This window comes from Talaromyces atroroseus, assembly GCF_001907595.1.
Source record: "Talaromyces atroroseus strain IBT 11181 chromosome Unknown scaffold_8, whole genome shotgun sequence".
Lineage (NCBI taxonomy): Eukaryota > Fungi > Ascomycota > Eurotiomycetes > Eurotiales > Trichocomaceae > Talaromyces > Talaromyces atroroseus.
The window spans coordinates 639,422-707,311 of NW_017971440.1; the positions used below are offsets into that span (position 1 = coordinate 639,422).

Sequence of the window (67,890 nt, forward strand, 5' to 3'; positions counted from 1 at the left end):
TGCCAGGCAAATTTTTCATGGATGTTATGCTGCCATGCCCACACCGGAGTCTTAACAATAATCTCTTGGATTTCGATGTTTGGCAGGCAAGACAAGCCCATAATCCTAGATATTGGAAATTTTACAGCGATGGGAGCTGCAAATGGAAGTTCTCAAAACGTTTGATGGCTTGCCCACGCTGTCAGACAACAATATCTGATGTACAACATATGTTCTCAACGACTAAAACCACGGCTTCTGAGCGCACCTGTATCTTCATTTCCAAAAGACGTTTTGGCAAGGCTATGGAGAAAGCTGACGATATATGGTACCAACACACGGAGACGGCTTTCGAGGCTATCTCTCATACACAGCGGCATTCTGAGAGCATTACGATGGTCTCGTGGATACGGACTAAGTAGTCAGGCCATTGTTAGCAATTCCGCAGTGAAGGGAAGGGGGTCGGGTAGAGTAAGAGGTACTCATCTTTCACATTACATGAATAATCGCTTGGCTCTTCAGTTGGTGTACTTGAAAATGAACTCGTCTTAGCTTCACCTAAAAGGCTACTAGTCACCAGCACTGCGTAGAAGTGCGAGTTCGTCGCTGGTGGCCAGTTCCCTGGGTCCCATGGGTTTCCGCACCCATGGGGGGAAAAGGGGACAATGATCCTAGTGCTGAAGCTACCTCGTGCAATGTCTTCGATAGCTTCGACATGTCTATCCCAGCCTTGCTGCCACCATTGACAAAAGCAGCGGGTCATTGGCAAAGACCAAGAACCTCATGGGAGATAGACGACTCTTACTCCGTGCTCTACGGTTCAGCTGCCATAGTCGCATCTCTCCCAAGCGATTCTCGATCCTCACCAACGCCTGCACGGCTCTGTCAATGGCAGGAGCAAGGCCAGGGCCAACATGTCCACCCAGCTGGGGATTGGGTGCTGGTTGCGGAGGCCAGACCCAATTCTTCAGCTGGACCAGTCTGGGATAGAAGACTCCATCCACAGTCTGGATGAGCACCAGAATCATCGTCCAAAGTGCTATGTAATTTGTCATTTTCCGTTATTCAAAAACGGGGGTTGCGATGGGTACTTACTTGCTTGTAATCAATCAATCGTCTTTGGGAGAGAGAAGAGAAGAAGAGAGAAGAGGAGAAGAGAGAAGAGGAGAGCAGAGCAGAGCAGAGAAGAGGACGGGAGCAGAGGACGAAAGGAAAGAGCAAAGAGACACTGGAGGAAGGAACGGCCAGCTCCTTCCTCGAGTGCTCCTTCCACAGCAGTCCCATGGATACGGACTAAGTAGCAATGGTATACATGAAAAAGAAGACTTGAGAAGCTCTTTGTAGACCCGTTTGATACACTCTATTACATTAGCGTACCAGGGGGACTACATATGTAGATACCCCAGACCATTGTAAGAACAATCTATGTGTTTTGGCTAACAAGTTGAACTACATCATGCTACTTGATGTTGTAGATGAGTTCCTTGATTCAACCTACCATTATTGACATATCGAGCACTCTTTGGCCATTCAGCACTATTTCATTCAGCCTTAGTCTGAACTTTCAAAAGGATTGCTAATTAAACATAGACTTTCTCTCACTGAAACAGAGACACGTTACGCACGCATAAGAATGAGGTTTCCTGTAGGTAGGAGTGCTTTCTTTTCTTAAACTTCAGTCTCTGTATGTCACTTCTAAAGAATATAGTAGCAATAGATCATATAGTTATATTTATGAAATCTTCCTTATATCTTATATATCAATTTCTCCATACTTACCGCTCGCAAATGAGCCTCCACGTTCTGATCCGATCCGATCTTGGATACCAGTGGCGAACGGCGGAGCACAGCGAAGCCATCAAAACTGATCTTGCTTAGGCCACCAGGCATGAGACGGATAGGAACCGGCTGGAGTATGTTGAAGCCAGAGGGGGGCTCTTGGCCTATAAATCTAAAAAACGCGGCGGCGAAGCTCCTAGCAGTGGGGTTGGCGGGGATAGTAGCACCTGTAGGTAGACAGATTAGATTAGATTAGATTAGATTCAACCAACTAGTTACAGAAGGCAACTAGAGAATTCCGTGTTACCGTGATAATTGATCTCAGCTCCGAGGCCCTCCCAAACCGCACCGATGACAGGCTTGATCTTTAACGCAGACATGTCATATCCCCCGATGGCTGGAGTTCGATAAGCGGCAAATTTACCCTCAGAGTTCAATGTGCTTTCGACCTTGGCTACTGTTGAGCCGACAGATACTGCGTCAATTGCGTACGACACGCCCATCCCACCAGTCGCATCACGGACCCGTTGTGGCCAATTGTCATCTTTGTAATCGACCACAAGGTCGTATTGAAATGGCTCCCGGTTTAGTTCGGCATGCTTCGAGGCGCTGGCTGCTCCAATGAGTTTGACCTTTTTACCCGCCGTTTCCTCCGCGATTCGAACCAGCTGCGCAGCATACATACCGACGTTGGTCGTTGCGCCGTAGATAAAAACATACACAGGCTCTTCTACGTCCCCGAACGTCGACGTCCCATAGAACGGACATGGAAAGCCTATGCGGTAGAAGAGACCCTGTGCGGCAGTGAGAGCACACATGCTGACAGCAGCGGCATTTTCCAGCGCTAAGTCATCATCGACTTTCCAGGTCAAGTCATAATCAGCCACAACGTATTCGGCAAAGGCACCGGGACGTTCATTAGCAGAGTTTGCTGGGTAAAGTCAGACGCACAGTTTGGAATGGGGAGGAAGAAGACAACACCAACCGCCTTGAACAAATCCAGCAACGCGTGCGCCAATTTTCACACGCGGGTCGTGCAGGGTTTTGACATCTTCGCCAACTCTCTCCACTTCTCCTGCGAAGTCAGAGCCCACAACGCGCATCTCTTGGAGTGCGAGAGGGTGATCTACGTTCATGACGTCTACCATGTTGAGTCCGACTGCCTTCACCTTGATAAGGATTTGATTTGGTCCAGGGACTGGCACGGTGGCACCTTCCACAGCCAGCGATCCAGTCAGGGGCCTGAGAACCAGGGCCTTCATCGTATTGCTTGTGGCCATGGCGACTTTTGGCTACTGGGGGTTGGGAAGGTTTGCGTTTGTTCTTGGTAGGAAACGACGAGATGAGGAACATTTGTACTAACAGCTTCAGGACCGCATATTCTTTAAATCTGCTTTGGAGTACTACTTGCACACATTGTTCACCGGGTTTAAGACAATTAGTTCCTAGCTCCGACAACAAGTAGTAAAAGCCATTTTGATTGGTCAGGTAAGCATCTTGCATTAGCGTGCCAAAGTATCTGCCTTACCAACCAATAGGAAGGCCTAAAACTTAAAAATAAAAGCAAACTAATGCATACTGCCGAGACGTGTGGGGTTTGCTCTACGTCAATCACTGGGCCTAGGTAAAACTCTAATGTGACTGGATCAACAAACCGATTGAAAATCCAAGTCCCATGAGGTACATAATTTATAGAGGTCAAAATGCTATTTACGTCGCTGACCGAGGTCTAAATCCCGGTTTTGGCCTCTTAGGGGTTATTAGAATAACAAATGTAAACATGGCTATGTAGTATGTAATATCTAGTTTTCTACTGTTTGAAAAACTAGATTTATATTTATTCACGATAATTGCAACTCCTTACATACTGTGCTTGTATAGTATTCTTAACCGCAAATTGGCATCGTTTATCCTGATAGAACTAATGCCCGTCTCTATTCAAGAGTTGAGGATAGCACATACCGCCAAGCCAACGGCTTTTCCCCTCTTCGCACTCGCCAGCGATTAGTTGACTTCAGAATTTCGGGACACCCTTTAAGCGTCCAAGCCCATTTCTTCGCAAATGCCTCTGTGACCTCCCAATTTGAAGGATCCCATGGAGGGCCCCAAACCAACACGGTTGCGTTAGGCCGACAAGTGTCCCAAAAGCCCATAAGATCATGGCATAGATCATCGTCATCGAGGTCGTTCCCCTTACGTATCAGGTTATCTCGAATGCTTGGAAATGGAAATATGTCCAACCAAGGATGATGTGGAGTCGCTTTTTGCAAGGCAGTTGGCTGCAGATTTGTGGGAATAGTGGTATCTCTCAAAACACATATGGAGGGGGTGCTAAAAATTGATATAGAAGCGTCGGCCCATAGATATTCAGTGGTCATGCCAAGAGCAACAATATTTGTATTAGCTGCATGCCAGATGTTTAGCCTGCTGAGACTGATAAGATGGTCGACCTGAGGCGAGCCTCCAAGGTAGCTTTCAGTGGCCCGGCGCTCGTACTGTGCCATCAATTCCTGAAGATTGGAGGGGGCCCATGTCCACTGGGGCAGTCGGTCCGCTACCGGTCGAGGCGTCACTGATATGTCCTGAGCTGAGGTAGTCAGGTCAGGGATGTGTCGAGACCGTCCATTTTCCTTCTTGACACTCTTCCTCTTGCTAAGAGTATCAGTATCCTGCCGAGATCCTACCATATACCTTACATGTCAGGGATATTCCATCATCTTCATCTTCATCTTCGGATTACAAGCGGTGGCACCGTGCCACTCATGCAATACTCACTGAATGCCCGCTGATTCAAGCGATTTTGGACTCTTCTCCGGATTTTAGGATCGCTAACTCCGGTCCAATCGTCTATATCGGGGATTTTGTTAGACAGCTGGATGAAACGCCGCATCTCGCTCAAGGTTGAGGAGGGTGGGGATAGGGATATCTCGGGTTTCGACATCATCCTCGTGATGACTGCGAGAACACGCTAGCGGACTAGGAGGAATAAGCAGTTTTGGAAGAGTAGAGAGCGAATCGTGAGTATATTAAATGAACGAACGCACTTGCTTATAGTTTGTCTCCAATTGGGCCAAATGTGGGATTGCGGCTGACTAATTTCCTTTGCTTGGTCAGATTGAGCATGGTCCCACAACGCGAAAATTGACCGGTGGCTCTTTAACTTCTGCAGCTGTATCCAAATCCAAATATAAGTCCTGAGCTCCTCCGCAGCTTCAAACCTTTCCCTATTCTAATATTTTGTCCCTTCTTTGAGCCAAAGCTGTAACCTAGGTAGGTACCTAGTTCATAGTAGGAAACCCGCGCCGAGAGAAAGTACGCCTAGAAATATATATAGGTACAGAAGTATACCTCGTGGCCTACCCCCCCATAGGTACATTTTTAACCAACCAAACCCAACGGCTCTATGACAATATGATAATGACTTGGTCAAAGAGATGTTTAATTACGATATGGAGAGCGCCACCATCTAACGTCCATCTTGACCAAGGCCCAGGGGACTCACACCACACTGCAGCAGCATTCCTTGCCCTTTTTAGGGCTTTGCAGACGCTGCACACCTAGACGTATTCCTTGTCTTTTTCATTCAGACATAAAACCCCCTATTTTCTCAATTCTCCGATATCTTTGCGAAGCCGGCCGTCTACATTTCCCTCCGTTATCCACCGATTGTTCTGAAGGAGCATTATTCCTGAACTGATGTTTCTCGACAAGAACTAACACGGCCAGCGCATCCAAACATGTCGTTTCTAAAGGTCATAATAACCGCCAAGAGTGGCTGCAAAGCTGGATCACACTCGGCTCGAAGAAAACCCGGCGTGGTTTAGGGCTAAAAAAAAAAGAAATCCACAAAGCACACAACTCAAAGTTGACGACATGTACCCAACTCCGACAATCAAATCAACATCAGAACGATTCCACATTCCGCCGAGAGGTAAAAAAAGTCGTCAGCGCGAGGATTTGAACCTCGGCGTCCTAGGACATTAGATTTGATAGGTTGTTCTAGTCTAACGCATTAACCACTCTGCCACACTGACTTGCTTGCTGTGATTGGCTGTGGTTGCTCCGATTATGCTTATTAATTGGTCTAGTCACGTGGGTCTGCTAGCAGCCAATCAACGTTGAATGAAATCCTTAGGTAAGACATTAACTCGGTATTACTTTCTTCCATTTACTGCCTCTTCCTTCTATCCGGATGCATACGTTTTCCGGGACACAGAGGGTTTCTGTTCTTGGCTGTCCGAGGGTATTCTTTGAATATCATAACATCATCTATACTATAACAAGAGAATGGTCATCTATGTACACAAGCTTCAAAACGTGCTTAACCACAGAACTAAATATCACAGTATTGACTTGGTTATCACATCATCCGAAAAACTTGGTCATAGCCTTGTGCGCTAACTCAACTCCGAGGCTGGATAAAATTATGTTAGATTGCTTATCCGAAAAAAAAAAGGCGTGGTTTCATAGTAGAGGACACTGAAAAACTCACAATGTAGCAGCATTAGCAGGCACAGCACGCGCCAACGCCGGGCCAAACCCAGGGAAAAATGCCTTGAAACCACCACTAGCATGAATAGCCCTAATCGTGCCCCCAATAGTCGGATTCCCTGACGCAGACTGCAATCTCGACTTGACCGTATCAACTGGGAACACAGGAATCCACATCGCAATGCCCGCCGTACCTCCGGCCGCCAACACGGCTGTCAGCGACAGTTCACCGGTGACATTGCCATGCTCATCCTTGGGGGTGAGCGAGCGCTTGATATACTCATAAGCAGCAAAATAGGCTGCCGAACCTGGTGCATCGCGTGCTAGCGTCATTGCCGAGCCACGGAACACGCTACGAAGTCCGCCTTCCTTGTACAGTTGACGCACGACGTCGACGCCGCCTGAATATTTCGGTTTTTGCCCGGCCGGAGGCGGGTTTTGCCCTTGAATTTGAAGCAAGACTTTAACTCGCTCAAAGGGCGCTGTGATCAGTGTCATGGGCACGGCAGAGAAGGCGCCGGCCGCGGATATTTGCGCTATGCTATACTGGGGTGTGTTGTTGTGTACTGGGACGGTAGAGACAGATGAAACGAGCGTTTTGCCGAGATCGTAGCCCCAGAAGCTGACGGCGACTGGGTTATAAAACACATAATCCAATCAATCATTCCAGTCCTTGAAATTCTAGCTATGGTAGGAAAGGAGGAGGGGGGAGACGGAGGGGGGGGGGAAGCTTTCACTCACACATAGGCGTAACACCCACAAGCGGCGCCGAAACACCAGCATACAACCCCCTCGCCAGACCCTCGCGCGCAACCGTCTTCTTCACAACATCGATGGCACCCGTATATACGCCCTTTTCGGCTGTTTGCATGCGCACCTTGACCAGGTCAAAGGGGTGGCCGATCACCACGGCGCAGACACCGCCTACACCGCCGGCAACGAAGGATCGGAGCTGTGCGAGGGTTTGGGAAGAGGCCGACTGCTTGGCTGGCGCGAGGGTTTCCTCGGTATCCTTTATTTCGTTTGTAGAGACTGACATTTTGGCTTGTCGTACTCCTCTAGACAGTGATAAGCGTGGGAGGAGCTTCGAGACGGAGAGGAGAAGGCAGAGGACAGAGGACAGAGCCTCTGGATACGTATAAGTGATCGTTTGCTTGTCTGTTATTTTAGCCTTGAGGTAGAAATATGATAATCAGTAATCAGGTGGCACAGTAACTAAGTAATAGTAAAAGGTAAACAAAGAACAGTCGCGAGAAGCAGTGATGATGGCTGAAGCTCTGAATGAACCTCGGCCCGGCTTCAGGAACATCTATTTCCGCCGAGCTTATCTCTGCATCAGCCGAGCTGCACTCGTAACACTACCAGCAACGAATGAGCCGAGCTTCTATGTACTATCAGACTATGCTATTATCTATTTATGGCATAATTTGACAGTTAGTGGCCCTTTTCCCATTAGTCCGGCGACTCGGCTAGGAAGAGACCCTGCATCATCATCATCATTATCGATTAGCACATGTCAGGCGCTAAACAATACCTACTGTAGCTGTGCTGCTGTATAGAAAGACTAGCTATACTCCTTAAATACGAGCAAATATCATTTTCCCACAAATTGTCTTTTTGAACATTTTACGTGCGTCGGCGGACTAGAAACAACAAATGCTTATATTATATCGTACAGAGAATGTGCAGAAAAGAGACACAACCAAGAAGTAATATTAAATAGAAGAAGAATAGTCCTTTGAAACTGTTCACACAATAGTAGGAAATGAAAAAGAGATATATTGTCAAAGGCCAGAGAACGCTTCACATTTTGTCACGAGAAATAAAAGATAAGTGCTGTGAGATTTGCTTTTAGGAAAAGAGAGAGAGAGAGGGAGAAAGAAAAAAAAAGGAAATTCGTAACATAATCCGCGTATACTAGATTATTCTCTCTCTCTCTTTTTTTTTTTTTTTTTTCAAGGTTGTCGCAAAGGAGATTCGTGGCCAGACTCGGTATCCGTACTTTGCTGCTCAACTAGTTCCGCCGCACTGCCAGTCACAGGATGCTCAGCGCCTGAATGATGAATACTCGCCCCCGCGCGGTGGTGTGCCACATATCCCATGCCTGAAGGTCGGCCTGTTTCTGCGCTTGCTACTCGCAGAATTGTGGATGAGCTTGCGGAGGTTAGAGATTCATGTCGGTCTTGGCTACTGGTTTTATTGCTGCCGGATTCGCTGGGCGCAAATGGTAAGCGAGCGGTCTCGACTGACTCTGTTGATGGATGGAGTAGGTGGTTGTTGTTGATATCATTATTATTAGAGGGGGAAATGTCGCGAGAAGTATGTGCTGCGCTAGGTGGTGAACCTGGAATTATGGGGAGTAACGGTGGTGGTGTGGTGCTTCCATCCAGAGAGTCCTGGGGGCCATGTCTTTTTGAACTTTTCCGGGGCACTGGCGGGCGGATTGAGGATTGTGTGCTGTTCTGTGAGCCGATGCGACTCGGAAGCTCGATTGAGCCGCCGGCGTCAATTTGTGGGAGCCGGAATGACTCCTTTGGCTCTTTCCCCTCTTCTTCGTTTTCTTCTTCCCCTTCTTTCTCTGCCCCATCAGAGTCATGGTATGAAGATGCTGTGGTGATGCCGGACTCAGTCCGGGTGTGACTACGACCAGCGCCATCTCCAGTTTCCTCAGGGCTTCGTGACCCTGGTTCATCTCGGTATGGTTCGTGATATTCCTCCTCTTCAGCGAGTGGGAATCGTTTTTGGGCAGGAGCACGGGCACTTCGAATGACCTCAAACCCTTTACCCTGTTCTTTAGTTTTGCCACCCAACAACCGCCGGAACCAACCTGACGCCGACGAGACAGGCCCAGTCGGGTCTGCAGGTCCCGTCTTCAATTTACGGGTGCCCGTGTGAGACAGTGCCGGCCCGCGAACGCGGTAGTAAAAGTCGACTTCACGGACCGCGTAGTCCTTACGGTTGGTGCGAGAATCGTCAAGGTCGGAATCATCCCGTGCGATATGTGCAGGTACCGGTTGACCTGTTGCAGCCTCAATAATATTGTCCTCTGCGTCGCTACCGGATGCATTTTGTAGCTGAGCACCCTCGGATGATTGCTGAGTTTCCGGCAACTTCGTCTTGGGCCGTGGAGGTCGATAATATGGATCCATTGCCTCGGGCTTGAAGCCAATCATAGAACCGCTCTTAGGTGTTCCCATAGGCAGATATCCGGCGGGGTGAGAAAACGCACTGCTGGCTCCAGGCGTTGTTGGAGTGTACATTCCGCTGTTAGTCCGACTATGCGCGCCGCCATGCGCACTGCCTGCATCATAGGCGATGCTTACCCGGCCGTCGCTTATCGCTGTACGATTCAAAAGCATGGCAGAGCTACCAGACATACTCCTGACTCGAGAACCGCCGAAATGCGTTGATGATCGTTCATCCATGTTGGCGAGCATTGCAGCATCTGAAGCCATGCTCTCACGTGTGCTGCTTCTAGGATTGCGTCGAGAGAGCTGTCTTGCACCGAAGACCTTTAATTTTTATAATTATTTTCATCAGTAAACCTCAACTACGCTTTACTATTGGGGGGCTTGAGCGAGAAGAACATAACGCACCTTTGTGAGGCCACCACGAGTTGCGCCTCCTTCCACGCCTCCGGCTCCTGCAAGACGAGCAATCACTTCGATCAAGGTCTGCAAGGCATTCAGGAAAAATCCAAACACCAACATCCCTCCATGCAAACCCAAGATAACGTATCCAATCCACCCCTTTGTCTGCTCGGCAATCCCGAGAGATGGCACAAAGGTGATGTTCAGTAACACAATTAAAAAGCGTACAATAGCAAAGACGATCTGGTAGAGATTCATCGATGTAGGCGAAGGGTACGGCCGAAACGCTACCAGAAGCAAGATGTAAGCCACTTCAACTATGGCAAGCAGAACGACCTGGGCGGTGCCCGATGGCTGAAGTGCGCCTATTGCGATGGCTCGGAGAAAGGTGAAGAAAATAGGCACCACTGCAAATGTAGCCACGCCGTCCCTATACGTATTATACAAAGGACCGTAGAGCAGAACAGTGGAGATATCGTCAAACAGGTAAGCACGGGGTCGAGCAGCCGCGATTAGACGGATCACCCAGAGCGCGAAGCCTAAGAGAGCTATAATTAAGACGACTGCAAGAGCCACCGAATATGCAGGGGAACTAGCGGCAATGACCAGTTGGAAGAGCGCCAGTGACATGGTGGGAAGTAGAAAAAAGTTGAATATGATGCGAATAATATTTCCAACAGTAAATGGCATGTTTTTGGAACGAAGATCCTCTTCTGGAACATTGGCCATTTTGTGGTAAATCCAGCGAGAGCCGAAGACGACCTGGGTCAGAGCAGTAACCGCAAACAAGATCACCAACAGCCAAACGATTGATCCCGGCCAGATGTCGTCCTTGTTCTTCAGACCGACATATTGGCTAAGGAGATCCAAGCCATAAGTTCCGTTGGTAGCGTACACTCCGTCGACAACTGGATTCATTCCTCCGCCATGGCTCGCAAGACTTTGGTTGAACATGAGAACTGCCCACCCACCTTGGGCTACAATGGGTTGAAAAAATCCTGGGTAGCTCAAGGATAAAGCCCCCGTCAGGACGATAAACTGGATATATTGGAGACAATCGGCGAATCCGGGAGTCACTAATCGCAAAAGATCTTCATCACGACCGTAGTTGCTAGACCAGCGAAAAATATCGGTCGAACCCCAAGGGCTGTATGTGGCGGCCAGAATATTTGCGACAGTAACGAAGATCAGAACGAGAAGAGGCATAAAGGATATGAGACCGCGAAGTGTCGAACCCAGGTCCGGTACAATAATTGCAGACACGCAAGCCAGATCGGTCCCCTGTGCGTCTCCAGACTTGACTCGCAACGTAGTAGGTAAACTTGCGAATTGATACGATGATCCCATATCGTGTCCTACCGTGAAGGCTCGAAGCTGGCTCGGGTTACTCCTAGAGTCAGTCGGGGGATTACTAGTTAGCCAATGGAACAATGGAAAATCTTGATGGAGGGAGAAATCTGAATTCATACGCGTTTACGTCGAAAACAGGCCCAACAGGACAGCTGCCTTGGACGACAGCTTCGCAGAACTGGCCCGACTGATCATATGGAGTGAAGGTGAGTAAGTTTATTGTGGTGAATAGAGTGGTGTAGGTATCGTCCACCACATTGACGATCTTGCCTGCTGTGTCCGAGCTGTTGTCCCACTGCGATGACCCCGGAGACGGAGCAGTTTCCCCTTGCGCGGCTCCAGTGACATTTCCATAAATCGTAATATTTAAAGGGTTCGGGCCCGGAGAAGGATCGTACACGGCTTCGAAGAACAGGGGGACGAATTGGAGCTGGCTCGGGTCGCTCAAGGTGCTGGCTTCTAAACAGTTATCAAAGTTGAGAAAGGCAGCATTGACGGAGCTTGCCAGAAAGGCAAGAAGGCATGTTAGTATCGTAAGCCAGGAGCTGGCGTGATTCACAATATGGTTGTTTTTGTGGCGCAAATCTGGCATCCCAAGTTTCCGTCGTTGTCGATTGCCCATCACATTGCTTCTGTTCCTTTCCAACGGCGAGGATAATCCTGAATCATAGCATGGCTGTTTATGTCGCCCATTCCCATCCACGGCCATCACGACTGTCGGGGGGCTATTTGAGGCGACCTCCAAGAGGTCTGCCCCTCTCCAACACCGGGCCGTCAACGCTGGTTCCCTTCAGGCAGCTGCTTCCTTTGCTTCTGTGTTTGTATCCGGCCAATGAAATTTCGAGTGTGCGATGGACGAATAATATGCCAGTGATACTAATCCAAGAACGAAGGCCGCGAACGACGGTGAGATTATCTTTTATTCCTTTCGACAGGCTTCGTTCGTTATCTTTCGGTCCAACAGGGCACGGGCTAGACGGTTGAAAACATTTCGGAAACAGAACGAGCGAAGTCTCTGAGAACAGCAATTGGCGGAATGAGAGTTGCAACAGCAATGCCGGGCCAGGAGAAGCAGAGGGAATAGCAGAAAAAAAAAAAGAAGTAGCGACAAGAGAAACGAAGGGAATAGCGACAGTCTGAGCCGGGGCTGATCCGGGCTGCTCCTTTGGGAATGACACTAGTTGATCGGCCACATCAGCTTGCTGTTTGTTTAGGTTTGCTGCCACAAATCAGAGCCGTGTGTCTGTCTGTCTGTCTGTCTGTACTGTGTGTGCAAGCCTCCCAGGCAGCTGTCCATAAGGCCCGGAAGAAGAGTGAGGAACCTCGCTCAACTCACACGCTGCGGCTGTTGTGGCGCATGTCTCACATCCAGCGCCTTCTCATTGGCTGTGCTGCCAAGCACCGTTTCAAGCTTCAGCTTCAGTTCCTATACTTAACAACAGCATGCTTCTGTTGTCGTGGAAGCCGGCAGATAATTCGCAGTGAGCTGTAACCATCAAAGCATGTATTTCTTAGGCTGCATGTTCCAGCCAGCAGACATCTTGTATATGAGCGGAATGGCCTCCAAGGCCGCGCTGGCAACCCTAACCCTAACCGTGGTGATTTCCAAACTGGTCAGTACTCGTAGAGAACACGCTCTTCTAGGAACATGCCACATGGAGAACTGGAAGTGAGCATATTCATTAGTTATATTCGGTGTGAACGCCCTGCAAAAAGGAGCAAAAAGGCCTGCATCCAGACTCGGGTTGCTACCGACCCCGAACCGCCCGAAATCCCGAGCCGGCGTCGATACAAAGTATGAATTCACGACTTCAGAATTTGATTCTTACGATCTTTCCCGGCTGGCGGTGGATAATTTCAGTTTAACGTTTGGGCTAGTGGACGACAATCCAAACACAGAAGACAATACTTAAACCCTTCATGCCCCTGCCCCTGCTCTCGACAGAAATAACTCTCTCATCCCCTACCTGGTGACCACTTCACAGTGCACACAATTCTTGCACGTGTAATACGGCTCAGATACTCATCGACTGATACAAGAAGTACATTTCACAACCAATGGCTGTCAGAAGCGTGCTGGTAACAGGCTGTTCGGCGGGCGGTATCGGCTCGGCCATCGCCCTCGTCCTCGCCAGGGCAGGACACCACGTATTCGCAACCGCACGAAACACATCCAAGATCGCAGAGGAGCTATCCGTCTTATCCAACGTTACCGTTCTACCGCTCGATGTCACCTCCCAGTCGTCGGTAATAGCAGCAGCCAAGACCGTCACTGAAAGTGGGCAGGGTCTTGACGTGCTCGTAAACAATGCGGGCGCCGGTTATGTAATGCCCATTCTCGATATGGACATTGAACGAGCTCAGAGAACATACGATACCAATATCTGGGGCAGTATTCGGACGGTACAGGCGTTTGCAGACTTGCTAATTGCGAGCCGCGGCCGTATCATCAATATTAGTTCGATGGGGTGTATTATGAATATGCCATGGCTCTGTAGGTGCCCACTCTACGACATAAAGCATGTTTCTATTATCTAACATGTGTAGCTACGTACACCTCATCCAAGATTGCCCTGACACTCATCTCCGAAACCTTACGCCTCGAGATGTCCCCCTTTGGCGTCAGTGTCGCAACGATCATGGCGGGCGTCGTCAAATCCAATTTCAATAACAGCGTCGCAGATTTCAGCCTGCCTCCAGACTCGCACTACTCTCGTATTGAGAAAAATATATCTCGCTGGGCAACTGGCGAAGCCCAGCCGGAAGGTGTCACGGCAGAGGAGTTTGCCAAGTCTTTGATTGAGGATATTGTTGGCGAGAGAGGAAAGAAGGGTGGTAAGGTCTGGACCGGATCGTTTTCGACGGTCACTAAATGGGTGGTCAGCTTGATCCCGACTTCTATAATGGTAAGTTTGTCTTGAAAATGCTTTCTTTTTTGGTATCATCGGATTAAGTTCACATGGACGAACATAGGATATGCTTGTAAGCAAGGGCCAGGGCCTGGCTGAACTTTCGAAGATGGTCGCTGGAGAAGGAAAGCATGTTGATTAGAAAGATGTTCTTTTCTGTTATTGTACGATACAAAGCCTCAAAGTCGTGGGACTGAGCCCAAAACAAAGCACTTGAAACAGTAGGGCATTCATCAAAAGCTACCTACTTTAAGCTCTAATCTCTCGTTTAACAGAGCAGTCTAGACAACCAAGACATGGGGGTTAGCTTTGTATCAGTTCCTCTTTGCCAGGCAAGCGTCGTTGGATGACAATCTTCCGCGCGGGATGACTGGTGGATGGGCTCCGAACGCTGGTTGGCTGCGGAAGCACGGCAGGCCCACTTCCCAGTCTATTTTTACACTTCCCGCGCTCTGATTGGCCTCCGTGGGCGCTTGCTGCAATATCGATCTATAACCATCCAAGTCCCAGCCCTAAACAAACTGCGACTGTAGTAAGCTTGTGTGTATCCGCTTCTTCTGGCTCAAACTGTTCTCTTCTTTTTTAGTGGATTTCGCTCTCTGTGCCCAGGTAGATGGATCTCGTCTCAGATTGGATGCTAAAATGGGCTGAGGTCGTTCTAGACTCTGGGCAGGTAGGCAGCTCTGAGTACATAAGTAGTGAAAGTAGTCATTCTTACCCTTTGTTTCTGTTTGTTCTGAATTCATTCATTCTTTTTTTTCCCATGTCATAGTCATATAAAGAGCGTCATACAATCACTTTATTCCTTTTTCTTTTTTGTCAACTGCCTGCAACTTTTCACTCTTTCTTTCTTACATCCAGTCCTTTCTGCAGAGAGAGTCTTTTTAAAGACACATTATCTCACATCCCACGTTCCACAGCTAGCCTTCGCCAGTTTTTCATAGTCGACATCTGCTGTCCAGTTGTAATAACCACTTCTACCCAGAAGACCTGATTCCCGACTGACAATATGTCCGGAAGATACGCAGCACAACAAAGACAACAACAACTAGAGGAGGAGGAGGACTCCACCATATTCTACTTCTTCAGAAAGAGTCGCCATGGAATTCTAGGCGTTTGTTACCACGTCTTTCGCGCCGCCGAGATTATAACCCTAGTTGCCATCATCGGCCTGGTCGGCCAATTTATCTCAGACATGGACGGCAGCAGCGTCAATCCTCCATCTGTCCTTGTCGGCATCCTGTCTTTGGTAAGACTCATCTTCCTTTCTGCGTGTTAAAATAAACCAGCCTGACCCCAAAATAAAACAGGTCTGTCTAGCAGCCCTCTACCTAGTCATCCTAGTCATTCTCTTTTGGGACTTTCCCCATAAAATATTCTACCACTGGCCTATTCTCATTGATTCAGCCATTCTGGCCGGCTTCGTTGCCGTCGCAGTGGTTTCTGGTCGCCCGCTGGCCTACCTCAGGTGCAGCTCTATTGGTGGCTCCAGCGGATCCGCTTCATCGTTTATTTCCTCTTTGGCGAGCAAGGTTGACAAGGGTGCGGGCGAGGTCATATATTCCGATTTTATTGCTGCGTCCCGCCAGGTGTGTAATGAAATGAAGGCGATTTGGGGGTTGGTTATTGCGGATTGGTTAGTATCTTTTATCTTCCTTGGATCGTACTCTGGTCCCGGCTAACACTACCTTCTATTTTTTTTCCTCTCGGGTGAATGGTAGTATCTTCTTTGCCTTGACAGTCATAATTGGCATCTTCCTCTTTTTTATGACTCGGTCGGAGCGCGCTCAAAAGGGCCAAAAGGGACAAGAGGACCAAGAGGGACAACCCGCATGAGGGACCAGAGACGTCAACATTCAAGGTTGACGACATGGTAATCCTTTTTCATTCTTTATACTCACTTTCATTTCATGTTTTCGAGAAGAGGTGTTGTGGTTGGTACTGTGTTTATTTCTTTGGAGTGTCATCTTTGATCTCGCGAGGTGGTTGAAGTCTTGAAGGCCTTCTGGTAGGGTTTGTTCTTTATTTATTGTGTTGCTCAATTGAGCCCTAATATCTGTTATCTGCCTGCCTGTTCTTTTCCTGGCTGGTTGTCTGATTTCTGTTATGTTGGTATCTAAAAGCAGGTTATAATAACATCAATTTCAGATCGCTTGAATCAACTATCACTTAATCCCTAATTCATCTGCAGAAAATTAAAAATTATCAAGTGACACTTGCCTAACGACGTCGTTCACCATAGGTAATTAGTTCCTGTCTATTTGGGAATCTGCTCGTTCTCCCATATGAGATTGGGTATTGGTATACAAGACCGGCATTTGATGGGACTACATCTAACTGTAGGTAGATCGCTGCTGCTGATCACCTTCCTACAGTCCTCTATATGATTATTATCTGCCAAGTTTAAATGATCTCATTACATGGCATTCCTGTTTCCGCTTCGGTCGTATACTCTACCGTTTGTAATTTGAACTTCCGAAGTTCTAACTTCGTTCTCGTTCTTGCGAAAGCCCAATTAATTCCACTGAGGCTCTTCTCAATCCTGCGCTTGAAAGAAATAGTATCTGATGGGTCTTAACCCTAACTCAGCCATCAATCCAGTCAACTGCCCAACTAAGTAACCCTCATGTGACAGGTCACGACTCACCTGAAACGAGCACGCGCATTCAATAATTTGGCAAATGTATGACTGACAGACTCTGCTTAATTATCTGCTCACCCGGTATTACCCGAAGTTTTAGTGTTGTGATGTTCTGCTATACATTTATGTATTCACGGTGACCCTGGAATGTTTCAAGCACGAGGAACAAGCCGCATGCGGAACTGATCTCGTTAATATTTCACGCGACAAGAACCATTAAAAAATATTTCTTTCTGAATGTTTATATAATCTATCTGTCAATTTATGGAAATGATTATCTGACACGCGACAGTCATTTTCGAACCTGGCAGAAGGTATGTACATACTTTATTTCAACCTAGATATTGCGTGTCTATGGTTTTCAATTGGTCACCATTTTTTGACGTACGAGCGTTTTAATAACGCGATAACGAACGAGACATAATTGAGGTGTTTCAGAATTCAGCTCGCTAAGCACCCAAGAAGTCATTGGGTGCAATTCCCTCTCTCTCTACCTATCCACAAGACATTCCAATTCTGACCAACTAAATACAGGGTGAATTGTCCAGACCAATAGATTATGCATACAGATATAAACTCTGCTCTGGGGAAATAAAAAAAAAGCCATGTCGTTTTCATTTTTGACGTCTCTGTTCCGAGCCACGTTTTCTCCTTCTGTTCCTTCGTATTCGTCTTCAGCTTCTGAGCGTATTCTCAGGCTTCCTTGTGTGGAGATACTGGATTTTGATCCGGAGTCGGTGCATGTGAAGTGTTATTGTGTCGAGAGAAATCGTGAAGAAGAATAAGAAACATATTCTGATCGTGATGGCGACGGGGTTTTTGACGCCCACAAGGAGATCGTTTCTGGTCAGCCCTAATCTGTCGCCTGTCTTATTGCCGTGTTTGGGCTAATGCAGTTGAGTTAACTAGCCAGATGAAAGATCAGCATCAACAGAAAACGTCACTGACAACCTGTCGTACGTCTCTACTGTCTTGTCTTGCCTGGTCAACCGCAAAATTCTTGACACTGTATCAGAATCAATGTCTTAGCCTCTCCGTTACAGGCATACAAATACGAAAATGATCGGAGATATCATGCCTATCGTACGTTCTTCCCTATCAATCTGACATTTTTTCACCTGACAACGATTTTACACTCCAGGCGAAGGCTCATATTGGGGTCCGAATGATGAACAGGATGCATTTCATCAGAAAGTGACGTTCGTCCGCTTTCCTCTTTTTTTTTCTCACTGAACTTTTACTCACGAAATGTTGGCTGCAGACATCACCTCTTTACCGTCATCTTGCAAGATAAACTCTATCTCGCTCCAGTAGCACGTCCTCGCCACGTTCTTGATATAGGCACCGGAATCGGGCTCTGGGCTAGGTCTGTCTCTTTCCTCCTCGAATCTTCATTTAAACCAGGAACCAACCATTGACATAATATCATCATCATCTAGTAACATGGCGGACGCCCACCCCACAGCCCAGATCCTCGGCACCGACCTCTCACCGACCTGGCACGATGACGACATCATCCGTCCAAACCTAAGCCTCGAAGTAGACGACTGCTGCTCACACTGGACATATCTCGACGAAGGCCGCAATTTATTTGATCTGATACACATCCGCTGTTTGTATGGGAGCATCAAGGACTGGAAAAGACTGTATCAGCAAGCTTTTGATCATCTCAAGCCAGGGAAGGGGTATATTGAGCAGGCTGAGTTGTCATTGGTTCCGCATTTCAATTACACAGCGGGTAAACCGACAACGGGAATAACGACTGGAATTGATTATTTGGAAAGGCAAGATGGGGGCTTGCCTGATCCTGACTCGGTCTTTTTAGCCTGGTACAAGTTTTGGAAAGAATGCAGCGAAAAAACCGGAAAGACATGGCTGGTTGCGGATAACATGGCTGGATGGATATACGAGATTGGCTTTGAGAATGTGCGCGAAGTACGGTATATGCTGCCTCTTTTTGGATTTTCGGCATCATCACCTTCGTCGTCGTCAGCGGCAACAAGTGAATATGCAGAAAATTTGAATCCAGTTGTCGGGGGCGGTTACCCGGACTATTCAGTCTCGCAACTTGGGGATATCAAGAAGTGGTTTCAACAGTTCTGGGAGACGGGCATGGAAGGATGGGTTCTGGCCATTAGTACGAGATATATGGGAGTATGTTTCTTCTCTCTTTACAGTCCACCAGTCTTACTATCCGTTGACACTGGATTGATGATATACCCACAGTGGACAGTAGACGAAGCCAAGGAATTCGTGGCACAAACGAAGAAAGTACTTGCAGAGCAGAGCAGTAGGGTATACTATGAGTTGTAAGTTCTGTCCTTCCCATAAAGGAGGGATAACTAACTGACTGTCCGACTGGCATAGGGTTATTGTATATGGACGGAGACCGCTGACGGAAGGAGAAAAATGGGTCAACCACGAGATGCAGTAGTATAGCATAGAAACACTCGTCGTTATAATTTAATAAATTTCTGTATATACAAGAACGAATCACCCCGAACTAACAGGCGGAATAATAGCAACCTCCTCGCCTTCCCCAATCACTCTATCAACATACCCCTCTGGCCATGCGCTTGTCCCCGGTGCTAATGAGGGTAAATCAACATACTCCAGTCCCACGCTGACACTGCAGCTGGCCAAGACCTTCACCCAGATGCCCGGGTACCGTCCTTCGATCAGAGGAAACAACTGTGATAGTGGTAGAGGTGCCGGTAAGGACTCGCTTGGTTTCCCGGTATATGCGGATGCCGATGCAAAGTAGAGGATTTGGAAGGTCGACATTTTCCTCCTTTCTTATTTATTCTTTTGATATATACTTAATTCGAGGTGGTTGAAGTCAGAAATGCATTGGGCGGGGATGTTTTGATGCCAAGATTGTTGATGCTCTTGTTCTTCTTGTCGGCGGCGGGTAGTATGCTGGGCCAGATAAGTACACACTTGTTGGTACTGGACTGGTGAAGAATATAAGTGAAACTTCTTGACATGGGGTCTTCGTATAGGAGATGTCTTTCTATGTAGATTCTAACTCGAACGTGGGTGGAAAAGATGGTCTTTATGGACTCCCGTACATACAGCCTGGCAGTTTCCGTCTTGGCGCCGCCATCGTCTCTCCTGATCCTCTCCTTCCGTTTCTGCAGAGCTACAGCTACTTCTATCCCTATTTTCTTCTATCCCTTGAGATAAGCTACCTTTTCTGCGTGTTTGATGACTACGGATTGAGACTATGTGCTTTGCATTGCAACGCTGACGTGCATCAAAGCACAAAAGGGACAATTCTCCAGAGACTAGGGGCTTAACAGACAAGAAAATCAAATAATGGCTGTTGCTTCGTTGACTGACTAACAGTCCTGCCGAGTACGAGTCTACGGTGATGACGCTCAGTGGCTGAATATTCACTATTCTCTATTTGCAGTCCGTCAATTCGCTGCCTCACTGTGCCGGGAAAGCAAGCCTGCATGATGCATCAATCAGCCGCTTGCATGCTTTCGTGCCGAACTCAAAGGCAGCATGTCTGCACCCCTCTATCTCCTACCAACAACTCCAGGTTCCAGGGGATAGCGAGATGGGGCTCTCTTCCTGGTTTTCTTCACGTTTTAAAAAGGAAACCAGGAATCCCAATTTATCAGACAAACAGATTAACGATGACGCATCTTCTATTGCACCTTCCGCGGCACATGTGCACTACGACAAGGCTGACGACAAGCCGAGCGCTTCCAACTCTCATACAGACCTAATATCTGAATCGCAGGAGGTATGGGAAGAAGCATACACTCTAGTTAAAAATGATGAATCAATGCGGCCCATCATTGAGGAATATGAGGCCAAGATGCTATCGGAGTTGCAGCCTCTGTCTGGGAATGCTGCGACTAACGCCTCGCTGATCTGTGATATCGCAAGCCTCAACACCGACAATCGGAAACGTTTCATGGAAAGACTAGTGTACAAGGAAGGAGTCTCATCCGGTCGATCGAAGGCGGTTTCACAAATTGCAACTGTCTTTGATTCAACAGAACAAATCATCGGCTCCGTACTTGATGTTTATCCACCGGCTTCCGTGGTCTGGGCAGGAGTGTGTCTGGTCCTCAAACCGGTCAGTGGGTCAGCTCCCTTGACGTATGAATGTTCTAAACTCACCTCCCCTTTTATTATTGCAGATATCAAATCATACAAAGGCGGAGGGAAGCAATCAGGATGGCCTCACTTATATAATCTCGCAATTACCCTGGTACATACATTTGGTAGATCTTCTGCGCTCGGATGCCTGGCAGTCCAGTGAAGAATACAAAAAGTTCAAGGTTCCCATCCGAAAGGAAATTGTTACTCTCTACGGCCTTGTCATTGAATATCAGATGCTCACATTTCAAACCTGCAATCATCGAATTCGCGACTTTGCCAAAAACGCAGTGGGTTTGAGCCAGTGGGACGAAAAAATTCGGGCCATCATATCCGCTGAGAAACGGGTCGATAATTTCCTGAATTATGATCACAAAACGAATGTTCTCGCCAACCTGTTGGATATTAAGAAAGTGTGCGAAAACAAGTTAGACTCTGTGATCAAAGTCCTAAACCAACACCATGAATTCATGCTGGAGGAATCCTTATCGAATGAACGAAACGCTCTCATCCAGGATTTCAAGCCGAATCCTAATCAACACAACTATCAAGCTTATCGAGATTATTTCGACCATATTGTGGCCCCTCTGGAAGGGACTAACAGTGGAATACGAAATGATCCTCGATACAAACGATGGGAAACCGGAGAAGATCGCCTTTTTCTCATCTTGGCAAACCCTGGAGCAGGCAAGTCTGTGTTTACTAAGTCGTTGTTGCAAGACTTGGAAAATCAACCGGAATCAAATCCGTCAACGGTTTGTTCATTTTTCTTCAAGGATAAAAGTGGCCAGCAAAACAAGGCAAATGTTGCACTTTGCAAAATTCTTTACGAACTTTTCTTAGCCCAAGGGAATCTCATAGATGGTGTCCGAGATATGGTCAAGCCTCTGGACAAAGAGGATTTGCGACTGAATCTCGACAAGCTCTGGGATATCTTTGAAGCTGCAATATCCCAAACTGCCCCCTTTAGAAGTATTATCATTCTCCTGGATGCGCTGGATGAAGTCGATGAAGACCAGATAAAGAACCTGCTCTATAGACTGCAACGGTTCTCGAACCCTGCGGTCAAGTTTCTTCTTACATCACGCCCAACGCAGGCTGTCCTCGACATGTTCCAATCACAGAAAGATTTCATCTTGAACATGAATGATGATGTGGAATGCAATGAATCGCTTTCTAGGGACGTCACAAAAGTAGCAACAAGTCGTCTGGACACCTTCTTTCGGAACAACAAGATCGAGAATGGAATTACCAAGGCCAAGTTGCGCAATACATTCAAGCAACACATGAGCAATAACTATACGTATCTTTTTGTCGGCTTGATATTTGACTATCTAGACAAGCAGCCGATGAAACGACTACCGAGCCAATGGATTGAGACGTTCACGACTCTTCCGACAACGGTGTATGACACCTACCGAGCTCTACTGGAGGATATTCCCGGAAATGACAGACCTGATGTCAAGGCCATGCTTCAACTTGTTCTGGCAGCACAGAGGCCGCTAACGGTGCGCGAGATGAACATTGCATTGAACGTCTGTACAATCGATGATGTGATAGACAGCACTGAGGATATGGAGTTGATGCAAGATGCCGAGGACTTCAAGATCTGGATTCTCAAGACCTGCCACTTCTTCCTGGTGACTTATGATAATCGCATTCATTTCATCCACCAAACTGTCAGGGACTACCTTCTCCCGCTGAAGTCCTCGGATGATAAACGACCCGAATGGCTGACGGATGATTTCTCAGAGGAGGCCTGTCATCAGACTATCATGAAGACCTGTATCAAATACATCTCTGCCCCTTTTATTCAAAGACCTGCTATAGCGAGTTTAAAGGATTTCTTCGATGCTCCTCTCCCCACTCAACTTGAAACTCAGCAGTGGTTCAGGCAAACGCTCGAATTTGGCGAATATGCCTTCACACAGTGGCTAATGCATCTGGATTTCATACGAAATCGCGAACACAAGGAATGGCCCGAGGCACTTGAGACCGTTCAGAAGCAATTTGTCTTTATGCCATTTGATTTTGCTGAGCTTTGTTTCTGCTGCTCTAGTTTTCCCTCCAAGAGGGAAGTGGAAGTATTCAGAGACATGCCATTGCTAGGTGAAAAAGACAGCAACGATCATCGTGATCTTACCTTGGACTGCTTGGCCAAGGGCTTGGTGACACGATACCTGAAGACCAGCATATCATCGGAGCTACATTACGCGATTTCCCTGTCCGAGGAACTCATCAGCCGCACAGATTCCACTGATGCAAGATTGAGCAGAAGACTCATAGACATATCCCGGGCTTACCTGATAGCACATGATGACAGCTCCAAGTTCCACTATGTGGAGTCAGGCCTTGATTCAGCCGAGCGTGCAGTTCAAGTAACTTCTCCAGGTCACATCAATCGGCCCCGAGCCTTGCAAGTTCGTGCCGATGCTCTCGGGAAACGATACTTCGCCGATCCAGGGCTAACTGGCGACGATATCAACAAAGCAATCCATGACATCGAAGAGGCTCTAAATACTACATCACCGTACGTCTTAGACGACCAAGACAAAGCCTTCTTCCTCCACAGCAAGGCTGTCTACTACGGTTATCGGTCACGACAAGGAACAGATAGCAGTCTCAAAGATCTCGACAAGGCTATCAAGGTTGCTCGGGAGGCAGTGGATATGCTGTCGCCCACCAGCCTACGCAGAGACAGCGCATTACATACGCTGAGTGTCTGGCTGGGCGCACGCGCTGAAGAAACAAGGGAAATAGAACATATCGACGAAGCCATCCGAGTAGATAAATTGGCACTTGGCAGTGTCCTCCCGCAACAGCAACGTACGACGAGTACCGACCATTTCTCTTCGCTGAGGGGGTTGGTGGCTCATCTACTGCTTCGATATACATTCACGGAGTCTTTGGAGGATCTGCGCGAGTCTTTGGAGGTCGCTGAGTACGCTCTTCGGGTTATTCCAAAACATCACGATACGTATCTTGGTTGTAAGCGAGTGTATATTCGGCTACTGGAACTGGCTGATGATGTTGGTCTGGAGTATGAAGATGTACGACTGAATATTTAATACTTATCAGTCGTAGCGTACAGAGTATACGTTGACAGTACCTAGGTTCCTGGCCAATGCCTAGATTAATGTATCAACAAAAGCTAGAAGGACGACCCTGGAATTGTTTATTAGGGATAGAAGAGGGATTTATAAGAAATTTCTATTCTTCAAACTCTTTGATCGATTTCTAGTAGATACAAATATAGACATGTACGTGCGTATCTGAGACTTGTTTCCCATTACAAAGTGCATTTTACAACTGGCCGAGTTTCTCATTATTTACTTCCCATCTGAATCGGAAAGCAAAGCTTTAAAAGCCGCGACAAAATCATCCCTCAAATCCTCCCAATTCTCAACGCCTACACTGACTCTCAACAAGCGTCGATCAACGCGGCTATCCGACATGGCCCGCCACTCAATCAGACTTTCCACGCCTCCCAGGCTCGTCGCATGATGGAAATAATGCAGTTTGCTGGGCAATCTCCTGGCGAATTCTGCGTCTTTCAAGATAATCGAAAACACAGGGCCATAGCCATTGGGCATTTGCTTTTTGACCCAGGGTTCTGTCTGAAGACTGGCATGTCTGACTTCAGCCAACACCTTTGAGACAACAGCTTGTGCGTCACTGTCCACTTGACTTGTTTGTGTTAGAGCGGACTGGAGGAAAGAGACGAGATTGGTGGCATTTTGGCTTGCGCGTTGAACGCGCAGTTCGAGAGTACGCAGACTGCGAACGCCGAGCCAGCTTTCCAGGTTACCCATGTTGTTGCCCAGATACACACGCTGCGCAACTAGTTGGTCAAACCAATCTTTGCGCTTCGTGGCTAGCACTCCGCAGAGTAAATCACTGTGGCCTCCGAAATATTTCGATCCGGAATGCATAACGATATCAGCGCCGAAATCGAATGGGTCTTGCAGTCCAGGTGGGCCGAATGTACTATCCACAATGAGAAATGCACCGCGAGAATGCGCCTTGGCTGCGTAGTGCTCGATATCAAATGCTGTTCCATGAGGGTTAAGAGGGGTTTCCAGTAAGATGACGTCTCCTGCGTGTAGATCCTCCGCAGAACAACCCAAGTCCAATTTCTTCAGGCCGGTAAGCCTGTTAAATATATCGATGACGCCGTGACATCCATGGTAATTCTCTCCAATTGATATTTGTTTCGGGTTTAGCAGCACTAAGGCGGCATTCAATGCTGCCAGTCCTGACCCATATGCCAGAGCATTGCCCTTTAGCAAAGATGAGAGAATCGCTTCAAACCGAGTGGAATTCGGCGATGTTAGACGAGAGTATACCGGCGGGAAGTCATACACGCCAGCATCGCCCTATCGATTTCAAATTCCAACATTAGAGAGAAGGGAATTGGCTGGCAATCTCGCATGACAAGTTCTACGTACTTGGATATCCGCAGCCGGAATCAATTTATCGGGATCGTCGTTATATCTGAAAGTTGTTGACAGATGAATTGGAGGCGCAACATCAGTGACATTGTTAACAATGTCGTCTGCATGGACCGCGAGTGTAGATGGTTTGGCCGATGGAGGCGCCATGGTGGAAGTAGCTTGGTATATGATACACTGTTTCCCTTAAAAGACACTAAGAATTCAGATTCGTTATTCGTATTCGAATTGCGAAGTCCTCGACTTCAATGAAGCTGTATATGACCCTTTAAACTGCCCCCAAGATAAAGCTGGTGGGATGAGTCAATATGAGGGGATGGTGGGTCCCGATGTCGCCAGCGTCAGAATCCATCCCAAAGAGTAAACTCCATCCGCCATGCCGTCACATGACCCAAACAACGCCTGGCAATGAATTCCCTATGGCTCTAGAAGAAAGAAAGAAAGAAAGAAAGAAAACAACAACAACAACAACAACAAAAAAAGTAAATGGGTATCGCCTCAAAGTGCTGCTTATCTACGCAACGATGCCATTCGCGTGGGCTCTCTCCTAGAGCCAGGCAGGGAAGCAAGGAATTTACTGCGATCTGCGCAGAAATGTCAGTATAGGCAGTTTGATAGACATGATTGATCGTTGCCGCAGACTACACACCTTGTTCGGATTCAAACCCAATAGTAATATCATCATGCTCGGTCGCATACTCCAGTAGTTCTAGGCAGACGAACGCGGATCCCTCTTCCTCAGGCTTCAGAGGAAGCGCGAATTTTGCATCCACAAACCGAACTGTAAACTTCCCAGAACGGTTGGAAGTCTCGTAGTTGTCGGTCCCTCTCACCACGAAGTTCATACACCTGCCGTGGCTGAAGTCGTTGCCAAAGAAAACCGCCAATTGCACACTTCTGTTTTGGGACAGCAATTGTAGTCGTACACCGCTGGCTTCCCACTTTTTATGGATTGGCACCACCATGCGTCGTCGAGAAATGGCGAAACTCGTCGCTACGCTATCGTAAATGACCTTGAATCCCGTCACAAGCAGTTGAAAAGAATGTAGAGCTTATCGATATTAGCTGTGTTCATATTGTTCACCCCATTTCCTAGATATACTCACTTTCAAGGGTGTCGAATTCGTAACGACGGACCATAGGTTTAGTCTTAGCAGCCTCCAAAAATTGCGTCAAGCGATCCGGGAGATCCTTTTCCACTAGATTCTCCGCAATAGCCACAGTCATGTCTTCTTGCTTTTCGCGGTACATATAGAAAGCAGTCTGGCAATTGGTATCCAGCCCAATTTTCATCTCGCCAGGGGCTATAATCCGTTAGTCACTTGGTTGTCCAACTGAACAAAAAAAGAAAGCTTACCCAGGTTTATGCGATCTGTGACAGTCCCCCAGTCAGTACTGACCAAAGTCCGAAGATTCTCGGACAAAACATAATGCCGAAAAGTAGGGTCCAAGAACGCTGGATCAATGTCGATAAGAGAGACAGATCCCGCATTGAACTTGAGGTGAGAGATACCTGGCGCCCCAGGCACAGGACCACTAGCCTCAATGATTGAGAAAGAACGGGTCGGGAGATTAGGGGAAGTAAACTCATTCTTATCTGCGAGCATGCCGAGTAAGAGAGAATGCAATAGGGTTCGTTGTTCAATTCGGTCGAAAGTTAATACCATCGAGCGCGGTCTTGAATCTTCTTTCAATTTAAGCAGCAAGGCAGGGGATCCGCTTTCACCTCGAAGATAGCCAAATACAATAGGAGCTCCGTGGCCCAGGGTGTGTTGCACGCTGCTAAGCGTCTTCGTTTGAGAACTGGTAACGAATGCGATTCGAAAACCCCGGTGAGCTTTACGGGTGCCTGTACCCTCTGTCCAAGTAGCAGACTTCTCAAAAAGCGCCATTCGACAAAGAGGTGCGGGTTCGGAGGGAAAAGCCTTCGGTGTGCCTGAGTCCATGTACTGGAACGTTTTCAAAGTATCACTGAAAATCTTCTTCTCGCCAGAGTCCGGCTGCAAGCTGGCCTCTGTCTTGAGCGTGTATTGAACGATGTTCCAAAGCATTTTATAATCCTTCTCCTGGAAGGCCACATTCAGTTCAAAGCCACGTCGAAGCTTCACGGTCATTGTGCGAGTTTTTACTTGCCAATGGACATCATCCCATGTTGGCCCGTTTTTCCGATCATTCTGGATGCTAATATTGACCAACTCGCTTTGACTAGAGATCCCCGCGAGTACGTACCAATCAGATCGGTCTCGCTTGATTGAGAGTACGCATTGTATAGCATATTGCGGGCTATCATCATCCTCATCTCCAACCAAGGAAGCCTCAACAAACATGGTCCCATAGCTAAAATAGCGACTGGTATCTCCCAATACCATCATTTCGGGGGTGTAGACCAATGGGGAAGAGGTGTCAATTAACATAGACCGTCTGTTGGAACCTGAGAATACAGCAGCGACATCAGGCGCAAAGAACGGATACCTTACCCAGATGTTTGTATCTGCTGGGTGGTTGTTTACTTGTGAAGGCGAGTCTAAAGCCGATAGGATTTGGTTTCGCTTCATGGACACAGTCAATGCACGTAGATGATTCAACACCTTTTGGTGCTGATTGATCAAAGCAGCCATACTATGGTCTCCCGTAGTATTGACCACGGCTAACAGAGCATCCATGCTCATCTTGCCATAGCGGGTCACCTCAGGGTGCATTGGCACAATCTGTGTAGAGACCCACCATGCTTTCCCAAGATCAACTACTGCCTGCCTAGCTTCCTGGGTATCTGAAGAGCGTCCTGCTCGTACAGCTGATTCCAACCCAGAACGACCTCGGAGAAACCACCACGTAGATGCCCTTACCCATTCCGCAAAAGACGTCTCCATCAGGGGCTTTAGGTTTTCCGCGGCCAGACGGTACAGACTGCCATACCTTTCCACAAAACTAGTGAATTCCTGGTAGGCGTTGTCTCCCATGGCATTGGCTACCGATCGAAGAGTCATCTTGGCGGCACGCGGTGCAGGAGCAGCAGGAGCAGCCACGGTCGTTTTCGGTGGCTCTACTGTCATTCGTGTGGTTGAAGATGGTTGACGAGGTGGCGAGGAAGGGGGAGGACGATGGCGTGATGTTTCTGAGGTAGGAAATGTCGGCTTGAATTCATCCGAGCGTGGTGAAAGGCTACTCGCAGAGCTCCCTCCGGGGGACAGAATTTCAGGCACATCTTCGCGTCGAAGCGCCTTGATTTGTTCATGCACGGCCGGTACAGGGCTAGTCCGAAGTGATAAAGTAGGTGTTCCCTCATCAACGGTCAACGATTGTTGGGAAACCGGGGACCGCTGCGAGTTGAATGATGGAGTAGGCAGCGTCACCTCTTGCGGCTGTCGGCGTGGAGTTTCGTCGTTTGCGTCAACCGGCGAGGCTGGTTCCTCTTGTGGTAGACGATGCTGTAATGCAAGGCCTTCTTCCGCCTGCATCCTTGCATTTACCCTCTGCGCAAAGGACCTTGAATCGGGAGACGCTCGCAGAGACAATCTCGACCCTGGTTCGCCTCCATTCAACGACATGAGGAAGTCATGGTCTTGCGGGCTCAAGAGAAGAGGCTTCCATTCCGGTCTCTTCTCCGATTTTGCAGTCGGGGGGCTGGCATTGGCAAACGATGTATCCAAATGTAGCTCAGGTAGAGTTGGACGGCGATGCTGAAGGTCTTCATATTGATCGTCGCTCTGTGATTCGGGCTCATTTGTTCTAGGTCGACTCTTCCTGCGAGAGATTTCCACCGTGGGTTCCTCTGACTCATCTCCACCTTCACCCATTACATCTGGTGGAAGTTCGCTGAACGTCACCCGCAGTCCTTTGCGGCGGCGGTGCCGTTGTTTTGGCGGGCTAGCCGGTGTCGAAAGAGCGGCATTCTGTTTGGGGGGAGACGATGGCGTAGGCAAGTCTCGTCGCGGCGAAGTTGTGGGTTCGAGGACGGTATTAGTAACAGAAGATACAGCTGGTGATTCGGGTAAGGGCCTGGGGCGATTGCTCCCCAGGAAGTCGTCCAGCTCTCGTTCAGTTGCCTCCGCTTGTTTGGCGTCCCGATCCTTTGAGAATAGCTTTTCGCGCCATTTCGTCTTCGGTTCGCCAGTTTTCTGGTCACCGGATTTCTGTTCACGGCCCCAGTTTAGCCGCCTAATTGACTTGGTTGGCTCGAGTGGTTTTGGGGGTGGTTCAGTTGCTAGGAAAGCAAAGGGATCCTCGCCGCCGGCCATAGTGTTTTGTTGGTAAGCTGGCCCGTCTTAGCTAGCTCCCTACAATCTGTCAATCCACTTCCGACTCTCTCTGGACCATTGCCGAAGCCGCAAGTGAATGTTCTTGCAGGTTAAAATCTAGAAAGCCTTCACGGAAGCAGAAATGTTCAAAAATGTGCAAAGAAGGGGTTTCCGCGGCGGCGAATAATCGCACCGCTGGCAAGACAAGTCAGGGTTTCGTCGTCAGCAGCGGGCGGGGTCTCCAGGACACGGGCCAGTAGAGATTATCAGGCACAAAATGGAGGTCACAGGAAATCCAGACAGATTGACCGAATACAGATCAATTAGATACCTGCAGAGAAAAGAAAAAAGAGAGACCGAAAACAAGAAGTCGAGCCGGCGGCATCCAAGGGATGTAAAGTGTATGAAGCGTGGCCGAGGGTTGTGTTGGTTTGACTTTGAGAGGGTTGTACCGCGGGTAGGACCGAGAGCGAGGCGTTCCTTCCCTGTCTTGTCGGTATAACGAGGTCATACAAAGAGAGGAAGAGGGAAACAAAATAAAACAAACCAAAATAAAATAAGGAAATCATGCAATCTGCCAGAATGTTGCCAGAAGATAAGAAGCCCGGCCCTAATATTCTACTAGGCTGACCGCCTTCCAGTGAGATGGCTGCTCTCTATTTTTGGCTTTTTCGCTTTTCATATCATATCATTGCCCCTTTTTGATTGGCTGCATCTCAGTCCCTGTAATGATTAGATTAATTGTCGATGCTCAGCCTTTCGGTACTGGGACCCAATCCATATGGATATGGAGTAGTATGCGGGGACACCGTTCCTATTGGAGGGGCAGGTACGTGTGTAGTTACGTACTTGTGCCTACCGCCTTAACACGCGGTTCATAGTCGCTTGTAGCACACGGCCGAGCAGCTTGAGGCTCTAAGCATTCGACATGGATGAGCCCCCGAGGCATATACGCATTCATGCTGCGATAATCCCCAGGGGCATGATAAATAGACGCGGTAGCAGATGATTGGCCCATGGGCGACGCTGGAATGGCTTGCGACAGACCCGCAAGCCAAGATTAAAAACACCCGCGTCGCAGCCAATGAGAGCCGCCGCTGCAATCTGACGCTGATCTGAAACTGCGCTAGGCTCGAACAGGCCATCCCGCGGCAATTAAACTCTCCCTAGTCAATTTTAAGGCTCTATTTATACTCCTCCACTATCTGAAGTGTCAGGGGCAGCGCGACGTGAAACAACCCGAGTGAAGACCAGGGCAGCCACCCTGACTCGCGACCTCACACGTCCAGCTTCATATCATCATGACACTATCGTTGTCAAGTTCGCCTGCCTGTCACCATCATGTGCATTCATTCCTCTTTCGACCATGCCCCCTTCCGTGGGGATTCCTCAGCATGTCAACCCGGCGGACCAGGGGTCTCAGGGAGTCCATAGTTTACAAGTTAAGTCCAATCCCTTCACTCCTTCAAGCTCCTTAAACTCGCTGCCATCCTTGTAGAGTCAAAAGAATAACCCTAGCAAAGGAGCAAGCAGAGAGATCGTTGTCTCAGAGGCAGCAGTGCCTTTCCAATCTGGACAGTTTCAAGATCGACCCCTCGCCTTGCCAACACCCATGCTTAGGCGTTTCAATGGATTATGGAGTTTGCCCAGGTGGTAGGTAGGTGCGATCAGCGGATGAATGAAGATCCCACGACTACTATGAACGAACTCGGAAAACGAACGTAGATGCAAGCATTCATTGCGGTTCTCAACAATGCCAAAGGAATTGATCATCATCGTGGATCCTCATATGCAGAGTACATGGTAGTTACGTAGTTCTTGTCTGATGCTGAGGGTGGCGGAACGGCGGAGTTAGCTATCCGAGTCATATTGCCCAACAAACCAAAGATCTGCAACACAAGAGCGCCATGGCTTGTTACTTGAGGTCTGAGCACGCCCGTCCAGATAGGATTGCCGGCACTTCGGTCACGTGATTTGCCGAGAAATCCTGGACTCACCGCCCAGTGTCAAAGCGGAGGGCGGTCAATTAAACCTGCCGGCAATATGTGTAAATTTCGCGACTGAGCACGATTTAGATTTGCTACGCTCCATTCTTTATGCACTTTGCCTGTCTGGTTGCTGCTGGGCGAGAATGGCGTATTCTGCGAGATGGGGGCATATTAATATGAACCAAAGATTCGCTTCTCGCAATGCCTTTGTGCTGGGAAGCTACGTTTGCGCTGCCTGCGCGCGATCCCAGCGCCGTTCTCTATTCACGACGGCAAACCTTGCCATCCGTCGAAACAGAATTCCCAGTCAAGCCGGCGCCAGTTTCTTCTCTAGACGAACTATTCACGATGAGCAGAAGGTGACTATCTTACTATCTACTTTGCATTTCCACTCGATAAAAGACTTGTTTTTGCTGTTGCTGACCTACGTTATTGCCACGGAACCAGGATAATATACAAACAACCATCGATAATCTCATTTTGATGAACGAATTCGAACTGAACAATGACATCAGGGACTATTTACACAAATGGCAAAGCCAGAACGCACATGACCTCGACCCGGTCCGTGGTCCGGGCACCGTAAATCCGAAACCGCTGTCGCGGGGACAATGGGTTGGAAATATGTTGAATGATAGCGGATCAACTATAGAGGAATCAATGGAGAGGTCTGAGAGCCTCGCCGAGGAATCGTCAGATATTCAATTTGATATGAGCGAGCATGATGAAGTTGGAGATATTTTGGAACCCGGTGACTTGGTTGGATTCTACACGTGAGATACTTTCCCTCCTTGTGGTTCTATTGTTCTCGCATATGAATGCTAACAAATGGTTTTGAAGTGGCTTCGGTCAGGTGAATCCGGCAGTATATGTGCGCTCTGTTGAAAGACAAAAGCAATTTTACACGTCCAGCGGCAAATGGCGAGTTGCGACGGATAAGGGCATCGATCTCGTGATTAAAGGCTTCGTACCCAAAGAAATGATTGATATCGTGACTCCATACTTCCCAGATACTGCCGCGTCCATGAACTTCAATATGCAGGAAATTATCGAAGGAGGAGTTCCTCGTTCGGTGGCTAGACCCCTCATCGCCGCACTTCAAAAGTTTGCATACGAAGAAAAAAGGCTTTACAAAGAGAATGCAAAAGGAATGGACAATTTATATTCTCTGATTTCCTCATCGAACGATCGTCGCGTATATTCTCTGCGCGAAATAGCCGCCAAAGCAATAAACGTGACTCCGGATAAGGTGACTCCGGAAGCGCTTTTCATGACGCATAAGGCTATCCTACGCATACCGTTCCTTATTCTGGTGGATCGTTCATCTATTTTCACTGATAGATATGTGGTGCACCCAGAATGGTTTGGCAAAAACCTACACACTGTCTGGGGCTGGGTCCGTGATCATCAAGATCACCTAACCCGGGTTACTATGCAGCACAATTCAGATTTCAACGACCACCCCATGCAGAAATTTCTCTCCAAGGCTAAGAGATTAATAACACAAAGCCGAACTATAAGATCGCCTACGACTATGGCGAGCGTGGGTCCATCCGCCCAGCGCCTCAAGCCCGAGGAAACGACTGATGGCCGAAACTTCAAGAAGGTAATCACGGAGGCGTTTGACAGCAACGACAAGAAGATCATAGACTACCTTGTGCACTGTGCTATTCCGCCGTTCCGTGTTAGTATCGGCATTGAAAGATATGCCGCTATGCACATCATGAGAGCGACAGGAATGTACAATGCTATAGAGCTTCAACGCGGCGCGATTCCTCTCCTCCTACAGGAGCTGGGGGTGCTCCCAGCATGGGAGAATATATATTCCTTGGACCAGTTCCTTGCTCTTCCCGGTCATCATATTGATCCTGCCGTGGAGAAGAGCGTACAAGCGGCACAGCAAGCCGCCGTCAAACCCAATCGCTACGAAAAGGATGCGATGGCCGACACGAGGGTTGATTGGGGTGATTTGCCTATTTACTGCATTGATGACCCGGGGGCAAAGGAAATCGATGATGGTATCTCCCTAGAATCCGTCCCCGGAACCAACGATACCTTCTGGCTTCGTGTGCATGTTGCAAATCCCACTGCATTCGTGCCGCATGATGACCCCGTTTCTCAAAATGCCGCTGAGCGTCTGTCGACTGTCTATCTTCCCGAAAGAGTGTACCCCATGCTTCCACAAGAAGTAACTCATACACATTTCAGTCTTGCACAGGGTCGCCCTACCTTTACCATTTCTGCTAAGGTCAATCTAAACGGCGATGTCTTGGAGACAAATATTACAAACGGTCGGGCCCAGAATGTGATTTACATGACTCATGGGAAGTTACGAAGTATCTTTGATACTGATATGAAGGCATCACAAACTCTTACAGTTGGGGGTGATCTCCTCCCAAGATCCGACGATCATTTCAAAGATGACCTCAGCAGTGAGGAAAAAGAGACCTTCCTTACTCTGAGGAAGATAATGAGTAACGTTCATCTGAAATGGAGAGAAAATGGCGGCTTGACCTGGCCCAATCAGTACCACTCACAGAACCTTTCCATTCACACCGGGAAAGACATACCGCCATATTTGTTTTCGGATTCTCCAGCAAAAGGAGGCTACTACCTAGGTGACCCCATCATTGGGGTCATACTGAACGCGGTAGATCCTTATGAAGTCCCCGATATGAGCCAGCAAAATCTTGTTTCTTTGGTCATGCAATTCGCCTGCCACACCGCCGGGCGATGGGGTGCAGAGCGCAACATTCCCCTCGTCTATGACGGAGCTTACTTCCACCCAGAGTATCCAGCCTTGACACCGGAAAAACTGAGAAGCTTCACTAGCGAGGACTGGCTTCGTTACTCACCCCCCAGGGGCCACAGTTCCTCCAGCGTGCTAGCACACAGCGGTCTAGGCGTAGACGCATATACCAAGACAACCAGCCCACTGAGACGATACACCGATCTTCTGGGCCACTACCAAATCGAAGCAGCTCTTCGCTACGAGCACAAACACGGCGAAAAATTCAATGGCCAAAATTCCAAGGCCGCTTCTTCACTACCCTTTTCCACCAGTGATGTCGACCAGGTACTCGAACGGATGAAACTACAATATCCTCTCATCAAAGCGGCGCAGTCTCAATCCAATCACTTCTGGACCTGCCAGTTCCTGTTCCGCGCTTTCTATTTTGGCGAGAGCGAACTCCCGGAGACTGTTCCGTGTCTGGTGCGGCAGAGATTGCAAGGTCAGGCTACCTTGGGCACGAATTATATGGCGGCTTATGCTGGTGATAATTTACCGTTTGGTGTTCGCGCACGGCTTTTTGTTACCAAGGAATTTGAAGATCTTGATTTGCTGAGTACGGTGGAAGCTAAGATTGTTGCTGTCAATATGGCGCAGCATGTCGTTGATATGGAGGTTGTGAGGAAAGTCAAGAGTTGGGAAAGGACTGGAGATTGGGCTTAGCCTGGAAAACCCTCTCTACTTCTTTTTGGTTCTCATATATGTACAACACTTTTATGTATACTATGTAGATTGATCATTTATAGACAGAGACGACCCCTTTAACATTCAACCAATGCCATGCACAACTCAAATGCATATAGTCTAAACAGAAAACCATGCATGCTCTGCTGCATGTACTCATTAAATAGTGTCTGTCGTCGTCAAGCCCTATCCCCCAAAGCTAGACATACTGTCACAGATAGATAACATCAACACATTTCCGCGTCTATACGTTTCGTTAAAAGAATCAGGATATACATTGCTCTTGATCAAGATGTATGGAAACATGTAGTATTGTTGGAAACCACGATTATGAAAGGAAACTATGATACAAGGCTCGCTTCATTGTGAATGACGACGTAGGCGAGCAGGAGATTTATTTATGATATTTCTTTCTTGTCCCCCCAAAAGAGACATTGCAATCACGCGGAGAATAAAACAAAACCGCCACCGTAGCAATAGCAACGCTGCTTTTGCGATGGAATCAGATCACGACGATAAGAGGTTCGAGGATGGAGGGGGACGGATTTATAGACTATATTAGCGGTTTAGTTGTTAGCTTCCAAATCAAATAGCCACTCGCATATCGAAATATAATATGATGGTGGTTTATTTCGAGGCTGAATGCCATCATCAAGTACTTACGGAGGGATGAGGAATTCGCTCAAGCTGCTGTGAAAGAAGGCAACCGCTGCCTGTAGATCGGTCAGTCTCTATATCAGACAGGGTATGTGTGACGGCAGAAGAAAGAAAAAAAATACATACACTGAAGATGACCACGCTTCGCACAATGGTCGCATTCTCTGGTTTGGTGATTTCCTTATATGCGGTGCCGAAAAGACCGGCATCTTCTTGCTCGCGGCGGCCGGATTGGACGACAACACGTTTGGGAGGCATCGTGCAGGTTCGTTTTTTATTTCTCACGTAGTTAATTATTCTTGGTGATTCGGAAATGGATGGCGGTAGACGCAACTTGGAGATATTGAACTAATGCTAAGTGAGTAGTTGGATGCGTTGCAGAATTCTTTTGCGGAAAATCAGCTTGGCGTCATTGGATAAGATTTTGCGGCTTGAGCTTTTGCGGATTGCCGTAGCTTGTTTGGGAGAAAGAGCTGCTTCGCAACTTCAGGGCAGTGAAGACAAGACGCCTTTTCTTTGCTAATTTATATTGCGTCGGTCAATGATTACCAATAAAATTTGGGTTGGCAATATCTTTTGATCTGGCGTAATACATCTTATCTGGTTATTATTTTCAAGGCAGAACCTCGCAGGTCTTCTTGGACCACTTTATGCTTTCCGCGACAACGACACGGCAAACCGAATCGAGGAGGGGGTGAATAATGGCGGGCATCGACGATATATTCAAGGTAAAGTCGAGACTTGCACCATTTTGTTTTTCTTTTGTGCACGACATGGCCCTAACGAGAAGATTTCAGAAACCTGTCATCGTGCAAGGAACCGGGAAGCGCAAACTCGAGCAACCAAATCACGATCCGAGTATGACTACCCCTCAGCTTTCGGTCTCTTTGCGCAGACTATTGACTTTGTGCCAAATAGATGCGTTCTATAAAGCAGCAAAAATAGGCGCCAATGGTGACGTCAAAAACAAGGGAAAGGCTGCAGAGGTTGAAGACGAGGAAGACGAGAGCGAGTTCGCCGGTCCAGAACTTCCACCCGACTTCGAAGAAGATATACCCGATGATGAGGAAGGTCGGTTTTTTGGCGGAGGCATGGCGAAGGAGACGGCCCAGGCTATGGATTATCTCGATCAACAGGATCAGGATGGAGAAACAGCTGTGAGTAGCGTCGCCAAATGGCAACCGGGCCGGTGATTATGCGGCTAACCTTGCGGGCTTCCAGCCAGAGAAAATTGATGTTGCATGGGTGAGACGCTTAGCATTGAATTTTGAAAAGCGTATATCGAAAAATGCAGAGTTACGGGCCAAGTTTGAAAACGATCCGCAAAAGTGAGAGCCCTACACATGCGCAACAGTTAACTGCGATTGCTGACTGGTTGTTGTCAGGTTTATGGCTTCTGAAGCTGACCTTGACGCCGACATAAAAGCGTTATCTGTGCTATCGGAACATCCTGAGCTATACGAGGAATTTTCAAAATTGGGATGTGTCGCCTCCTTGGTTTCTCTTCTCTCCCATGAAAACACAGATATTGCTATTGATGCAATTCAAACCCTATCAGAGTTGACTGATGAGGATGTACAAGCCAAGCAAGACCAGTGGGATAGTCTGGTCAATGCAATGGTATGACTAGTATCTGCACTTATAGGATTTAAAGCTAACTTCCAAAGCTCGATGCCGATGTTATTGAACTGCTAGCTCAGAACCTCTCGCGACTGGACGAATCACAAGACGCAGACCGGACAGGTGTTTACTATGTTCTAAGTAAGTGTCAAACTTTATGATTAGCATTGCGCCTCTACTTACATCCCAAAAGATGTACTTGAGAATCTGGCTTCTCAGTCATCAGTTGCCGAAAAAATCGGACAGGACGCCAACACCATTCCTTGGCTATTATCTCGAATACAACAAAAAGAAACCCCGGTGGGGCAGAACAAGCAGTACTCAGCGGAGATCCTGGCAATACTTTTACAGTCATCTCCTAAGAATCGGATTACGTTCGCTTCTCTCGATGGAGTGGATGTCCTTCTGCAATTATTGAGTTCATATCGCAAACGGGACCCTGAGAAAGACTCGGATGAGGAAGAATATGTGGAAAATCTATTTGATTGCCTAACATGCGTGGTAGATGAGAAAGAAGGCAAAGAAAAGTTCTTAGAGGCTGAAGGAGTTGAGCTTGCACAGATCATGCTCCGAGAAGGAAAGCTTAGCAAACAGAGAGCACTACGTACGCTGGACCACGCTCTTTCAGGCCAAAATGGTGCAGCTGCATGCGAGCAACTCGTGGAGGCAGCAGGGCTAAGGACAGTGTTTGGCATGTTCATGAAAAAGGTACGCCTGCCTCTTGGGTTTATCATGACGATCGCTAACAGCCTTTATAGCAAGAAAATGAAGCCTATGAACACCTCTTGGGCATATTCGCTTCTCTTCTACGACATCTACCAGGCGGGTCGGCGCCCCGTATACGCACCCTAGCTAAATTCATGGAAAAGGATTATGAGAAAATCGAAAAGCTGATTACTCTGAGAAGAGATTATTCATCTAGGCTTAGACCAGTTGAACTATCTATTGAGCAAGAGCGCCAAGGGCTTGATGAATCTGACCAGGAGATCATGGCTGGAGAATGGCTCTCACGCCGGCTCGATGCTGGTCTCTTTGCATTGCAGGTATGATGTTTAATGGCCCATGAGTAAATATTTATCGAGGCTAATATGTATTCCTAGACCATTGACATCGTTCTTGCGTGGCTAATTGCCGAGGATGATGGGGCAGAGACCAAAATATCAGCTTTGCTGAGCGATAGGGACGAGGGAATTTCACTAATCCAAAAAAGTCTTCAAGGTAATGGCTCACTCCCCGAATTATTAACCTGCTGTTCTAGGAGGCTAACCTTGTATACCAATTCTAGATCAAGTAAATGACCTTGGAGACGAAGATGAGGGAGAGAAAGACATGAAAGATATGCTGAGCACGCTGTTGCGGTTTTTACAATAGACCAAGTCACTTTGGGCATTTATGTACAATAGTATAATAAAACAAGATTCAAGTCGTAGCTCTGATATCGTCCAGTTTTTCTTTTCCGATATTTTTGTTATATCACGTGACATGTTTTCAAACCGAGCTAGTCCAAAGGGGACTAGATTCTGGAAGCTGCAGTGGCGGCTCAAGCGCCAAGAAGGAAAGATCCAGCCAGAAACTCGAGCCGGAGATACAAAGCAGTGATCATTGTCGCTCCTCCCTCTTTTCACCCCAACCACTTATCATCCTGACCATCGATAAACCGAGTCCGTTGAGCGCATTTACGCGCTTTAAGTGAAAAGTTTCTTTTCCCTTGCTTTTCTCGAACGTGTCATCCCAGGTGTTTCGCACCGCGCGCACCTCATCATGGCGGACTACGGGGAGGTGTACGAGGATGAATACTACGAGGATGAGGAGGAAGGCATCACTTCAGAGGACTGCTGGACCGTTATTTCATCATACTTCGACACCAAGGGTCTAGTGTCCCAGCAGTTGGACTCTTTCGATGAATTTATTTCGTCGACGATGCAAGAACTCGTGGAGGAGCAGGGCCAGGTTACCATCGACCAGACAATCACGCCGAACGAAGATGAGATCGATCCAGTCGTTATCCGCCGGTATGAGATCAAATACGGTACGATTATGCTTGCCCGACCTTCTTTCTCCGAGATCAACGGTGCAGCAACTCTTCTCCTGCCCATGGAAGCGCGCCATCGAAACCTCACCTACGCCTCCCCTCTTTACCTCAATGTTCAGCGACGATTGACCGAGGGTCGCGAACGTAAAGTTTCAGACCGTGATGGCGAAGGACTCGGCGATGAGAATGAGGATCAGAAGCCCGGGGGAACGTATCTGGACTGGGAGGAAAAACCTTTGGTCATTTCAGAAGAAGAAGCGAAAGGCTGCTACATCGGCAGAATACCTATTATGCTCAAGTCAAAATACTGTTTGCTGAAAGATTTGAGCGAGCAGAGTCTATACAACTGGAATGAGTGTCCGTACGATTCTGGTGGCTACTTCATTATTAACGGAAGTGAGAAAGTTCTGATCGCCCAAGAGCGGAGTGCTGGGAATATCGTTCAGGTTTTTCAGAAGGCTCCCCCCAGCCCAACACCTTATGTGGCCGAAATTCGAAGTGCGGTTGAGAAGGGTTCCCGCATTCTGTCTCAACTTTCGCTCAAGCTTTTTGCTAAAGGCGATAGCAGCAAAGGTGGCTTTGGTCCAACAATCAGGTCATCGCTGCCATACATCAAGACAGATATCCCTATTGTCATCGTGTTTCGAGCTCTTGGCGTCGTCTCTGACGAAGATATTCTTAATCACATTTGCTACGATCGCAATGACACACCTATGCTTGAGATGCTGAAGCCTTGCATCGAAGAGGGTTTTGTTATCCAAGACCGTGAAGTCGCGCTTGACTTCATTAGTAAGCGTGGTTCTTCTCAAACGAGCATGAGCCATGATAGACGTGTGCGCTACGCGCGAGAGATCATGCAGAAGGAGTTCCTTCCTCACATTTCTCAAAGTGAGGGAAGTGAAACTCGGAAGGCTTTCTTTTTGGGTTACATGGTTCATAAATTGCTACAATGTGCTTTGGGTCGTCGGGATGTTGATGATCGAGATCACTTTGGTAAGAAGCGTCTAGACTTGGCTGGTCCACTGCTTGCTACGCTTTTCCGCACACTTTTCACCCGTGTCACGAGGGATCTCACTCGTTACGTCCAGAGATGCGTCGAAACCAATCGTGAAGTCGTTCTTAACGTTGGTTTGAAGCCTGCCACCTTGACAGGAGGTTTGAAATATGCTCTTGCTACAGGAAACTGGGGTGAACAAAAGAAAGCCATGAGCTCCAAAGCAGGTGTTTCTCAGGTTTTAAGTCGGTATACCTATGCTTCAACCCTGTCTCACTTGAGACGTACAAATACTCCGATTGGTCGAGATGGAAAAATCGCTAAACCTCGTCAACTACATAATACTCACTGGGGTTTGGTGTGTCCCGCTGAGACACCTGAAGGACAGGCTTGTGGTTTAGTCAAGAACTTGTCCTTGATGTGTTCTATCACCGTTGGATCACCTAGTGAACCTATTGTTGACTTTATGATTCAACGAAACATGGAAGTATTGGAAGAATTTGAGCCATTAGTCACGCCTCATGCCACCAAAGTCTTCGTTAACGGTGTATGGGTTGGCATTCACCGTGACCCCGTCCATTTGGTCAGCACTGTTCAATCTCTTCGCCGACGCAACATGATTTCCCACGAAGTCAGCTTGGTTCGTGACATTCGTGACCGAGAATTTAAAATTTTCACTGATGCAGGCCGTGTTTGCCGGCCGCTTTTCGTCATTGATAATGATCCCCGAAGTGAGAGATGTGGCTCTCTAGTGCTCAACAAAGACCATATTCATAGACTCGAGGCGGATCGAGAGCTCCCGCCAGATCTCGATCCGGAAGAGCGTAGAGAACAGTATTATGGTTGGGATGGGCTTGTCAAGTCGGGTGTTATTGAATATGTTGATGCAGAGGAAGAAGAAACCATCATGATCGCCATGTCGCCTGAGGATCTTGAAATTTCCAAGCAATTGCAGGCCGGTTATGCTATGCCAGAGGATAGCGATGATCCGAACAAACGTGTTCGTTCTATATTGAGTCAGAAGGCCCATATCTGGACTCATTGCGAAATTCATCCCAGTATGATCTTGGGTATTTGCGCCAGTATCATTCCGTTCCCCGACCACAATCAATCTCCTCGTAACACTTACCAGTCGGCTATGGGTAAACAAGCTATGGGTGTGTTCTTGACCAACTTCGATCAGCGCATGGAGACCATGGCCAACATCCTCTATTATCCTCAGAAGCCTTTGGCGACCACGCGTTCTATGGAGTTCCTCAAATTCCGAGAATTACCTGCTGGACAGAATGCAATTGTTGCTATTGCCTGCTACTCAGGATATAACCAGGAAGATTCAGTTATTATGAATCAAAGCAGTATCGACCGTGGTCTCTTCCGCAGTCTGTTTTACCGTACTTATACGGAAGCCGAGAGGAAACTTGGTCTCCAAACTATCGAAAAGTTTGAGAAGCCAATGCGTTCCGACACAATTGGCATGAGGAAAGGAACTTATGACAAGCTTGAGGATGACGGTCTTGTGGCACCTGGTGTTCGTGTCACGGGTGAGGATATTATCATCGGCAAGACAGCTCCTTTGGCTCCAGAATCTGAAGAATTGGGTCAACGTACCAAGGCACATACGAAGATTGATGTTTCTACTCCGCTACGAGCTACCGAATCTGGTATTGTTGATCAGGTGCTCTTGACGACGGGCAATGATCCTGATCTCAGACTGGTCAAGGTCCGTATGCGAACAACAAAGATCCCGCAGATTGGTGACAAATTTGCGTCACGTCACGGTCAAAAGGGTACGATTGGTATCGTGTATCGTCACGAAGATATGCCGTTCACTCGAGAAGGTGTCGTGCCAGATCTGATTATCAATCCCCATGCCATTCCATCTCGTATGACGATTGCTCACTTGATTGAGTGTCAGCTCAGCAAAGTCTCGTCCCTTCGTGGATTTGAAGGTGATGCCACTCCGTTCACTGATGTCACGGTAGACTCTGTTTCTCGTCTGTTACGAGAGCATGGGTACCAGTCACGTGGTTTCGAGGTGATGTACAACGGCCACACTGGCAAGAAGCTCAAGGCCCAAGTGTTTTTGGGACCTACATACTACCAACGTCTTCGACACATGGTGGATGATAAGATTCACGCTCGTGCACGTGGTCCTACCCAGATTTTGACCAGGCAACCTGTAGAAGGTCGTGCCCGCGATGGTGGTCTACGTTTCGGAGAGATGGAACGCGATTGTATGATTGCGCACGGTGCAAGTTCATTCTTGAAGGAACGTCTTTTCGATGTGTCTGATCCATTCCGTGTTCATATTTGCGATGACTGCGGCTTGATGACTCCGATTGCGTAAGTTGATTACTCTCTGGCGGGGGCCTACGTCATAATGCTAACAATTCTATGTGCAGAAAACTCAAGAAAGGACTTTTTGAGTGCCGATTGTGCAACAATAAGCACCGCATTTCTCAAGTCCACATCCCGTATGCAGCTAAATTGCTCTTCCAGGAACTCGCCGCTATGAACATCGCAGCACGCATGTTTACCAATCGGTCCGGTGTGTCTGTGCGGTAAATCCGATCGATCTTCACCGAAAATATCCGCTAGCTCAAAGACTGGCGTGGCATTTAGGATATTTCTTCACGTGTTTCTCACCTTTGATGACATACTTGGCATTCTTAAGGCGTATAGCGGTTTTCTTTCAACCACCTTTTAATCTTCTTATCTTTTATCTTTTTATCTATGTATCTTGCTTTATCGTGCGGAGCTGGAGAGCGAGATAAGCTGGGAAGAGAACTCGCGTTTATCGGCTATGTCGCCGTCTGTTAATAATACAAAAAAAAAAATCCGCGGTTTAAATAGAGAGGGAGTATCGGACAGAAGAACAAAATTATATCCATCTGGTTCGTTCGACTTGGTGAAATACGGGGGATATGCTAGTCGAGCACTTTGTACTTTTACCTTGCTAGAAGAATGCAAAAATTTTTTATTCATGCCTTTCTACTTTCCGAATCTAAGTATCTACCTATTATCGAGCGCCTACGTACGGGATTTCCTTTGTGACGCTCAAGGGTTCACTCTATCAAGTTCACCCTCACAGGTCAGGGAATAAGCTCATGGACATGCTCTGAGAACCCAAACGTTCAATCCACACCTTTATTGCTAGACCAATGCCAATGAATCGCCCTCTCCAAGTTGTATCTTCCACAATGTCAATCTCGCGATATATTATCTATTTGATTGATCTCAAGGAGCAGAACATTCAGTCTCTCCAATTGATTCTAAAAGAAACGAGTGGCATCACAAACGGCAGGCTACCTAGGAGACTAAAAGAGGATGCTTTTCTGAAGACACTAGGTGATTCCCGCTCTTGAAAGCTATAAATTCAGAGACTTTTCCGGAAATAACTTGATTTGACGAATTATCCTTACTTTTACCTGTGAGTAGAGAGATACTCTTCAATGGTAGTGGGTTTCGTAGAAGTAGTCCAGGACATTCATTGACTTGATTTTAAGGGTGCTCTCCAAGGTGTAGATGTTTGGTTACAGATATATTGTTCAGGAGATAATTGATGCAATCGATTACACATAGAAGTGAGGGCCTGTGAAAGCAAGGCTTACCTAACTTGTTTCAACCCTCATCCACCTCGATACACTATATTAAAATAGTTATACGTCACTCATTAGCTATGCGCGTACTATCTATCTTGAAGATTAAAAAAACAGCAGGGTAACTTCAGCTCCACTTGGACATTGAGTATATAAATATACAAATATATATATTTATACCTTGCCTACAGCTCAAAAAGGGTCAAGTTCTAATTGAAAGAAATCAATAGCATCACTAAAAACCACGGAATAGGTTGGTATAGTTATTTAAACATGCGTACTCTACATCCTGCCTCTCGGAGAAGCATAAAAGTCTTGAAAAACATCTTAATTCTTTCTGGCAAATGATAATAGGAATCATTATGAAAGCCAGTTACTTCCTTTTTTAAAGAGAGCTTATGCAAGTATTATCAATGATCTGATTTTTGATCGATAATGTCACTCCCACCACATGGAATCTTAAAGCTTTTGATTGTCTAGTTCTGCCACCAGAGGAAAAGAATTTCATACTGGCCTTTACCAAGTCTCAGATAAATAGGAGTAAAGGGTTTGATGAATGTCGTACAGGGTGAGGGCAAAGACGTAGTCATGTTGTCGTCTGGTCCTCCGGGCATACGGAAAACTCGTTGAACTGGCCAACCTTCCCTTGCGTATCAAGTGATGCATCCTCCTTCAAGCAGAAGTAAGTCAGAGAGCGGCTTGCAGCCTGGCCTAAGAGATTTCGTCACCACGTTGCCTACAAGTATTCGTCCTAGCAAGGCCTAGCGATCTGAAATGCGGACGCGGGCTACTCCAGGCGAGGGGCACTCCCGAACGATGCCAGTTTGCTCAGAAATTCAACAGTAACACGGACGAGAGGACCTGATCTTATCGCACTATCCGAAAGCACTTGCCGCAGTCAGATTACGCCTCAATTTTTCAAGGATCATGCTGATCCCAATCGGGCTTTTTTTAACCTCCGGGTAGACAATGCGTACGTATATCTTGCAGATAATTACTACGAAAAGACCCGGCATATAATCCGTGTGTACGACTATGCATTCAAGTACTATGCAGTCAACCAAATAAGGAAAGTCCAGTGCCGGATTCAAAGAAGTGCGAATACTGAATAGTTGCGTACAGCATTGTGAGTGGTCCGAACGAGACAACCCTAAATTGTGATGGAGGGCAGCCCGGCGCTAATATATGGGTTCTCATTGGCTATCACAGTGTGCACAGGATGCACGGCGTGCATTGGCATAATAATGTCCTTTCCCCAATGGGCGTTGGCCATTGGCCCAGCTCTCACCGCAGTGGTTCTATTCTTAGAATTCCCACTCGATCCGAGCCGCACGGGCTACAACCCAAAATGGCAATATTAATGTTTATTTGCTTGACCTCATCCCCCAATCACCTCTCGGGGACTACGCGCGCATCACATTACCCCTCTTGGTTCATTGGATAGATGCCAGGTTTTACTGCAGTCAACGACTCGTTTTAATTTATCTCTGGCTTTTTCTTCCTGCAAAGCAACGCTAGACCCCCCACCCATGCAGAGCAACTCCGTCAACCAGCGGCCATGTACATGTCCTCCGTCCAGTAGACAATCGTCTCTGTACGTACTACCCATTATGCAGCTAATATAGGTGTGGCCCTAACAGAGCCAAATCTAGAAACCATGTGAATCATAGACCAGTCTTGTCGTTGCCGTTGGTCTGTTGTTGGTCACCCACCCCCGCAGCCCGGAACCCAGCCAACATAAAAATGACCGCCTCTCCCTGGTCTACTTTTCCTCTCTTCTTTTTTCTCCTTCCTTTCCTTCTTCAGCAAGCTTTCCCCTTTGCTGAGCTGCCCTTAGTTTTCAAAGTACCCAAGTTGCACTGGCTGCACTTGTTTTATTTTCGTTGTGTTTCTTGCCAAAACAAATATTCTTCTTTTAAATTACTTTCTACTTCCTTCGAACCTCAATACCACCACGGAAGGACACGAGCTGTGCTCGCTAAATTTAATCAAGTATATCCCTTTTTGTTACGTTGCACTTGGTCAACTTTGAAAACTAGACAACCTTTACAACATTCCAAGCTTCTTGTCGCCGGTCGACAATTGCAGTTGTGCAGCTCTTTCTTGCTCAGAACTATTCCATCTCTTCTTCATTTTTATTTACTTTTCCTTCTTCGTTTTATTTGCTGTTGTCGAAACGCAGTTACGTTTAATATATTGTCGAAAAACTTCGGACTCCTTCGATCGACCACCATTGATTGCTGGTATATACCGTCACGCTGGATTCTAAGCAGTCAGTCATCGATACATCTTTCACAACCTTTTGAGGACTCATCGCCGTCGAAAAAGCTCTGCCAATCAAATCCGAATCGGAAACTTTTTCTGCGCGACTATCTATATTATACTTATTGCCTTAATTTAATTCTGTTCGATATATCGCCATATTCAACGATAATATCTACTCAATATGGCCGCTGTTCAATTAAACTTCTCTCTCCGCACTTCCCGAAGCGTCAAGACGGTGCATCTAGTCGGATCCTGGGACAACTACTCTCGCCAACTACCCTTGTCCAAGGATTCCACCAAGTCAGGAGCATGGACTGGCAAGTTTCGCTTCCAGACCTCGGTCTTGCAACTCGGCGGGCGATACTGGTACTACTACATCATGGATGGCTACCACGTCTCCCACGATCCCGCTGTCGAGTACACCGTTGAACCCACAACAGGCCGCAAGCTCAACGTGCTCGACGTTCCTGGCGGTGGCAGCAACCACCACCACCACCACTCCTCCAAGTCCAGCCGCTCAAGTCACGGGCGCCGCGAGTCCATCGAAATCCCCAAGGGCCGTGCTCTCTCGCCCTCCAAGATCCTGCACCCAAAGCCCTCCAAGCCCTACGCCTCGCGTGGCATTCGTGAAGAGACTTTCTTCCCAACAGTCGACGAGCTCACAGACCGGTTTTCGCACTCGCGTCTGTCCGATGATTATGACTCTGTCTCTAGTAGCCCCCCAAGCTCGGCTGGATCGTCCGTCTCATCGCGCACAGACAGCACTTCGCCTTCCTCGCTGTCATCTCTCAGTGACCCGGCGTCTACTACTTGCCGCTGTGAACGCTACGGAATCACACGCAAGGGTGAGCGCGTCAAGCTTGACTGCGGTGGCAGTCGATGCGGCTACTCGGACTCTTCAGATGGTAGTGATTGCTCGTCCGAGTCTGAGTCTGATGATGAATACCGTGCTGCTCGTCGCGGTGCTCGTCGCCAGGGTATTGTAGTTCGCCGATGAAGGAGGAAAGAAAAAGTAACGTCTTTTTCTTTTTTTTTGTCCGCAGTTCGCTTTGAGGGAATATTCAGATACTATATATACCTCACGTTCACTCCTTTTTTGACACTACAATCGCAGTTCTCGGGAGAATTAAGAAAAATCAGAGGGCCATTCCAACCAGTCAATGCAAGCAATTGATATCTACCTCGAATCCACACGGGGGACGGAAGAAGCGCAATTATGAAGTCATGAATCAATTATTCGAACATTATACATTTTTAACGACAACAATTGAAATGGGAGGAAAAGAAAAACGGAAAAGAATCAAAAGAAAGAAAAAAAAAATTGAAAACAGAAAAAAAGAAAATCATCAATTGACAACGATTGATTGATTATATACATATCTACATACTATCTATAATTATTAATTTCACAAAACGACAACGTCCCATGAACCAGCTGTGTCACGAAACGAAATCCATATCACCGCCACGAACCGAGCTGGTCTCGCTTCGATGAGGGGACGTCGATGGATGGGACGCACAGATAACACAGCTGCCGAGTCGTCATGGATTGAAATCTTTTCTATCTACCTAGATACCTAGGTCGGTGGAAGAGAAAGGCAACTTCTGCCTATGGTCACATATTCATGCCAACGTCCACACAGAAAGAAGATCAAAAAAGATGATTATGTTACCAACCTAGCAGACTTCTTCCCCTTTGTGATAGTGATTGTTTATTTCCGACGGTGGTGTCTGTCTACCTAGAGCACTATAACTGGATAAGTAGATGTCCTACCATAAAAATAGAAAAATATATTCGATCACTTGATCTCTGAACTGACTCTCCTTTTGAAATTCGTATATGATTTTGGCCGAAACTGGCGACTAATACTTGGCCTGGTCATGTACATTCACAAGGACGACTCTCACTGAATACACACACACACATACATTTCTCCTAAAAATCTCTTCTGAACGTATTCCGTTACTCAATCCGTTACTCAATCCGTTACTCAATCCTCAATTTCCGCACTCAACCCTAAATGGATTCCCACCAAACCCGAATCCGACACCCCCACGTTGTAGAATCTCAACATGTCGCTTCAAGTACACCTTAATCAAATTTGAACCCAACGCCGGTATCGACGCTTGTAATGTAACTAGAGCTTACACTGCCGGAGGCATGGTTAACGAGTCTCAAAGTGTCCCCTATTTAGTAGTGATTGACACCAATCGAGTAGAGGGTTCTCACTGGATTCTTAGGTTATAATATCATGCGTTGTCGGATTTGGTAAATAGAGAGAGAGCTTTGAGATAGGAAACAATACATAACTTCATACTCCATACGAGTTATATCTGGAATTGAACTGTTCATTCTCGGGACTATCATCCTGATATATGCACTATCTATACCATGAAAGATGTGAGCTTGTTACCCTCACAAATCGTGAATTTCCCTAAGCCAACTTTGCGGTCGACTGATGCACAGCGAATCCAGTGGCAGCCCCAGTGTCGATATCATCTCGTAGAATCATACTCGGAATGAGGTAATCACCGTAATTTTGACGACGGTACGGAATCGGCTCAGTAGTCTGGATGCTGCGCATACGCTCTCTCAGCTGTTCAGCCATGGGCTCGAACATGCCGCTGCTGACTTTGTCGGTCCGGTAGGCAACGAAAGGTGGTAAGACATCAAGACCAGGGTAGAAAAGAATGCCGTGTTGAATGGGAAACAATATGTCTTCGATTGGACCATTAATACCCCTCGAGGAGTAATGGTCTGCCCAACCGCCCACGGTGACAATCAACATGGCGCGCTTCCCGGATAGAACACCCTCGCCATAACGATCTCCCCAGCGCTTGTCACTGTGCTCCCCAACCCCATAGGCAAATCCACATGAAAAAACTCGATCTACCCACCCTTTCAGAATGGCGGGCATAGTAAACCACCAGAGAGGGAACTGCAGAATCACGGTGTCTGCCCACAATAGTTTTTCCTGCTCTGCCCACACGTCCTCAGTGAGAGAATGCGAAGTGAAGCCAGCTTTGGAAACGGATACCACCCTAAGTGGGAGTTCGCTCGAGAGCGATGGGAAGTCGTCTCGGTCGACATTGCATTTCCACTTCATTGCGTACAGATCAGATACGCGAACCTCGTGGCCCTGGGCTTCGAGTTCTCGGACGGCGACCTGGCAAAGCGCCGCACTAAGCGATTGTGGCTCTGGATGGGCGAAAACAATCAAGACTTTCATCCTGGCGATATATCTATGTCGAGCAGGATATGACCTAAGAAAAAGGATGTGGCCTTGGTTGAGGTTGATGCTTCGAGAGAATAGAAGAAAATATAGCAAAGGGGCTAGTTTTCTTCCTCCGTCTACCTAAATCAATCTGACTGACCGAGATGGGATCTATCTCACATATATATACGGAGTATAGGTCTTCACTACATGTTTAGTTCAATCACCTAGAGGACATGTAATGTAGTTCAGGCCGAGATTTCCGTCATATCACCCTCAACATTGTATAGTTTCATGCATCTCTTCCGTGTGGGAGTGTCCTCCCACTCTCCTCCCACTGACAGGAGCAGACATAGCACCAATGAAGAGCCTGAGAGAGGTATGAGAAATGGGTTCTTGGATCTAACAGATGAGGGATTTTACGGGACGTGCACTTCTGGCTTAATAATCATTTCGTTGAACCATTTGTAAGCAAGGCTAAGATTTTAAGATGAGTCTCTGTTAATATTGTTAGAACATGCGATATGTATACAATAATGTGAATTGGTGGCCGATCTATCCGTGAAATGCATTCGCTTTCGTCCTTCCTTAGGGCCGACACGGAATACATATGTACGGATTACGACGGGTTTACGATTGCCCGGTGGTAGAGAATTTGTAAGCGGTGGTAGAAATTTAGAAAACCTATGCCTGTCAGATTGAACCACTATACCAGTAAGACATCGGTTATAGGGCCTTCTTCGGGTTAAAATTGCCCAGTGGTAGGGAATTAATGCGCGGTAGCAGACCCTCCGTCGTGTAAAGTTGACGGATTTTTGCGATTGCAAGAGGATAAAGCGGCGCCGCACACGCTAGTCGGGAAATTAACTATAGAAGTCTCCAATTTCGAAAACTACCTAGATAGGCAAATGGTTGCCAAATTAGGAAAAACAGTTGAAAATATTGTCTGCTCTTCACGATGTTGTATATGTATGCTTTTATTACCTGGACATAGTTATACAAACGGAGATGAGTGAGATTGTAGTCCATTTTCGCTGTCCTTTTTTTGGGGGGCTTGTTTTTAAAAAGTACATGGTGATATAAAATAATACATAGCATTTCCCAGCAATGCATCGTTGACATGACCAACAGACAAATGATGGTTCGTATCAGGGCTATGGTGACAAGAACTAAGACAAAATAAACCAAATCTCCAGGGTCGTCCATCGTCAGTCTGTTTCTGTGTCATCAGCCGCCCTTGACGAACGCTTCAGATGTCTACCATCTCAGAACGCGCCAGTCTCAAGTCTCGCACGATACTAACCACAGCTCCAGCCGCCCTATCATTTGTTGTCTAGCTCGTTGAGACAGCTCGAAAACTGAAATCGGAAACATTCACATCTGAAAACCAGTTCAAATGCAAGATCCGTGGGATGGCTGAAATGAATGAATGGATAATTGAAGTGCTCCTGGCACTTCGAGCATCCCATGGTATCTATGCAGAGACAGGAAATGGGCTCATAGAAAGTCTGACATAGAATGTCCTGGTCCAGCATAAATATCTCTCAACAAATAGACAAAATCAGACGCCAGTTCTGATTCTCGCAAGCACAAAACAAAAATATAGGACAAAAAAAGATCAAAACAAAACAGTGTATGCCGCTTATATAAACAGACCCGGAAATTGTGAAAACCTCAACAAAAAAAAGCAAAAAGAGATAACGCCACAAATGCAGCAAGTCTTCTGGAACCGAAAAAAGAAAAGAAAAGAAAACAGACCCAAGAACCCCGTTTATGCAAAGCCAGAAGAGCGGAAAACGAGGACATAAATTTGCGCAAGTACATCGTTGCCGATCGTTATTCAAGCATGGCTCGTTTCGTAACTCAAGACAATGACTCCAAGTATGTCATAAGTGCGAGTCCGTCGATATCAATGTCGCGTTGTCCATCCTCCGCACACCTGATCCGCCTGGGAGTCAAGCGCTATATGGTATGGCTTCAGCGTTACTTGCAACCTTGAGTTTGCTCAAAGTCCGTCATGTTGTTGATAGTTGGCATGTCAACTATGTGATTGCCGAGAGTCGAAAAGAAATAAACCGAAGTGTCCGGCACCTCGAAAAAAAAGAAAAAAAAAAAACGAAAGGAGAGTTCCTATGAGCATGCCCGCGTTCGCCACCATCTTCCTTTTTCTGGGAATTGGGCCATTTGGCAGCAGCATAACCCGATGACTACGCATCCCACGCTTACCGGTAGCCCTTGGGATTGTTGTGCGAGTTGCCGTTGCCTTGCCGAGTCGAATGTGCGGGACAAGCATAGCCCACGAGGACGGTTTTTTCTTGAACAACGTGATGGCGTTGTCCGTAAGCTTGGCATGGATCCACAGAATGCTGGTAATACAGACAGCGGCACACCGAGTATCGCTCGACGACCTGATAGCACATTATGAATGGCAGACTGTCGATAAACAGATAGATTGAATGTCGCGAGAGAATTATATTTTAACAAAGTCAGAGCCGTGGAACGTCAGTGACCAAGGCACGGTGGGCGAGATATTTATATATGTGAAGTCGCTCGAGCTGTCAGTGATGCTTATGATGCAAAAGAAAAACAAAGAAAAGAGACCAGATAGCAAACGCTGGCAAACAAAGGCGCAAGAGCAAAAAAACGAAGTAACGAATATGAAGATCAAAGAAAGACGGTCTTGGCTTGCTGCTAGAGTAAAGAGAGGAAGGGTACAAATCTGTGTTTGGTGGAGAGATGTGGATGTATTTATGGTTTGTGTCTGGAGATCTCCAACCGAGGCGGGCGCAATCGGACGATTATATATTAAGAGGAAGCAGAGTATCAGCCACGAGGGTTCCATCTGCGCGGGACCAGCCGAGAAACAAAACGGCCAGGACCCATATTGCAGACTGAAGAAAAGGAAGAATGAGCGAGCGAGCGGATCCCGAACCGGCAGCTCGGACGGCAAGCTAGAGGCAGGTCGGTTTGGTAAGGTAATTATGAATCTGGACTCAGCAGCAGGAATGCAGCGGCACGGGCAGCAAGACGACGACGAGAAGCAGTATCGTTGGTTAGTGAATAATGATGCTGATGATGACCGCAGCAGCCAAAGGACTTGGCTTAGGACTAGGGATGCACGATCAATTGGACTAATGCAAGCAACGCTCCCCACCACCCCGTATCATCCCGTATCGCATTATGGGACGGTGGACCAGGCAGACGATGTCATTTTCTTCGTGTCGCGCGCGAGCTACTGCGGGCTAGTTAGCGGGACGGAATACGGCAGATGTCGTCGGCTCCGGCGTCGGACTAGCAGGTTTTTTTTTTTTTTTTTCTTTTTCTTCTTCTTTCCGCCTTTCGCTTAATTGATATTCAGCCAAGACGAGGCAGAAGAATAACCGCGCATTGCGCTAGTCAGCCAGCCAGCCAGCGCCAGCGACTCTCGGTCAGTGCAGATACTGAAGAAGTTGAAGTTGGAAAGGAAGAGGAAGCAAGAGCTAACCACCCCCACTAGCCCCGATGCAGCTAGCATGTAGGCTTGGCGGCCGCTCACCAGCCTCGCTGCCTTAGATTTAGGGCTTTCTTTTCGTACGACGGAATCTACGGAATGCTCATTTCTTTAGTCTTGCGCCGAGGCTGAGTCTCGGCCACGTTGTCCCAGCTTTGACAGCGTCTACGATGTCCGATGGCCAATGTCCAATGTCCTGCAAGCCAAACAGAATAACAACGGAAAACGGAAAACGGGATTTGCTTGGCCTGCTTGGCTGGCTACGCCCCTGCGCCAGGGCTCGTTTTTTCAGCTGGATTGGCACGTTCAGTTTGAACTCCGCAGGGGCCTATCCACAGTACCGGGTTCGAGCAACTATACCAACATGAGACTTGAGACTGAGACTATGAGTAATAGCCTAGGTCTTGTGACGCAGGCCACATATGGTCCGATTTCCATCTTTGCGACTAGATTTTACAAAACGTTTCAAAACGGGCCAAAAACCCAGGAAATTGACTCAGTCAAGAGAAGGATCGCGGACAAGTCCTAAGAATACCTCACACCCGAATACTACTAATACTATTATGACTCACTGGCAAGGGGCCGTGGATCCCGAAATCCAGGCTCACTAGCCACATCTCACCTGCATTAGTCGCCCACAAGCGAACAGTTCCTGATTTGCCCATATACGAACCCGGGCGCCCGTTCAGCTAGAGTTGCAGCGTCCTTGCAGAGCCGTTGACGCAGACATGGTCTGTTTGACAGCCTGTGTATACGGGGGTTGCATGCAGATGCATTCTTATTTTGTAAACTAATAAAACATGGAACTTAGGCCTAAGCAGCGACAAAAGAAAAGAAGTTGTATGTATAGCATCGCACTGTCTGATAACAGTTAGAATATACTCGTTCGTATTCACTCCTCACACTGCACGGCATGGCATGCAAAAAGAGTAGAAGAAATCGCCACGCCGCCCGGGTTACTAAGATTTTTCTATGTTTAGTTACAACATACATGTACGGCTAGTCCGAAAATACGATGCTGACTGAATATCATCTTCACTGGCTAAGTTGCTAATAATAAGTATCAGAACTTAAACCTGGGCAAATATGCCTGGGCAGTTGTTGAATATGGAGCCGGGCTGCGGCCACGGCAGGCAGTCTAGTGTGGCTGAGCACGCCGGCAGCTTATATGGACTCCGTATTGTATGGCAATATATGTTAACATGGCTATAATGGTCAATGATGAATTATATCGATTATGATTTATTTATCATACTACATGGTATTTTGTTAATTGGCTTGTTTCGTGTTCGTGTTCACCACTGAATGGCCCAATTGGTCGATGTATATACGGGGATATCACAATAAATATACACGACACGACAACTTTAACTCTTCAAAGCTTAGCATACTCTAGAATATCAAAGCACGTCAGCCTGCCAGAGGCTCTTCAGGCAAAAAAAGAAACCACTTTGTCTTAACTATTGCATGGTCTTATTATTAATTCAAGCCTACGTAATCAACTTTAATATCCATGTTATATAAAAAGAAAAAAAAAAAAAAAAAACGTCCCCACTTAGCACTCCAAGTCAGCTGATATTTGCCCTCTATATCCGCATACCTGGCCAGGCTGGGTATAGTAGTAGGCTGTATCACTATCCTGCGTCTCAAAGTCTTAGTAGGAGTGGTATTAATATAGAAACTAAATAGTGATAGAATGAATGCCTCAATGCCAAGGCAGATTAACTTCTTACTAACAGCCATGTTTATTAATGGTAACTAACTGAGCGGTCAGTGTTGTTAGGCTATATTCGCATACATTTACCTGTGTGGGGGTCGTCCAGACATTCTGCCACCCACTTATTGTATGTAGGTTAGTGCTCCCGTAGATTCACCGCCCTTGGCACCCCATCAGAGTGCGGTAGCTTCTGGAGCAGGAATCTCTATCGCTGAAGGCTAAGGAATGATAGAAAATAGACCGCCTCCAAAAAATTCGCTTATCGATGTTTAGGTGGTAAGAGAGCTTCTTGTGCAACTATGTTATTGATAACCCTCGCTTGTTTTTACCTCTTTGTTTAATGTAACGTACAAATACAAAGATCTTAATAAAAACACATACATAGCGCTGCACCAACAGCCCCTGCTGATATTTCGGCGCTTTTTTTCAATGTCACTGAAGATCTGTTGGAGTCATCAGTAGACTGGATCTGCCCTTCACTTCTTGTAGGCTCAGCGAAATTGGTATATGATTGCAAGGAGCTACTGAACTGAGTTGACGTTGTCTTAATGTCTGTATTTCTTGTGACTGTAATGTGCCTCATCGTATCCTGCTCACAAGTTGGTGTCACTCTAGTCCCTTTCTGGATCTTCGACCAGCCTATTTGTAAAGCATATTGGTCTTTAAAGTGGATGCGTCTTGCGACTGTTGGGTGGAAACTGGGATTGAAAGGCGTGCTTAAGGTCCAGACAGCATCCTGTGTAGATGGCACCGCAGTTTGACTAGTCAAAGTAAAAGGATCAATAGTGGTGGTTAATATCTCTGTGTTAAGGTCTGGAACTTCACCATCCCTGGTGGTAGTTATGATTGTTATTGTATTAAGATTAGATTGTATACCAACCATTCCTGTGACGACGGCAGATGAGCTAGATTCAGTGAGGGCTTCGGACAGGTTGTCATGTTCAGCTTTCGAGTCTGCATGCTGTGATGTTATAATCAATGTTTGAGAGTCATATATAACCGGATCTGTGGTCGATAAGGGTAGTGTAGTTGTAAAACCTAAGTGTTGATGATCACTGCCGACTGTATTGGTGAACCATGATGTGTCGGCAACGGCTGAGAGAAATGATGAGCTGGAGGACCAATGATAGATAAGTGGTGAAAGTCTTTCTGAACCAGAATTGTGGGCGGTTTTTGATGAAGTAGTACTAGACTCTTCCTTGGACTGACTACATAGCGAGCGTGCTCACTAACCCTGGGCGATCAATGACAATGCCGGTCACAGTAGGCTCAGGAATTATGTGGATGGATGGCCTTCTTGTTGTACCAACATCAACATTGATACGACCTACATAGGTATGCCTTTATTCAACTTGAGGTTTCGAAAAATATATATACGATTCATCCTTTAGTACATTATTGGGCGAGACACCGATGACGAAGACAGAGCAGGAGGATAATTTCCGTATAGCTACTGGAATTTTAGCTACGGCAATCGGATCGCAGAGACGACCTCGTGGATTATGCATTCCGTCGGCAACTGCTTCATGTTTATGCATTGACATACATTAGATCCACTTGGTATACAAAATCCTACTTATTTGTAAGTTTTGACTGTAGATTGATACCAAAGCCATGTATATGTCATTCGATGACGGAAAGGACTACCAAAACACTTACTACCAGACCATAAACAATCTCCGACAGTCACTGCTACAGGATATTGTAGCACCAAAGATGTCTGTGGTGAATTGCACCACTCATAGCTGAATGTGATTCAGTCAAAGGTTATTGATAAATACACCCCGTGAGACGGTATAGAGGCTCCATCTTCGTAACCGAAGTCGTTGGCAGGACGTACGCAAGACGTAAGGTCCAAATTCTTCTGGAAGGTGCCAGATTTGGGAATAAACTCATGTCGGAGTTAGATGAGGGAACGTGCCTCGCTTGGGAGTAGAATATTAAGCCCACGATAGGCGACACGTAGCTTGTTCCTTCTGTGACGGTGCAACAATTTGTAAAGGTGTCCGCATGCAATAAGAATATTCATTATGCAGGAAGGAGGAGAAATCTAGCTAGGGGCTAATGGCCACATATCTATTTCGAAAGGCTTTCCATATGATCCCAGAATATCTCCATACAATATAAACAACTATGTATCCCTAATAGACAGAATGTCGCGTACGAATATCTTAGAGATTTGACCAGAGCTTCCCAGCAAGGCTTCCTAATCTGTACAGCCGAGCCAGTCGCCGTCACAAAACGATAAACGTGCTCTTGAAACTGCTAAGACTATTCCTAGATTCGGCACCGCTAGATAGGCTTGTTGGCAGCGTAGCCTTACGTCAAAATATCCGCGAAAATCCCTATCCCGTACAAAGCTTCAGGCTGCTTAGCCAACCCGCCAGCCTACAATGATCTCTGTTTTGCAAAACCAGCTTTTGCGTTTAGTGAATATTTCCATCATTTTTTCTTCATCCAGAATCGATTAGACCAAAGTGCCGTTGCATATTTCGGGACCCAACTTATGAAGGAGCTGTTGAAAGCAGTCTGCCTTTCTGCAACCTCGTTGACTGTAATAGCAGCGGCTTTCTGTGTTTTTATGGACTGCCCTGCTCGCTCCGTAAAGTGGGCTTTCGCATGTATCACATTCGTTTTCTCTCTGTTGCTGATTACTCCTATTCTGTTTAGGACCTGATTCGCCTGTTGCAGTTGACTCCCGTAATGCTGAAGAGAGTATAAATGTTGCATAAGACCTTCAACGTCAGCTTGGTCCAACAACTTTTGACTGTCGCCCTTCTGCCAATACTCCGTCAGAATCTTCACTTCTTGTTCATACTGCTTTCGGAAGTCAGAAAGTCTCTTAAACTTGTCTCTGCTGCCTCCTTCAGAAATCTTCCCTTTCTCCTGTTCTATCTGAAGGTCCAAGTAGTCCAAGGTTGCGTCGTTGACCGGCATTATGGCATTCCTTCTAAGAAAGATACTGAACTGAGCGGCTGCATCACGGACCATCTTCAGTTCGAGCTCGAGGTCTTCGATAAGTTTCACCTTACTGGCGATTGCAGCCTCTTTCTTCTCGCGGTCGCTTGCGTTTCGCTCAAGAGCTTCTATGACCATCGGATTATCCATCTCTGTGCTTCCATCTTCGTACTCGTGTTTGATATGTAGATGGAAGTTCCACAGATGGCTGCAGACTCGGCAGCTGCCTTTTTCCATTCATGGCCCAACAATTTTGTAAGCCAGCAACTCCTATCTTGTCAACTTGGAAGACCAAATGGCATGGGTTGTGATACAAAGTCTTGTATACAGTTCCCAGCATTGGTTTTCCATCCATGCCTATGAGTCCGGTATTCGAGTGTTCAACGCAGTCAGCATGAGCGCATGCAGTTCGTGGGTTCTCAACAGCGACGGCAGTGAGCGTGTTCACACGAATTTTCATATTTTCTTCCAAGTCTTTCTTCTTCAGATCGCTCTGTGTGAGATCTTTGATTTGGTCTTCATTAATCATAATAGTAGACTTGATTTTCTCCGCAATGGCGGCCATTGGTTCGGTCATCTGGAAAATTCTGTGTCTTGTCTCATACAAATTCACAGTACTAGTAACTCGATGTGGCAAAATGCTCTTGGAGTGATCGAGGAGGCGCTTCGATTCCTCCACCAAGTGTTCCCAACTCTTACGATTCTCTTCAAAATGGCCCAACGACTTTTCGTGTTGTTTCTAGGCTGCAAGGTAGCAAAAGCTCTCGGAATCAAAACAGTACACATTCCGTGATCGGAGACCAATGTCAACATGCCTATATTTGTTCAATTGTGCTTGCAACGGATCAAACGTATCACCTGGAGTGTAGCTGGTTCCCCTTGTGTTTGTGAAGCCGAACGCTATATTCTTTGCAGCATCGCGATGTAGGTGTGTTAAGAGTTCTTGAATACAGAAGCGCAACGTAACGCTAAGTCTCTGCTCATTCGGCTTAAGTAGAATCAGAATTCCGTGTAGTTTTTCATATGTGCGAATGACACTCAAGATATCTGCCATATTTTTCTTATCTTGAGAGGCTCCTCGTGTGTCACCAATGCCTGGCGTGTCGATAATCCTCACAAGGCATTCTCCAATCATGACCCGATGTACTGTAGCATTCTGGGTTGCCGACTCTCCAGTGGTGCCATCGACCTCTTCAATGCTGACTTGCCGCACAACTGGTTCATTCTCTGAATGGCGCTCAAAGCCGTAGCTCACCTTAATCTTCTCAAACTCGCCATCATCCCTTACGCTGTAAGTGTTGAAAGCGAATGGTATCCTCCAGCAAAGCTTCTCCATATTCATAGCTTCATCAAGTGATGGGAACGACAGATAGTTCACGAAAGCATTAATCCAGGTCGATTTTCCCAAAATATTTAGCTCCTCGAATGGCTCTAATGACTTAAGAAGTTGAGCTAGTGTGACGCTGTCATACGTGCTGAAGTCCAGGCCATGCTTCGTATTCGAGCATCTAAAGCTCCACGAAGTGTATTTACAACGCCCGCAGTCGCAGTACAGGTAGTCATCGATGTGGCCATATTCAATCAGTGTACCACATCGTGTGCAAAACCAGTTGTGGCTAGTGGTTGAACCACAGTAAATTTTCGGGCAAGGAATCTTCATCACGACTCTTCGGACTGGTTTGGGAGATCCATTATCAAGATACGCTTCGATGGATTGAGCGAAACGCTTGCTGGAAGAGAGTTTCCGGTCTTGAAGAACGTCTAGAATTATTACTTCGGCGTTCCGGATGAGAACAATCCTCGGTACATCAAGTTTCTCTTCAACTGCGTCCTGATCCTTGAGAATGACGCGAACCCGGTGTGTGGGATCATTCAAGAGCTGATAGAGTATCGTCAGGTTCTGCTTCCAAAGCTCTCAATGCAATCTCGCCGTTCTGCTGAGGTGAAAGACATATATATCAATGTCTCGATTACTAGCCAGCTCGGTATCAAGCTACCGGCCATTGAATCCCACATACTTAGCTCCTTTGGTTACCAGATCATCCAGGAATTGGATCTTCTCTTTGTAACCGCTGAAGGTGATGTCCGCTAGCCGGTGTACTTCAGAGTTCCTCGAATCAAAGTCTTTCAGCAAATCCCACGGTCTCAAGGTGCCTGGATTCCGAAATCTTGACCTCCACACTTCGAATATGGTCTGGAGGAACGTAGCCGCGGTTCTCTCCAAGGAAAGCGCGGTAGTCATTCAACTCCTGGCGAATAGCTGTAATTTCATCAAATATCTGAACAAAATTTTCGAAGCATTCGGTCTCAAGATTGTTAATTACAAGTGGTATCGAAATCATGCGGTTAACTACACCGGCAAGCAAAGATATCGGCATCAACTTGTAGGTTAGAGGTTTTCCCTTTCCACTATTTGCATTCCCAATATACGTTGGGATATTGGTGAGAAAACGGAACGCGCTTGCAAGATCGGTTGGAATGAGGCCATCACTAGGAAGGACGTCGCCAAAGACAGTGACTTCCAATGACCTATCCAAGCTCTCGTCTCTGTTGACCATGTCGCCTCTCCCCTCACCAAACGTCTCCCAACACTTGAGCTGGCTAGCCAAGTTGCCGGTGACTGCTTTCGCATTATCCTCTCGAGAGAGGATCTGCTTCGCCGTGACGACGCTCCGTGAGCCCCAAATGATCTCAAACACAATATGCGTCGCATAACCTTTTTCCAATGCAGACCAAGAAATAGAGTCTTCAACTTCCTTTGTCTGGAATTCCAGTCTTTCGCTGACCTTAGTCACACTGTATAGCAAAGACTGATGAGCAACCAAGTTGCTGTCTCTGCCCTCCGACAGATATTTCCGCGATCCTTCAACATTGACCAGACCGGCCAGGAAGCTTGCACCAAGCTGGGCTTTAATATCCAAGTCACTAAGCTTTTATTTCAGAGTATCATCGCGGAGATACCGAGTGTCACTGTCGTGGATGTCGGTTTTGGTGATGAGCGAAGAAGGAGGCTGCGTCTGCAGGGCTGAGAGTGGGAGAAAAGAGTCGGTGCGAGCATCATACAACGTTCCCAGCGAAGCAGCCTCACCAAGTGCTGGGCGAACAAGGACAGGAGGGGCAGACATTACGAGTACGAGATATTCAGGTTCTAAAAGAGGTGGTAACTTTGGTGCAATTTTTTTATCAAGAGCGTCGAACTATAAACTTGACAAGTTAGTGAACAGAGAGAGCAACAGGCGCCTTCATATAGCAGCTACTATTTCTCCAGCCTGGCAAGTCTGGTGCCAACGCCAACTCATAATTGCTTCGCCTCGCACTCTAAGCCTTTGGCGCATTTTCTCTACACCAACGAAAATTGGCATCCGACCGTGTAGGGGCGTTTTGAAGTATTTATCCAACAAATTCTTCGAGTTGATACGTGTGGCTGAAACCATGCATGCCCCTGAATACACGCTAGCAAAGGGGTTATGGGAATCTGTTGTTGTAACGCATGGGTAACCAACCAAAATTTGTACAGAGTACCTAATTCGAGATGGATACTCACTCATAGGTCGTAATCATACCTTAGATGTATCAATACACACAGGGTTCTGGGCTCTTGTTGGTCCGCTCGACCAAGGCACAGTGGTAGTTGTCCTTGCTGGTAAGCAATCACAATATAATACTGACTAATCTATTCTTGGTATATTTGTATTAGCTTTTTCTTATTTCATAGAGAATACGAAAGCTCTCATCTAGTATCTGGATTAAGACGGCTGCTTTGACAAGGGGGGGTGTATATCTAACTAATCTAGAACCCTCTCTTGAATAGAGTTGCACGAATTTCTGGTTATTTATGATAGAAAATACTATGTTGATTAATCTTAACAGTATAAATAGGAACCAAGCGGTAGCACCTAGTCGTCCCTTAGACACTATATATTTCCTTTCTCTGTCTCAAACAAATAGCCTAGCGCTAATATCGCTTGGTCGATATCTGTGTTTTGGTGTTTTACTATCTGTATGCGAGAAGCAGCAAGTGCGCATGCGGTTGGCACCTGGCACTTGACTAACTCCAAACATGAGCAGCTGTAACTGAGATGTAGCTACATTCTGATATCCAATCATAGGCAGCCCTGGGACTCTGGAGTCAGTGCGAGACAACGCTGCGGTCGCTCAGCCCTTGCAAGTGGCCTGCTGCCGCACGAACTAGATTGGGACAGGCTCCTCTGTCTCGCAGGCATGTATGGAGGAATCCAATAATCCTGCCATGCACCAAGCTCTGCGCCGTGGAACCTATCATTCACGCCATTTGTTGAGCAATCTCTCCAGTCTCTGGGCTCGGAACTCTCCACCAAATGGAAAATAACCACCATGTTGGAAGAGCTGCGTGAGTGAATGCCGATCTACCAAGCTACCATCACTCTGCCTAGCCTGCCGTTCGAAAGGGGGATCTGGCAGCAGAAGATAGAAGCCGTCCTCTGCGATATCAGGCTTATCCCGTTCTACCAAGCAACTGTATAGCCCTACAGGGGATAGGCTGATTGGTGTATGGCACGGGGTCATTGACAGTAAAACACTTCCATCTAATCTCCTCGTTGAAGGGGACGGAGTGACCTGGAGCCTCAAAGAGTAGAACAGAGGGGATAACCATACCCTCTTCAGTATGACGTGGTAGTCCGGTGAACTTCTGACGCGCAGCAAATGATGGGAAATGACGTGGCACTTCTAGGCCAGGAGCAACCTTTTTAAACCGGGGAGTCTTAATTCTGGGGAGAAAAGAACGAATAAAGCAGTTTTCAGGGATAGATGCCATCTCCAGATCCCCAGCTGACAGCCCGGAGATGGGGTGTCTATTGGCACATCGTTGATTATCATCAGGTCGATCAAATTGTCCCGTGAGAAGGCAGCCTTGTTCAAGATACATTGCCCGACACCATCGCTGTACCATAAATCCACAGATAGCTCGAAGCTACCATGAAGGCGAATGTTCTTAGATCCGTACCAATCCAAGATGTGTCTGCGAAGTGCTTTATGGCCTATCTCTTGAACATTGATAAGTATAACGAGTTTGGTATCGCCATCACTACCATTCAACCATCGATTTGCATTTCCACAGAGCTTCTCTGTAGTCTCATTAATGCCAACCTCGAGAACCACAACTGGCCATTCAGCTTCGAATTCCATGAGAGATGCATCTGCTTGCTTTATAGATCCGTCATATTTGTCGACTAACAGACAATCTAAGAATATAGTTATAAATCAATCCATATAAAGAGATAGATCTATCAACATACCTGTACTGCCGGTCAAGATGTAGTCCGAGCCAGTAGCGGCACTCAATCTGTCTCGTATTTGATAGAAGACTTCACGGACCACATCAGCTGCAGCTTCATGCATCCAGCCTGGGCATCCTTTCAAGACAATACATGCATTCTGTGCATCATACTCAGCACCACGGATATCATCACCGACTTTGTCAAGCCAGTTCAAATACTCCGCAGGGGAGACCTTGTCAAGAACAGGAGAACGCTCAGAGGTACGTCTCAACTCCATAACATCCTCGGCGGAAAGATTGTCCAATGAGTGGTCAAGAATACGTTCAATTTGACCTTGCGCCTGATCCTCCATGTTGATAGGAATTGATGTATCTTGAGGAACTTTTCGATAACCATGGGTCCTAGGCACATTTTTATATGCTGGAGGATGGGTTGGTAAAAGACCCCATGTTCCGAAGGTCGATAAAGCGACTCTTGGTCGGTGAGTCTGCAGTAGATCGGCCATTCGAAACCCTACTAGTCGTCTTTGGGGAGGAGATCAGTGGATTTTGACCAATCGAGTATTGAAGATGCCAATGTTGAAGAGAGAAGATGACCAAAATAAATCTCCTGATTGACGACACAGGTATATATATACACACACAAGGGTAGATATTTTATTCATTGTCATTTCCAACACAGCTGGATCCCTCTTTTCTACGGTTCATTATTTCCTAATGCGTTGATGTCTTCTTTGAGATTATCAGTACGGAATACATTCTCTGATCGATCGGAACACTGCAGTACCCCAGCTTCATTCATCTCCTACAGTGTGCAAACAGTGGCAGGGTTGCCAATGGGGAAGTGAAAGATTGTCCGCTGGCTGTAAAAGAGACAACCTTTCAAGGTTTGCACCAGACAAGCGCTGCAATCAGGCAAGTTTTTCTTCGCATCAGCCAAGCACGAAGTAAGGTCATTCTCATTCTGCTGATAACATTGAAGATAGCCACTTGGATCGACACAACCTTTGCCGTGAGGGTTCAAGTTTGACGCATCGGCATAGGCTAGAGATGAGAACAGACCTTGTGCCAAGATAAGTGTTTTGATAAATGCCATGATATCAAAACAAAAAGAAAGCCCTTATGACGTTGGGGAGGGGTTCATGGAGACAGTGGACGAGGCCCGTTCATGCCACGAGCGAGCTTAAACAGGTTGAGAACATTCCAAGGTTGGCGGTGGGCTTACTTTGGAGGCTCAGCTGTATATCCCTTTTACCGAATATCACAACAACGCTAACATACTAACTAACTATGCAAATGCCGTGGGAATAATGCCATATTGTGCAGGCTTCCAACAACCTTGGAACAGTTGCTGGGAAAAAGTTCCTTGCTCTCTGATCTCAACTGGCCCCGTGAAAAGCGCGAGCGTTGTGCAAAATATAAGTAAGTATTCTTGCTCTCCCAGTATGACTACCAGCCAGGATAGACAGAACGTCCAATCGCCTTCTCCAAGACTAGAGTAACCGCAAGGCCCGGTTTTCAGCCAGAAAGAGAACATCTGAGCAGCGTCCCGGGGGTCAACAGCAAGAGATTTCGGTCTAAATGTGCACCTTCATTCGAAATTTTGATATGCTCTTGACTGGTGGCATGGCATGTTGGAGAACCAGGTATCGATGAAAACTCGTCCAATAGTCAGACCGAACGATACATGCTATCTTCATTTCTTTGCAAGACGTTCTGTTGTCTTGGTCTTTACATTGTAAAGCAACCTGTTCATCGTACAGAATGGATTCTCGTCTTATGTACGAAGCAGCAATAGTACCTAGGGACCTAGGCTGGCAACTTGGGTAAAGGACGGAATATGCATCGAATTTTGTGCCTAGGTAGGTATACTCTCAATCAACAGTATGGTGAACATTAAACCAAAACCAGCCAGCGCCCCATTTTTCTGTAACTACATATATTCATACAAAATTGACTGATTGATGATAATCCCTTCACCTGCATACCAATGTTTTTATCTATTACTCAACTAATCCAATGCATGCAAGATATTATTATTGTGGCTTTTATCCAAGTCTTATCGCCATGTCATCCCTTGCGCCAAGCGCAATCGCAATACACGAAGCAACTTCTTGTCCGGACTGATCTGGTCCTCTCCCCCTTCCATATCAACATCGCCCGCTCCCGCCGACTCAGCAAGGCCGACGCGCCAATCCCACCCCCGCTGAATTGGCGTTGCGTATATTTTGGCCGTGTCCGGTTTAGGAATCACCACCCCGGATGTAGTAGTAGTAGAGGCGTTGGTGGCGTTGGTTTTATTTGTGATCGATGACTCGGCCATGTGGCTATCGATCATGGAGAAGCTGCTGCTTGAGGCTGTCAGACCGGACGTTGATTTCTTTAGACCGGCTGCTGTCGCCAGTGATGATGAGGCTGGTGAAGAAGAGCAAGATGCTTTGCGCGTTTCTCCCGTTTTCTCGAATATGTATTCATTGAGACATTCATAAAAGAATTCTTGCGCGGCCGCAAAGACCCGAGGTGTGACGGTTTCGAGATCTTCGATAGCCGCTAGGATGTTGGATTGCTGCTCAATGGAAAGAAAAGATGGTTTTTCTGCTGCAACATTATTAGCGAATGTTTCATTTTTTTTTCCCCCACGCTTCTCATTCAAGAGATTGACGCGTATGCAGTGACTTACGATTGACAAAAATTATGGCCTCGCCCAAAAGGGCCAATAGATTGTCAACAAGCACGGCAGAGTCTCGTTCGACGTCGTAAAGACCGCCATAAATGCTATCAGCCGAGCTTCGAATCACTGCAACTAGGGCTTCGGCTGCGGCTCGTTTTCTAGCTTGTGGGCGTAACTGAAGCCGACTGTCTGTCGATAACACTGGCTCGTCGCGAAGATCATAAAATCGACGCAGTGTAGCGTAGCCACTAGCGTAAAATTGCAGGATCTGGGCTGCCTCACTGTCGAACTTTGCAATGGATGATAGGCACACTTTGGGATTCTTAACTAAAGATCGCAGCTGGCCTCCGAGCTGCTCATCTGGTGGCCAAGCGCGAGATTGTTGTAAGGAATAAGATATGAGGTTGTTTGCAATTTCCTTCACTTTGCGAATGGAACGTGCTCGCGCAAAACAAATCATCGCAAGCCCATAGTCACAATCTGCATGAGATAGACCGGCTGCTATGATTTGTTCTCCAAAATTCTGTTGTTATTAGTCTGAGTTTCGTACACAACAATACAGAAGTTCAATAAAAAATGACTCACAGCAGCGATCTTTCGACCTTCATCCTCGAATCCGAGGTCGCCACATAGAATAATCACTTGCTCCACTTCTTCTATTTTGCCAACAGGAATCTGGTCCAACAGAACAGAGACTCTCTCTTTGGTTCGGTTAGTGTCATCCATTCTGCTGAGGATCTCCAATCCCATTTCCCAGCCTTTGCGAGTTATTCCATTGTATTGAAACTGATCCCTGTAGCTCAATCCAGATGAGTAAGCATCCAAGACATCATCCTTACTTAGCCGGTCTACGGCAGAGTTGTCATCCTGCCCATAAGACAGCACCATCAGGTCGTTCTGGTTGAGAAAGTCTGGTAAAGACGGTTTGACTGAAGACACGTCCAACCACCTGCCCTCATGTGCTATTTCGGCAACAGTTGCAGCGACGCACAATGACCATGTTTCAAGCAATTTGACAGCTCCAATGACGTTTCCTTCAAAAACACAAGCCACTCCAACATCTAGTGGATCAAGAGGATTAGGCCGCGACTTCGCCTCGGCACCCTCTGTGGCGGCTGCAAAACTATCATCTAGTCGTTGCAGATATTTATCTTGGGCATCTGTTCCCACGGCGCCGATGTGAAGAGATCGTGAGTTCTTGTTCTTTTTATTCTCCTGCCCATCCCACCATGTTGTCAAACCAATTGTCGACTCGACCCAGTCCTGAGCGACAGACATAATCGCTGTCATTTCACCAAGAACAACGCCATAGATATTATTAATGCCCTGGTAGATTGACCATGGTATCCGGCTCTCTGCCATGCGCAACGATTGTGTGAATGAGAATCCTGACTGCGCAGGAGCGAAATTTTGAGACACGCCGAATTGGGAAGCTTCAAATCTAAGGCCACCTGGCTGCTGACCGGCATTCTCGCCTTCAGCGAACTCTTGCAGCTCTGCTCGAGCCGAATGGACTCGTTTTCTGTAGGCAGCCCACTCAAAGCCGGTGACATCCCAGTCGTCATCCCGGTTAATGGGAGATGCCTCAAGCATCTGAATAACTTTGTTGACCGCCTTCTGAACACTTTGTAACTGCATCCCGCGATATCCAGGTTGGGAGAAACCATCTTGCAGTGCCGAACGAGCGTAGTTGAAATCCGCAGACCGAAGAAGTGCAGCCATATCACCAAATCGACCACGGAGCACTCCAGCCTGGACAATCTCCCAGAAGTCCGGGGAAGCAGTGGGGTTAGGGCTGGTCTGCTGTAACGCCTCAATTTCATGCATGGAGCCAAGATGGTTCTCATTAAGCCAGTCGACTATAACCTTAGGGATAGAAACGAGTGTCTTGGTACCAGGTGCAGAAAGAACAAGACTCTGAGTGGGAATACGGCCAGTTGGAAATTTGAAGTCGCGACTGCTAGAGTCCTTGACGGGAGGATGATGTAAGCGTAGTAGAAGGGATGCAAGAACAGTAGCTTTTTCAAGACCCGTTGCATTTGGGCCGGGACCAAAATCGTCCAAAGGTCTATGTCGACCGCTCTGTTCCCTCTTCTTCTCGCATGCAGCACCCCATAAATCGGTCAAAGCAGCAGTTGCTTCAGAAACCAAAGCGGAGGCATCGTTTTCTCCTATTTCGGTGGCCTGAAGCTTGTCTAGCAACTCACAAACATGCTCGTTTGTCGAGATTACTACTTCTCCAGATTCCGTAACAGCTGCGGGTTTGGCACGTGAGGCTAAATCGCGAGCAACAGATGGGAATTGAGATGGCTTCTTTCGTGGGCTAGGTACATCTTTCCCAGTGGTAGGGGATGACGTAGCCCATTTTTCGTCAAGTTTTGCGCGTTTGGCGTTGTTGGGGTTGGAAT

General features: G+C 47.1%; 20 protein-coding genes across 20 annotated transcripts in view, besides 1 other annotated feature; 9 read left to right on the forward strand and 11 right to left on the reverse strand.

Moving 5' to 3' along the window:
• Positions 1-514: 514 nt before the first annotated feature.
• Positions 515-579: a repeat region (Identified by RepeatMasker using a combination of RepBase library and repeat library created with RepeatScout).
• A 1,089-nt stretch (positions 580-1,668) lies between these two features.
• On the reverse strand, positions 1,669-3,038 carry UA08_06169 (hypothetical protein; the record flags this gene model as incomplete). Its single annotated transcript, XM_020268462.1, has 4 exons — positions 1,669-1,674; positions 1,759-1,985; positions 2,066-2,689; positions 2,744-3,038. The coding sequence occupies 4 exons, from the start codon at positions 3,036-3,038 to the stop codon at positions 1,669-1,671; spliced, it is 1,152 nt and encodes a 383-aa protein (XP_020118738.1).
• Positions 3,039-3,692: 654 nt separating this feature from the next.
• On the reverse strand, positions 3,693-4,699 carry UA08_06170 (hypothetical protein; the record flags this gene model as incomplete). The annotated part of the gene is made up of 2 exons (XM_020268463.1): positions 3,693-4,438; positions 4,534-4,699. The coding sequence occupies 2 exons, from the start codon at positions 4,697-4,699 to the stop codon at positions 3,693-3,695; spliced, it is 912 nt and encodes a 303-aa protein (XP_020118739.1).
• A 1,424-nt stretch (positions 4,700-6,123) lies between these two features.
• On the reverse strand, positions 6,124-7,288 carry UA08_06171 (hypothetical protein; the record flags this gene model as incomplete). The annotated part of the gene is made up of 3 exons (XM_020268464.1): positions 6,124-6,172; positions 6,251-6,881; positions 6,991-7,288. The coding sequence occupies 3 exons, from the start codon at positions 7,286-7,288 to the stop codon at positions 6,124-6,126; spliced, it is 978 nt and encodes a 325-aa protein (XP_020118736.1).
• Positions 7,289-8,204: 916 nt separating this feature from the next.
• On the reverse strand, positions 8,205-11,898 carry UA08_06172 (hypothetical protein; the record flags this gene model as incomplete). The annotated part of the gene is made up of 4 exons (XM_020268465.1): positions 8,205-9,589; positions 9,629-9,761; positions 9,846-11,229; positions 11,309-11,898. 4 exons carry the CDS (start codon positions 11,896-11,898, stop codon positions 8,205-8,207), a joined length of 3,492 nt encoding a protein of 1,163 aa, XP_020118737.1.
• Positions 11,899-13,247: 1,349 nt separating this feature from the next.
• On the forward strand, positions 13,248-14,240 carry UA08_06173 (hypothetical protein; the record flags this gene model as incomplete). Its single annotated transcript, XM_020268468.1, has 3 exons — positions 13,248-13,683; positions 13,737-14,095; positions 14,163-14,240. The coding sequence occupies 3 exons, from the start codon at positions 13,248-13,250 to the stop codon at positions 14,238-14,240; spliced, it is 873 nt and encodes a 290-aa protein (XP_020118734.1).
• Positions 14,241-15,107: 867 nt separating this feature from the next.
• UA08_06174 (hypothetical protein) lies at positions 15,108-15,934 on the forward strand (the record flags this gene model as incomplete). Its single annotated transcript, XM_020268469.1, has 3 exons — positions 15,108-15,347; positions 15,409-15,734; positions 15,820-15,934. The coding sequence occupies 3 exons, from the start codon at positions 15,108-15,110 to the stop codon at positions 15,932-15,934; spliced, it is 681 nt and encodes a 226-aa protein (XP_020118735.1).
• A 2,248-nt stretch (positions 15,935-18,182) lies between these two features.
• Positions 18,183-19,503, forward strand: UA08_06175 (hypothetical protein; the record flags this gene model as incomplete). Its single annotated transcript, XM_020268470.1, has 4 exons — positions 18,183-18,893; positions 18,966-19,048; positions 19,107-19,169; positions 19,227-19,503. The coding sequence occupies 4 exons, from the start codon at positions 18,183-18,185 to the stop codon at positions 19,501-19,503; spliced, it is 1,134 nt and encodes a 377-aa protein (XP_020118732.1).
• An 801-nt stretch (positions 19,504-20,304) lies between these two features.
• Positions 20,305-23,923, forward strand: UA08_06176 (hypothetical protein; the record flags this gene model as incomplete). The annotated part of the gene is made up of 2 exons (XM_020268471.1): positions 20,305-20,836; positions 20,985-23,923. 2 exons carry the CDS (start codon positions 20,305-20,307, stop codon positions 23,921-23,923), a joined length of 3,471 nt encoding a protein of 1,156 aa, XP_020118733.1.
• Positions 23,924-24,184: 261 nt separating this feature from the next.
• UA08_06177 (hypothetical protein) lies at positions 24,185-29,544 on the reverse strand (the record flags this gene model as incomplete). Its single annotated transcript, XM_020268472.1, has 5 exons — positions 24,185-25,231; positions 25,304-25,467; positions 25,956-26,357; positions 26,413-26,610; positions 26,664-29,544. 5 exons carry the CDS (start codon positions 29,542-29,544, stop codon positions 24,185-24,187), a joined length of 4,692 nt encoding a protein of 1,563 aa, XP_020118565.1.
• Positions 29,545-31,733: 2,189 nt separating this feature from the next.
• Positions 31,734-34,986, forward strand: UA08_06178 (hypothetical protein; the record flags this gene model as incomplete). Its single annotated transcript, XM_020268473.1, has 3 exons — positions 31,734-31,891; positions 32,048-32,305; positions 32,373-34,986. The coding sequence occupies 3 exons, from the start codon at positions 31,734-31,736 to the stop codon at positions 34,984-34,986; spliced, it is 3,030 nt and encodes a 1,009-aa protein (XP_020118564.1).
• Positions 34,987-35,553: 567 nt separating this feature from the next.
• On the reverse strand, positions 35,554-35,922 carry UA08_06179 (hypothetical protein; the record flags this gene model as incomplete). Its single annotated transcript, XM_020268474.1, has 3 exons — positions 35,554-35,560; positions 35,671-35,720; positions 35,791-35,922. The coding sequence occupies 3 exons, from the start codon at positions 35,920-35,922 to the stop codon at positions 35,554-35,556; spliced, it is 189 nt and encodes a 62-aa protein (XP_020118481.1).
• Positions 35,923-36,437: 515 nt separating this feature from the next.
• Positions 36,438-38,655, forward strand: UA08_06180 (hypothetical protein; the record flags this gene model as incomplete). Its single annotated transcript, XM_020268475.1, has 9 exons — positions 36,438-36,522; positions 36,583-36,821; positions 36,940-36,992; positions 37,050-37,284; positions 37,332-37,425; positions 37,478-37,992; positions 38,043-38,327; positions 38,385-38,502; positions 38,570-38,655. The coding sequence occupies 9 exons, from the start codon at positions 36,438-36,440 to the stop codon at positions 38,653-38,655; spliced, it is 1,710 nt and encodes a 569-aa protein (XP_020118480.1).
• Positions 38,656-39,045: 390 nt separating this feature from the next.
• Positions 39,046-42,875, forward strand: UA08_06181 (DNA-directed RNA polymerase II subunit RPB2; the record flags this gene model as incomplete). The annotated part of the gene is made up of 2 exons (XM_020268476.1): positions 39,046-42,653; positions 42,713-42,875. The coding sequence occupies 2 exons, from the start codon at positions 39,046-39,048 to the stop codon at positions 42,873-42,875; spliced, it is 3,771 nt and encodes a 1,256-aa protein (XP_020118563.1).
• Positions 42,876-46,355: 3,480 nt separating this feature from the next.
• Positions 46,356-47,171, forward strand: UA08_06182 (hypothetical protein; the record flags this gene model as incomplete). Its single annotated transcript, XM_020268477.1, has 1 exon — positions 46,356-47,171. One exon carries the CDS (start codon positions 46,356-46,358, stop codon positions 47,169-47,171), a length of 816 nt encoding a protein of 271 aa, XP_020118562.1.
• A 1,438-nt stretch (positions 47,172-48,609) lies between these two features.
• UA08_06183 (hypothetical protein) lies at positions 48,610-49,404 on the reverse strand (the record flags this gene model as incomplete). The annotated part of the gene is made up of 1 exon (XM_020268479.1): positions 48,610-49,404. One exon carries the CDS (start codon positions 49,402-49,404, stop codon positions 48,610-48,612), a length of 795 nt encoding a protein of 264 aa, XP_020118479.1.
• Positions 49,405-52,370: 2,966 nt separating this feature from the next.
• Positions 52,371-53,408, forward strand: UA08_06184 (hypothetical protein; the record flags this gene model as incomplete). The annotated part of the gene is made up of 3 exons (XM_020268480.1): positions 52,371-52,441; positions 52,475-52,634; positions 52,995-53,408. 3 exons carry the CDS (start codon positions 52,371-52,373, stop codon positions 53,406-53,408), a joined length of 645 nt encoding a protein of 214 aa, XP_020118561.1.
• A 2,575-nt stretch (positions 53,409-55,983) lies between these two features.
• On the reverse strand, positions 55,984-56,492 carry UA08_06185 (hypothetical protein; the record flags this gene model as incomplete). Its single annotated transcript, XM_020268481.1, has 4 exons — positions 55,984-56,046; positions 56,143-56,168; positions 56,256-56,341; positions 56,437-56,492. 4 exons carry the CDS (start codon positions 56,490-56,492, stop codon positions 55,984-55,986), a joined length of 231 nt encoding a protein of 76 aa, XP_020118577.1.
• A 546-nt stretch (positions 56,493-57,038) lies between these two features.
• UA08_06186 (hypothetical protein) lies at positions 57,039-60,679 on the reverse strand (the record flags this gene model as incomplete). Its single annotated transcript, XM_020268482.1, has 5 exons — positions 57,039-57,762; positions 57,869-58,293; positions 58,339-59,433; positions 59,696-60,479; positions 60,516-60,679. The coding sequence occupies 5 exons, from the start codon at positions 60,677-60,679 to the stop codon at positions 57,039-57,041; spliced, it is 3,192 nt and encodes a 1,063-aa protein (XP_020118483.1).
• Positions 60,680-62,261: 1,582 nt separating this feature from the next.
• On the reverse strand, positions 62,262-63,164 carry UA08_06187 (hypothetical protein; the record flags this gene model as incomplete). The annotated part of the gene is made up of 2 exons (XM_020268483.1): positions 62,262-62,776; positions 62,831-63,164. The coding sequence occupies 2 exons, from the start codon at positions 63,162-63,164 to the stop codon at positions 62,262-62,264; spliced, it is 849 nt and encodes a 282-aa protein (XP_020118859.1).
• Positions 63,165-64,870: 1,706 nt separating this feature from the next.
• Positions 64,871-67,890, reverse strand: part of UA08_06188 (hypothetical protein) — a gene marked incomplete at both ends in the record, with an annotated part of 3,747 nt that continues 727 nt past the window's right edge. Inside the window, 3 exons of the mRNA XM_020268484.1 lie at positions 64,871-65,409; positions 65,492-66,005; positions 66,068-67,890. The exon at positions 66,068-67,890 is cut by the window's right edge and continues 727 nt beyond it. Of these exons, the coding sequence (XP_020118860.1) occupies positions 64,871-65,409; positions 65,492-66,005; positions 66,068-67,890 (2,876 nt within the window). The remainder of the gene's footprint in view (positions 65,410-65,491; positions 66,006-66,067) is intronic.